Below are 72,089 nucleotides of genomic sequence, written 5' to 3'. Positions count from 1 at the left end.
AGCAAAAAAGCGCCATAAAAGACCAATGCATTATAATTATTATTAATAATAATAGTCAGCCTTTAAACAGGGTTCAGTTATAGATGTTTGCAAATACGTTCTGTGTTGAATGTGAATGTGACCTCTGCATACAACATCTGGGATCACCTGTCCATAGATGAAGTGGTGACACATACAATTTTGTTCTTTATCTTTCAAAGGACGCATAAATAAAGCTCAGAACCATTGGGACAGCCTGTTCAGTCAGAATAAATTAAATACAGCAGAGAAAGGTTTGTGTTCATGTGTCTCCGTGGCTCTAACCTTTGTATCACTTTTTCATTGTGGTTTTGACATTTTACTCTGACAACCAGAAGAAGAAGAAAAAAAAAAGGAAGCAGAGCAGTTTTGTTATTTATGCGCCTGTTAACAGATTTTGCTTCAGGTAAAGCAAAGGCAGAATATTTATTATTTATTTTGGACACTTTTGTTATGTAAAAATGAATCTGGTTGCATCACACAAAAATGTTTTCTTTTGGTATTTAATAAATACAGATGTGAGGCAGAATTAAAGGCTATTTGTGGGCAACGTGCCTGCTGGAAATCCTTACCAAATATTTATACGGTCATTATAAAAAAAACAATTTATAAATTGGCCATGCAAAGACAGCATGAAGTGAGACCATATGTGCAGACATTTGCTGCTGGTGCATTGGAAAGTCACAGCATCAGCTACCACTAGTTTATTTAATTTTTAAGGACTTGGCACAGCACAGCACAGTTTGTTGTTTGTTATGTCAAAATGCAATAATGAGACAGGCCAGCCTCAAATCAACATTACATAGATTGACATTTAATTTAAAATGAATGTCAAGACGACAGATGATCATTTGATTTCTGGGTCACAGAGACTTTCAGCTGTAAGCATGTAAAGTTCATGCTGATGAGAGCAGGTGAGTGTGTGGGAAGAGGGTGGGGTGGGGGGGCAGGTTAGAAGACAAAGAGATATCTGGAGGGTAAAAACAGCAGGAGAGTGAGAAGTAATGAAGAATATTGGCTGAGAGAGAGAAAACCCTGCTGAGTGTCATGACAAAGTGAGGCGGCAACGACAAGGCTAAAAATAGAGATGCTCGAAAGGAGGGGGGGTACATAAACAAAATGAAAGCAATCAAATGACTTTTGTAAAGTTCTCCTACACATACACACACTCATATACACACTCATCAGATGGCATATGTGTCCTTGATAAAGGAGAGGGAAAGTGAGCATGCTGCAAGTCAGAGTACAAGGGTCTGGAGTAAACTGATAAGTCCCAGCAAAAAGGCAATAGAGAAGACAGAACACCGAAAATAATAATAATAAAGGCTGGAGTCAGTTTGGTTTAAATGGTGTGAAAGCAAAGGCAATAGTTTAAAGGAATAGTCTGACATCTTGGGAAATATCTTTATTTGGCTTCTGGCAGCGAATTAGATGAAAAGTTTACTATCTGTTCGTTAATATGAAATTACATTCTGGAGCTGCGTGGCTCAGCACAAAAGGCTAAAAAACAGGAGGACACGGTTTGACTGGCTTTGTATAACAGCTGTGCTAAAATCCCACTTAACCATTACCATAATTAGACATTATGGCATGTGGGCTGTCATAATATTTTATTTCTAACACACACATAAACACATTAAATGATATGTAAAATAATCATTAAAAAACAACATACATTGACTCTTTCTCCACACTGCTAACAAAGATAGAGATACAATGCTAACACAATAACATGGCTGCACAATCTTTACTTTTTCCATATGTGCAAAAATAGCCAGATCTCACACTGTGTGCGTGCTATGTCTGTGACTCACACCTGCTGATGTTTATCACCGCTCACTTCTGCAAGCATACGATATTCATTTACTCATGATCACCTTGAATAAGTTAAATCGTTTTCAATACACTGTGCAGTATCATAGTTGGAATTAACCGTTTCATAAACCTTTTAATTATTCAGTGGAGCTCGGTGGGGGACACACACAGCTAATGGTAAAAAGCAGCAGCGGTAATCATCTCTCGCCCACATAGTTTGGTTCTTCGCACTGTCTCAGTCTGATTAAAGCGCCGCAGCTCATTGCTATGCTTTTCAATACAATGACTGGGAGCTGTGATAAACAACTTTTTAATTGCAAATGCCTCAAGTGTGACCAGTGTCAGAAGTTTGCATTTTCTGTTGCAGAATGGATCCCCCTCACCTAGCTGCTTTATTATTGAACATAAAGTCATATATTTGACTCATTTTGTTGAACACGCTTTCTTTGATTTAACTGCTACTTAATTTACTACACACGGACAACATAAAGCAGACGCTGCATGGGCTCTTGTGACTGTGAACATGATAATTAATCATCACTGAATATTCATTACAAAATCATTATCTTCAACATGTAATACATCACAAGTCATCTTTCTTCTGTTATAAGGACGTAATTGGGGTCTGCAGATACTAGTGGGCTTCGAGAGATTCCCCTTCTCGTGCTGCAAATAACGATTGGTCCTCGGTGTTGGATGTGGGTAATCAATGAGCAATTATTCTTTCAGTGTGAACCAAAATGAATATGCAAAGACAGAGAGGCAGGGACCTCTTTTCTATTGAGTTTTAATCAGTGATGAAATACTGTTTTGTTTCCATTTCCACATGTGAATAAATCAATGACTGAAGAGGAGATAAGACAATCTCCCTTTCTTTTCTCTCTCTCCTTATAAATCGACCGTCCTGGGGGTGACTCCCTGCCATCATTCACATTTTTTACAGTAAACTTTTACAAGCAAGATATCATGGCTTGTAATGAGACAAATGTGAATTTTATAGGGTTGCGGCGTCTCTTGCTGAGCATCCCCCCTCCCTGCTGAGATAAACAACATTTAATAATATGCATTTCACCTTGAAAAATATTTTTGCTGCATCATCGCTGTATCATAAACACTGTTTGAAAGTGTTCATGAAAAATACAAAAGAAAATGAAACACGATGTATATTCATGACCGAGCAGCATCAAGCTGTGTGTAACTAAAATACTCTACGACTGTTCTGTGATAGAGGCTATAATATAAAACTGCTTTTACAGCAAAATCCAAATGCCTTCCAGCCCTCTGTGTCTTATGCTATATAGACCTGCCTGGATGTGGTTTTGTAAAGCATGTGCATACACACACAAATGTCACTTTCTTGTTCTCATTTCACAGAGATGCCACAGAGGAAAACAAAGAGCTCGTCATGACCTCTGCTATGGCTGGTCTTTGTAAATTGTTCACTTTAAATTATTCATCACCAACATATTTGCCAGTCAGATACCAGTCTGCTGCGGAGAGCTTTAAATATTGAAAAGATTTTACATCTAATAACACCGGAGAACGCAGTCAGCAACGCAAAGTAACCATCGGGCGACGCATGTGACTCACACACACAGGTTCTGTCAGAGAAGAATCCCTCTGCATGTGTCAACATCACTAGCAGTCAGCCACTGTGCTGTATGAAAAATGGTAAACAGTGTGAGAGCATCCCATTGAATGTGCCGCCCACTCAGATCCTCCCTGCTTGGTTGTTTGACACTACACTGGTGGGAAACATGGGGGCGGGGGGGTCAGAGGCACACTGCCCTGACACTCAGGAGACCCAGGAGTATAGAATGGGCTCTAATTGTGGTTTGAACGTATTTTTGACCTTTACTGACGTTATCTACACACAGCACCTCTCATTGTGCTGTAGATGGTGATTTTTTTTCCTCCTTTTTTATGAGGCAACACACACACAGGCATTTTCATGACCAGCATACACTCAGAAACCCACACATACACATACTGCAGCTGTAACTAAGCAGTCGTTTAATATTTTTACAGGGCAGAGTTGAGATGAATAAATTAAACTCAGTAGTTGGGGGTTACATTTAAATGAAATTTTCCTCAAAGCTAAATCTTCACTAATGTTTGCCTTTTATTCAGGGCTGCATTCAGGCTCCTGTGAAGGTTGGAGAGGGGTCACTGTCTCTTAGTCTGACACAATCCACCATACAGAAACTTCTTCCCATTTTGGTTAATGGGAATTACATATTTATTCTAAATTATCTAACAAAAACATAAACACAATATGCAGAAATATCCAATGATAGCTGGATTTTGTGTTCTACTTGTTAGCATGCTAACCAGTTAGCCACACTTTTTGTTAATTCCTCTCCTGTTGTATGCTGAGGTCAACATTTTCACCACATTACATGATGGATTGGTGTTCACCAGTGACTGAGACAGAACCACAATCAATGCAAGCTGGCTGCCAAATGGTGGTTGCAAGCTCGTTCAATACAACATCATGCAACTTTGTCTCAAAATAAATAAAAATGTGCAAACGCTGATGGAAATTCTGTTCCGCAGCAACTCAAACATGGCCGACTATCTGATTATTCATTTCCATTTAATCTACAATTTTCACATTTTCTCTTTCTCCCCTTCTTTTGGGAAATGCTGTTTTCATTACCAACACGTCACCTGACACGTTTGATTAATACTACAGAGGTACTGCAATTATCCTCTGTTTAGTTGCTGAGTCGTCATTAAGGATCATGCGCCTAATTTAAAAGTAAGAGATATGCCATGATGACAAATTGAATATTGGTCATGCAAAGACCAATGTAATTGAATTGAGCAGATATTTTTACAAAAATGATTAATTTATGAAATTACAGTGTATAATGAGATACAAAGAAACACCATCTGATGCTGATAAATGCCTGTGAAAGTCTAATTACACAAACACAACAATACGGCTTAGAACATTAATGGAGTCCATGCGTCTGTCATCTCTCAGTGGCAAGAATATTTTATCTTCATAAATCTGACTTGCAAAACATTAAAGCAGGATCCTAGAAAAGACACCAAATGTAATAAGCAAAGAAAGCAGCAGAAATTGAGGCTAAAGTATTTGCAGTGTCTTAATGTATTACCTTGTAGCAATAGTGTTATTTGAAAGAGTAAATGTAATGTTTCCCAAAGCACATAACTGCCCAATTGTTTTTTTGTTTCTTAGGAATAATAATCATTTACTTCATCTTTGTTGATATTCAGTAACAATAGTGTCTGTTCCAGACAGAAGCTTCTCGCCGCAGACGTCAGGTAATGAAATGAAATGATGATGGAGGATCAGGTATCAAAGCAAAGGAAAGCCGATGAGGCAATGTGTAAACTTTGCTGTATGAAGATGGAGGAAACACAACTAATCTACAAACACACACACACACACACACACACACACACCGTCACTAACAGCTGAAACAAACACTATAGCAAGAGCAACTGAAGTTAGGAATCAAAGTAAACACTGTGCATCTTTTTTGTGCCAGTGTTTGTATTATAACACTAATGTCATTAGTTTAACAGAATAATTTTTGCACTCTTTTGTGCCACTTAAGTAAAGTTTAAGCATAAAAACTACTACAGCAGGCTATAGAAATAATGATGGTGAGGGTCTTGGTTGTCATGGTAGCAATATCATCAACATGTCATGGTGTCTATTAAAGATGATTAGGAGCTTCACTTAAAATCAGCTCAACTAGCTTATACACTCAGCAGTAGACTGAGATTACTGAAGAGCACCACAGAATGCCACCAGAGGTCCTTCCTGCCAGTGGCCATCAGACTGTATAACTCCTCCCCTCCCCTGATCATGTCATGTATCAATGTCAATCCCTTCACCGGTCTATATTCGTTTATTTAGCACCTTTCATCTCTATATTACAGCAATGCAACATATATTGTGCTCAGTCACACTGCTTAAGGTACTTCTGATTTGGATTTATATTGACACTTATACTCTGTACTTAATTGTATTTAATGTAACCTGAAACCTCTGGCAAAAGAATTTCCTCCGGGTTGAATAAAGTTTGATCTTATAGTTAAAAACAGACACTAAAATCGATTCAGGGAGCCGTGTCAGGTGTGTGTGTGAGACGAGTGAAACCACTCTGTTTTTATGTTGATAAAAGAAGGAAAGATAAGATGCTCCTTTTCCAAATAACCTTCCAGACATGCACTCTTCATTAATCTGACAGCAGGCTGAATAAGCACCCTGCTCACAGCTATCTAACTTTCAACATGTCACATGTCTGAATGCTGTATGCTTTAATAACAAGAGAAGGTGTTTCTGAGGGGCAAAAATGAGACGTGCAGATGGAGGTTTTAAAACAACATGCGTCTCTGTGTCATTGTGTATGTACGGGTGAAGCCCAGAGGAACAATGCTTTAAAAATGGCCTATATGTCCACATGACAGATTGAATAGAGCAATGTGTCCATGTTTGACAGAGGCTTAATAAACATGTCCGACTTTAATGGTCCTCACAGGGGCTACTAGATTAAACACTGAATGACTTCTTCATTTGTGTTTATTACACAACTCAAAAAAATGTGTTTTTGGCTGGCTGTCTATTCCGGTGAACAGATAAAATTAACAGGCTGCATGCGGAGGTTTTCTCACCTACCATGTGAGGATCGCCCACAGGGGACAAAGTGAACAGCAATAAAAGAAGATGAGTGAGGGATTTGGATAAGTCACCCAGGATCACCCCATTATATGAGCTATTCCTTTTTAAACCCTCATCAGCATAGCAGGGATTTCCAGTGCAGCTTTACCACAGAGCTCAGGCAAGACTACAGTCTCCCAGGAGGCGGGGGGTGAAGAAAAAAATCCTATTTTTTTCTCCTGGTGCATGATGCAGCTGTCACTTATCAGCTCATGAAAATAAAAGCTTCGTTTATGAAGTCTGACAAAACTCCAGAGGCAACACCTAATATTGAGTTGATACAAAAATCAACTCTTTTACTGCAGTGAGATTTTTTTTTTTTGCACTAAGCTTCAATCAGTCACCCTAAAATGATGTCACATGGTGCCCTGGCAAACACAACAAAATAATGCTGTGTGGTGGAAAAAAAATGTGTTTTAGATTCGACCACTTCTTTCTACTCTGCTCTATTTGTAAAAGCCAATTTTCCAAAACGTGTGACCATTTAAGTAGAAGTGCTCTCTGCCCCTCACCCCCACCCTCACTTTACCCCTGTTCCCCTTCAACTACAATATGTGCTTTATTGATCACAGGGCTTGTTGCTTGGATTGCTTGTTGTAGTCAGATGTCTTTGCCTTGGTTGAATGGAACAGCTTCACAAACAACCCAGGAGACTTCTATAACAAAATGAAACATTCAGGCAGAATGTTTTGTTTCTGAATTTTGCTCGATTCATACACAGTATGCTGTGCCCATTTTAAAGCCTTAGTGAAGAGGAGTAAATATTTCACTGTCTCTCTCTTTAAAGAGTGGAGCTGATGTCCAGACAGACGTCTTTGCCATGTACTTGAGGCGAACTTAAGACATCTTACACAAAAGAGAGCTGCAATTAAATATTGATTGGACCTCTAGAAGAGGAAGTGGATGTGGTTGTCGGTAGTCAGCAGAACAAAACTTGCAGATAAATTTTTCATGTTTCCTTTAATTAAGTCAGAAATAATTAAATATAAACTCAACCATCAGTGGAGGAATGCCATTAGAGTTAAATAACAGGTCTGATGCCAGGTCTTTGAGGTGGGAGAGCTCCTCAGCTGTCTTGAATTGCACTTGAACTGCTCCGTGATAAGTACTGATGTTGACCATCGCGTGTTTGGCAGCTTGCCAGTGACACGTCCAACCAAAATGAAGTGCCATGTTCTATTCCACAGTCTGAATAGCCACTGTCAATGTGCATGAAGGTCTGAAGATGGGCATGTCACACTCTTAACAACCCTCTCACCCTGCTGCTCACAGAAGCAACCTGTCCTCTCGTTGAACAGCAGATTGATCAGCTGTGATGTTAACGCTAGCTGCTACATGTGGTTCTGAATAATTACAAACTAATCAATTAAATCAATAAACAGATTCACATACTCTGTATGACATGTTTAATGTAACAATCGTTGTGGCCTCAGCCATTTTTGAAAAATGCTAAGCGATTCCTCACTTTGATGGCAACCACTAAAGAAAGAGTGCTGATTTTTTTTCCCCATCACTAGATGTAAATAGTAACCTACTTATCAAAACAGTTCAGATTAGAGGCATTAAAGAGATTACAGGATAAGCACAATGTATAATCCATTCCTAATATGTTTTTGGTGAGGCCAACAGACAGACACAACCCTCTGAGTGTCTGACTTAGTTCAGCTTGAGCAGACTTACAACACTTGACAAGCTTGCAGTGCCTACAGTTGCTAAACTATGATTGGACAATTGCTCTGCAGGGGAGGGATTAATTCAACATTCAACTGCTTACTAGAATAATTTCATAATTTCCTCCGCTGGCAACTTTCAATCGGTGCTCCACAGTAAGAGTTATGATCCTGATTGATTTGCCTGAATTGTTGAGTGTACCAATTAGCCTCTCCAGGCCATTTTAGTTGCTCTACCGTAAATATATTATGAGGGGGGAAAAAAACATGAGGGATAATTCAAGCACAGCAGGCTCCACCACAGATTCCTCAGAGCAGGTGGGGAGATACAGTGGAGAGGCTTTATTAATTCGGTGTCAGATAAACAGAATGCAGTAGAGAGAACAAGGTGCAGAGGTAGGTGTCAGTCTGACAGGCTGCATGGAGAGGAACAGGAGCAGCAGCACATGGGGATCAAGAAGCACCTGCTGCTCCCTCAAGAGCTCCTCGGCAGCATGGAAATGTTGCAGAGGGGAAAAAAAACAATAAACACTTTGCAAGGCAGTGAACAGATAATTCTGGCTTGGTGTTGAGTGAGTGCAGTAATGCTTTGAGATGTGTTTCTAATTCCATCTCTCCTCGTGAGAGCATAATCACATTATGAGGAACATTTTTGTGTCTGAATACAACTGGCCCTTTTATTTATTTGTTTATTTTTCACCTGCACGCTGGGACGCTACACTGTGTGAGGCTCATTTCAGCTCCTTCAACCCAGGATCGCACACACAAAATGTTTTACGTGCACCTATACATGTTGGAATGTAAACATTAAGCTAGCCTTTTGTAAAGAAACCCAACAGCAGTAGCACCACAGCAAAGAGGAGAGTCCTTACTGTTGAATAGAGGTCATCACTGAAATGTTGACCAACAGAGGCAATCAGGGTTCTTTTCTCCTCGCTGTGTTACCCTCCACTGTATGTGCCCATTATGTTTCCCTATCACATCGCTTAAAGTGAGCTAACTCCTATCAATTCCTCAGCCTCATCACCTGCAACCACTTCATTTTAGACTCAGCCAGTGCTACAGCCCGTGCATCACAGCGACTGCACAAATCCACCACAGGACTCCTGTGGAATCCCTAACTGTTACATTAGCACTTTTATCAACTCTGCCTCACTAAAGAAAGAAAGTGAGATAAAAATAACAGAAAAGGGAGGAAGGAGTGATAACTACCCAGATTGCATATTACCAGGTTGACAGTTAACACATTTGTACTATGATTGGTACAACAAACAATGGTAGCTAGCTGGGTTACACGCCTTAGTACAGACCTGGGCAAAGCACGGCCCGTGGGCCACACTCGGCCCACTTGTGTCGTCAATGCGGCCCACGGACTAGGCACACAATATTAAACAAAGTCAGCTGTTGAGCACTGCATTACCGGTAACGTCTTTCCAACCCTCCTTGTCTCTTCCATGCTGCAGTACTGTGTAATCCCATCTACTCTCTGGAGAGACATGGTCACGCTGTGTAAACTTTAAAAATGCTGCTCGACTATGCTGAAACTCTATGGCGCATTCAGATGTTACCGTGGTGCTGTCAGCCGGCATATTTCATCGTCATCTGCTCTTAAAAAGCGCAGATCTTGCCTGACTTTCAGAACTCTGGGATTTGATACTTTAAGTTTTACTTTAACTCTAATGGTTTTCTTCTGTAAAAATCTCTTTACATTACCTGTGCTGCTCTGCACTGTGTGTGTTTCAACATACAACCAGCACATACTCAGAGAGGACAGAGGAGTAACCAGTAAATGACAGCAAAAGATTCTTACAATGATGAAAATGTAACAGGAGCATATTTATAAAGGATACTGTGCCAGTGGTTTCCAATTTATATTATTATTTATGAAAAAAATGTGGCCCTTTGCTTTTCTTATGGAAGACTATGTGGCCCTTGCAAAAAAATAATTGCCCACCCCTGCCTTAGTACCATTGTGTGTCTTTTGCTCTTTGAATGTGATGGGATATTTTGTTTGGAGCAGGGTTCATAGCTACTATATTTATTCAATTTCAATTACATATTACAACCTAATCGTGTTATATCTTGTGCTTAGACTATTTTCTTCCCTTAGAATGTACTTTTATTTATCTGGAATATTCAAAAACCTTCGTTTGACTCTTCAGAGGTTTTCCAGCACATGACATTGTGTTTTTCCCTTTCCCTCTTCTGGCAAACTAGCCATGGCTGGTTAACATGAAATACATCACTACCAATGTGCGAGTGTTGAGGTATCACTCTTTACATAAGATGTAAAACTTAGATTTAAAGTGTTATACAGAATTATCCAATACCAAGGTTTAATAAGCTCTGTGTCAGTTGGTTTGACAAAGAATTGGTTATTCACACATGGTTTTATATCGTTCAGTTGTTGGATCCCATCCACCCGAGATGAGGACTTCATACTGTGTATCTCATGGTAATGTGACATCTGTGAAAGATGACATTGTGCCAGGTCCCCCAGGGGTCAATTATCTCCTATTGTTCAGCCCATGCCCAGTTCTACTACATGTTCTACAATAGTCTGTGCAAAACCAAAGGTGAGCCGGATTGGGGGGGAGGGCTGCAACTTTTATGCCAGTGAGGTAAGAAAAACTGGGTCTTTGACATGCACCGAGGAAAGTGGAAATTGGAATCCTTGCTTATACAGGGGGTGATTTTTACCGGCACTGTGCAGAAACCAATGCGCCTGACTTCCATGCAGGAGATGAGAGCTCACATATATTTTCACAGAACTGTAGTTAATGCAACAATCTTTCCACAACCTTAAACATATCACTCTGTATTACACACTATAGAAAGTGAGTTTTTTTAAATTAAATGCTATAGCTAGAGGAAAGTGTAGAGAGGTCTTGCATTAAAAAAATCTTGAGAAACTTAATGTGTGTTTATCTTGCACAAACCTGTTAATCAGGAGCCAGTTTAATTTTTCAAGCAAATGTCCCTCTGTGTTTAATAATTATGCAACTTAGTGCTTTGTGATTATGATCAATAAAAAATAAACAGAACAGGTTTTTTTCTGCGCTTTTTATGACAACCCATTTTATGTTTAAGGGGTTTTGATGCATTTCCAATATAAATCATACCACACAGGGGTTTTTATGATATTGTAGCAAAGGACGAAGTAGATAGCGGTAAATTTCACTGAAACAGGATTTAAGCCAGATCTAGCATGCTGAAATAGAAAAACGGAAGCGGGACAAAATCTATTACAAAATATATCAAATATGATGAAAACTCTTTATTATTAGTGTGAGTTCAGCGAGCACAGCGAGGGGAACCATAAGACAAAATGAGAGTGTGAAATGCACTACAAACCTCCAGTTAATGGACTCTCATGCTCCGTGAGTGATTGTCTGTGATAGTGGAGAACACCATTACACATGTCGTCTGTTTCCATTCTTCAACATGAAGAGGAGGGAGGAAAGAAGGGGGGGGGGCCTGAGAATGAAAAAGAGGAAAACTCATTGATTCCTGCTTCAACGCCATTTTGTTCCATTGCTTTTAAAATTAAAGCTACGCTCCACTGAAATGAACATTTTTACAACATTTGGTTAATGTGCAATTTTGCTTCTTTAATACTTTTTTGCAGGCAGGTACTGTGTTGTTTTTTGTGTTAGCTGCTGAATTTATTCTTCAGAAAAGCAGGTTAAATTAGAAGAACTGATGATTCCTCCTGCAGAGTTTTGCAGAATGAAACACAAAAAGTGGTGATTTCAAACAGCCAGGTGGCCCGCTCTCTCCTCAATCTGTATTCAGACCCAGTCGTCTTCATCCAGCATGGACCATCTTGAATCAATGGACAGTAATGCACCCATAATGCCCCTGTCAGGCTCACCCCCCTCTACAGCAGAGTGGAGAGACTGCCAGGTGTGCTGAGGTTGACGGGTTGTTTGGGAAGACGATACTAAAAGCTCCAGTGATTCTGCACTAACAAGCATTAAACACAGCAAATGATTTTATCAAAACTTAAAAAAAAAACATACATAGTGCTCTGTGAGACAGGCTGGAGGTCTAAAAAAAGCTCAAATTGGAGCAGATTGCGATGCCCTCTTTTATTTTGCTGCAGTGCTCTGAAGACATTCTTCACTCTCCACTCAGTACATGTCCTGCAAAATTCCCCCTGTAGTTTGATTTACAGAGGATTTAGAAATTTGTCAAGAGATTACTTTCCATTAGTCCCACCAGGTATTGAGACTTCAAATAAACATATTTCAACCTGTGCACAACAGACAGGGCTTAAGTGTTTGCATTCACTGTTTCCAAGACTAATGAATTCCATTTTAAGGTCTTATTCAGACACACTCTAAGAATCTGTTTATATAGGCAACAAATGTGTGGTTTTTATTTTATGCTTTCATATATCACTTTGTATTTTAAATATAAACTATGCATAACAAAATGCCACGTGTCATTATCCCAAATCTGAAACCTCACAAAACACCCTGTTCTCTTAGAAATTACATTTAAAGCCTAGAAATGTGTTTTGCTAATTGCATTTTTTGTGGGAATATAATTACCACCTGGAATGTGTTACTTGGCAACATGTAGTATGTGTTACACACCATGCCATAATCATGTTGAGCTGTGGATGGTATATGTGCCAAAGATACTTTGCAAGACAAAGACACAACTGCAGGTTGTTTTTGTCCAAACACAACAAAGGTTTACCGAGTGTTCCTCATTGTGTATGCAAGGTCCTTGTTAGTGCGCACACACATAGGTGTGGCTTAAGGTCTGTGGCTAAGTTCAATTAGCACTGTTGAATAACAAGCACATGGCTTAGCGTGCTAACCCAGCTAGCTCCATATTAGTATACATGACATCAATCAATCAATCAATCAATCAAACTTCACATTGGAGACCTTGCCTTACCTTTATTTTTGAAACCAAAATGTTGGTGTATTCTTCTACATCTTTCAACAGGGTAGAAGGTTCAAACTGCCAAACAGGAAGTGGGAGAATCCATGAGTTTTATAGTGGGGGTGTCTGATTGTACCACATTAAGGATTTGCCCTTTTTTTTAGTTTTGCCAGTGTTTGGGAGATCAATGTCATGTTGTCATTTAATGATGTTATACAACATTTGACATACAATCAGGATGTATATTTTCCTGTAATTGTTTGACAAAATATATGTTCTTAGAAAGTTTTGGCTTGTTTTTTTTTCTTCTCAAGATCCAAATGAAAAACTAGGAGTTTGGACTTTGGAGACGTTCAGCCCAGATATCACCAATTCATAATTGATGTGAACAAACACAAATCTCCATATCAATGAAATCAGCTCCACTGCAGTCATCAGAGGCCTGTAGGGGTGTTATGTCATATGTAGCAGCTCTCCAAGTGTTTCCTTTATAACAACAGTGTGAGGGGGACACTGGTGGCTGTAATGAAGTGTGAGGCTGTCAGTGACATGACTTTTTTTCTTTTTTTCTTTTTCTTAATGGGCTGAAAGCAGTGAATCACTTAACACTACTCACAGATCATTTGGATCAAGTTGGTGACAGTTAATTCCACTGTATGATAGCCAAGGGTTGATTAAATGTGGTGCTCGGGTTATGACTGTTAAGTAGTTTAAAATAATAACCTCTTATTTAAGATGATATTTACAAGTATGCAAAAAAACACACATATTCATATTGTTTCCGGTGGCCTGCAGTCCCTCCAAGGTAATCCACAAACACTGTTGTGAGCAGATTCACATAGGAACTAATTTCTAAAAAACAACATAATTAATCATAATCATAGGGAATCATAAGGAACAAATAGCACAGCAGGTCACAGGAACAATGTTGATTATGGGTTGTATTGGCCCTTTAAATCAGGGAGACAATATTTTATAGGTTTAATCATGGAGAGAAGAGTGGCTTAAATTAACTACTGCCACAGGTTGCTTTTGCAAGTGATGTTCATTTCCCTCATCAGTAAAAAGACATTAGGTCCTTGAACTGATGATGTAACTCATTTCAGGTCTGGTGCTGATGACTTACAAGTACTTACAAGTGCTCCAGCAAACTGTTACCATACCTGCAGTTCAACGTCCCTGCAGTAAAAGGTGAGAAGTTCTAACTCTTGCAATTACTTAATGCAGTACATCTGTGGTACTGATTATAACAGCCAGCTGTTTATGCTGGGAATTCCACTCTCAGAAGAAGATGTGCTGCACACACACAAGTGGCATCTGAATATTCAGAAATTCTCATCATGAGCTACATTTTTTTTTAAACAAATGAAACAGCTTCTTTGTGAGGATTCAGCAGTCCTGTGTTAAACTGCGATAACGTTTCCTCCAATAAATAAAATAGCTTGCTCAAATTAGACACCAAGTGAGTGGGGGTTTTTGGCTGGACGGGCTAAACGTGGTATAATGCTCAGCCAGCACATTGAAAGATAAAGGGTTATGATATTCAGTGGGGACTTGCCTGGCCGTGGTTTTTAATAAGAGCCGACTGTGAGCTGCTGAGATCTGTAGCTCTGTGCATTTCCAGTGGGACTTTGGTGTGTATCGACCCCCATGCTTCGGCTCTGCATGCAACCGTGACTGAGTCCAGCTTTTTTTTCTTTTTTCTTTCCTTTTTTTAACCGTCACCAACCATTAAACACTTCATGCTCGGTTGCATTCCAGTTTTTAAGCAGCCAATTATTTGCTGACATATAAAATGAAACTATAGGTCTTCATTTAATATTCAAAACTGATTCATGAATGAGCTATGAATTGCTTTGTAAACATGATTATAGTGATTATATCTGTGCTGTGTTGATATTCAGCAGGCCATTTTAAAAAACAAAGAAAATCCAACAGTTTCAACATTATTTTGGGGAAGTCGTGAGCGATTTCACTGATTATGCAGACTCTGCAGTGAGCAGGTCTCTGCAGTCTCCCCTGAATTCCCATGGTTAGCTTTGCCTGTCAAAAGTTAATTTGTTGTAAATCAGTGTGGATGCTCCAGGTTTTACTTTATCACGCCTGTTTAGAGGCCCCTGAGGGAGCAAGTGCTTTCCATTTGTGTGGAATAATGTTCATCTTTTTAACGACATCTTTGTCTTTGTTGAGAAATAACAGACCTTATTCAGTCTGAGACATGAAAAATATCCAAATCAACACTGGCCTGATTACCCCAAGTGCACTTTATTTGTGTTTATTGTACTATAAGTCTGTTAGAAGGGAGCAGGTTTTGGACCAAACAAAAAATAGCAATACACAGACTCAGTAAAGGTTAGGAGGTAGATCTCCTGGAGGATTGAGAGGAGCTGTGTGACAGGGGACAGGCAGGCAGAAGCTTGACAAGAGCTGAGAGGATGGCTGTATACTCAGAAGCCTTCATGGAAGGAAGGTAACAGTGAGTGGTTGTTGGCTGGCTTACAAAGAGGATCTGAGGCACAAGGAAAAGTGTATTAGAGAAAGCTACAAACATAGAAGTTTAGCCTGAAGCTTTTCTCTACCACAGTGGGAGATGAACGATCTGACGAAGAATGGAAATGAAGCTGGGGTTTAAATACTGCTGCTGCTGCTGCTACTGATGAGGTGATGAAGAACAGGAGAGCCAGGGGACAAGTAGAAGGGGACACAAAGAGCACTGCCATGATAATGTTTTCACTTTTTTTTATTCAGCTAGCATCTTAAGTGGATTACAGATAGCAGCCAACTCTTCCTCTGGGCTTCTCTTTCCAAGCCATATTGGAAAAATGCTGTTTGCTTAAGTAAGTAAATGATGCAGAGGAAGAGTTGGGTACTATTTTTGGAACACCCAAAGTTCAACAAGATCAAAAAAGAAGAAGCATCCAAACATTGCAGCTGTGCATAATTAACAGGCCACTTCACACAATCACAGCACTGATCGTTTCCTGTCACACTATATTTACCATTTCCTCAAAGATGAAAGCATTTTATGTCAATTTCCTTCATCACGTGCATGACAAGTTTTTATTGATTTTGATTTATATTGATGTGTCTAATCTACCTCATTTCTATAAATTCAATAATGTTCCTCCTGCACCTAAAGACACCTTTTAATGTTTCTTTATGACTGCTGCTTGAGCTCTGCCCCTTTTGACCCTGTGCACCCATGTCTTTGTGGCTCTGCTGGAATCGATAAAAAGGTGCACAGAGAGCAGCGCTTTTTAGCAGGTGGAAGTGTGGAGGGCGCAAGTGGCTGTCTAAATGAAAAGCAAGGGATTTATGATGTGAAAGAGCACATAGCACTTTTATTTTTAAAGGCTCCTGGCTCTGACTTAAGCAACTTCAACTCTCATTACTCTCATCTTTGATGCTTGTGACCTGAGCACCACACTGCTGCTTCTTCACTATTCATCATCTCTGCAGCAGGTGTGAAAAGCCCCCTCTTCACTTTATCTAAAACAAAATATCAGTATAATTTAAACATTACAAAAATTACAACTTTTTTTGTTAAGGGATGGATTTAACTATCACCTTTTTTGTTATCTCTGTGCTCAATTGTGCGATTTCAATGTCAACAAACTGAAGAATTCAGATAAGAGATACACAAATAAACTGACAATAGACTAGGAGGAGGGCTGCACTGATACTACACAGAGAAAGATAATTGTGAACAGGTGAGAACAATCAAGGTGGAACAGACAATCACACAAGGCAGGGTAAACAGGGACAGGAAGCACAGCAAACATTCACACATGAGCGTAGTGATGAGGGCATAATAACTCACACCATGACAACACGCCCTGCCTTTGGCAAGCAATTTAATTGAAAATTGCAAGTCAGCACTGTCTGAAAAAAATTGACGGCATCTGTATTTGTGCAGGCACCTCCTACCTTTGTCTTAAGGACTTGTCACCCAGGGAAGTCCATGAGGACATGGTGGAAATACTAGAGGAGGAAGAGGAGGAGCTGCTTCACAGAACTGATATCTTCCATGGACATGTCCATACAGGTATCCACAACAAACTCCAAATGACCAAGGTGTCAGCTCACTGGGTTCTGGAACTCCCTGTGCCTGATGAGAGGCAGAAACACATAACCCCACCATTTGGTGACACCAAATGAGACTTAGATCTTAGGTCTCCAGCTCCCAAGAAAAACTATACTAGATTTCAAAGAGAAAGATAAGCCACATTTTTAATAATTATATTGAAAAGACACTTGTTTAACAATCCCCTTTGCTACAGATGTTGGCAGGTTGGCAGCGCTTCAGTGTGTGGCAACACAATTCTATGTCAACCAGTGCCTGCAGCTATGCCTGCCTCTTCCAAAGCCCCTCATGGATTCACACAGGAACACATTGTATAATTCATCAGATGTTTTCTTGATGGGGAAGCCCTTGAAGTTACAATGAGTGATTTATGAATTGCAATACAATCTCTGGGTCTTGTCAGATGCTCTAATGTATTACTAGGTGTTTGATTTGCTAAGAGCTCTTCCTGTCTTTCCTTTGGTGTGTCAACAGAAGAGAAATTGATCTGGGAAAATCATTAGGTTTGATGAACTGGTTTGAGCGTTCGGCAGGTTATCTTCAGAAGTGATGAGATGTCAGTTCCTAAATATTCTGCAGGAAAACCTCGTCCCATGACGCAGGCACAGGTGAATGAACATTGAATGCATCAGTCAATAAAGTTCATAAGTGGGGAACTCAAAATTAAGTCATTTTCAACCTCCATATAATCAATGCACTGAAAAAAAGCTGCTTGGTTGCTTTGTTGTTTTTCTACAGATGTGTATTTTACTTAAAAAAAATCAATGTGCCGGGTGACATTAAATGCAGCCATGGTGGTTGAGAAAGTTACGGAGTAGCACTTCTAATGATCTTTGTATCTAATTTATGTGACACTGAAAAGGCAAAGAGTCTCACTTTTATGTATGAATGTAGGTAGTGACATTTTCGTGCTGCCATCTTTGTTTGGAATACATGAGGAATAACATTTACTAATTAGTGCTGTCTCATTAGTTTTTGCACATACTTGGTCCAACACCCCCTCACACTGAAATAACAGAGTAGGTTGATTGCCACTGATACCTAACACATGGTGGTTTGGCTGCAGTAATCAAAAGAGCTAGAGTCAGGGTGGTCCAGACATTCGCTGAGGTCTGTCTCCTGTGTTAGGCCTTTGACTCCATCTCATTAAACAAGGCAAACTTTTTACACCAGCAACAAAATCTTTGTTTTTTTTTCTTGGTTACCCTGGTGAGTCCCACCCTAATAAGGAGGATTGTTGATGTATTCATACACATTCTGGCAAAGATATTTGTGTGTGTGTGTATTAGAGGTGCTGTTAATGACCAATAAAGTGACCGCAATTATTCATCTATGGAGCAGAAGGACATGTGTATTAGATTTCCATCCATCAGTAGAAAAGTTTTCATTCACTACCCTAAAAAAAGGTCATCTGAAGTCAAGATATGTGAGATATGAGTAATGAAATTTACTACAGATATAGCAGCTGCTGAGACTTCACACAAAGGGCTGACCATCCCTAGAGACAAGCTTATACTAATAACTGAGGATACAGCTATTTCATTTTGATCTGGTTTTAGCAGATAACTATTTTGACCTCACAGTTCAGAGACACTATACAGCATATGTCAACATGCTGCTAACCAATTAGTCGAGTAACCTTACTTGACACTTGTTGTTCTGGATCCTAGCAGCTCTGCCTGCATTTTGTTTTTAGATTTTGTCACATTATAAAGAGTAGTACAGATGATGCATTCAATGTGCAGTGTGTGTGTATGGGTGTGTGCATGAATTGCATTCTGTGTGACTGACTGAACAGCCAAGAAGAGGAGCTGCAGTGTTGCTTTCTGGTAAGCAGTGCTTTTGTTGGACTCAGAGAGAGCATGCCTGGCTTAGGAGAGGGGTAAGTCTGTTGTGCAATGAATCCGTCTGAAGGAGACATCAACAGTTAACACTCACTTATGAGGACAACGGTGTGTTCTTGGATAGAAAATAATAAAATCTAAACTACTGAAATATTTACCAGAAGAAAAAGAACACACTGATTCTTCATTTTGACTTTCCAGAAATGACCTCATGGTGAAGCTGATGTGTTGTAGCATCAACTGGGGCAGTAAATGCACATTCAGTGTTGCAACGCATGTTCCAAACTCATCCTTCACCAGAGCTATACCAGCGAAAGCTCGGATTTGGAGGCAAAGCTGGTGGAGGGGGAACAAATATTGTGTTGGACATTTCAAAAATACAGATTATCACAACCACAGAGTTGTGTAGTGTGAAATTGCTGAGTGCTGTAGTGTGAACGCTTCAGCGACTGAAAAGGCCGTCACCAGAAAAATCATCAGACAGCCGCCGTCCTCTCTTATCCGGCCTGTGAAAACAACATGTCTGTTGTTGCTGTGGAGGATAAAAGTGCTCTCATGTTCTGAGAGATATCAAACAGCACTTAAGTTCTGAACACATTTAAGATTCAACCCAACCCCACACACCCCGCCTACCCACAGCCACCACCTTTGTTTTTGCCTTTGAAAAGGTGACAATTCAATTAGAATAAGACACACCACACTGAGTGTTTACTGCTCCTTAGCTCTGTGCTAAATGTTTTCATTTCACATTAAAAATGTCTGAAAAAATGAGCTTGTTAAAATCCAGAACTTTCAAATGAAGGCTTTTGATGTGTCACTTATCCAAGGATACCTCCACAAAATTGAGGGTTCCCTTTTTGTCTGTGTATTTTGAAATAAACACCTATACCGATGACAGTGATATCAACGCACCAGACAAAACAAAAGAAAGAAAGTTCTTTATTTTCACTTCCTCCTGTCTTCCTCCCTCTTTTCATCCATCCGCTCTGAACTGTACCTCCAGTGTTCAATTTACTGCCTGTCTGCATTTGACAAAAAAGCCAGCCTTGAACTAAAAAAGATAAAGAGACGGATCTGATCTCCTTTTGTTATGGCGGCAGAGTGTGTAAAACATTGGTACATCTGAAGTGAAACACACTCAGCTGCCACAATTTTTTCTCCTCTCTGTGAGACCACCTCCTCGTTCCTGGGATCTACATGTCAAAAGAAGTGTGTCAGTATGCAATTCAGCACATTAACTGAGGAAGTCAAAGTTCTGAATTTCTTGGTGAGGTCTAAATGAAAGAATCAAAGCCTAACCAAGCACACAATTGTGTCTGTGTGTGTGTGTAACCTGGTGCTACTTGTCCTATCAAAAAGTTTGGAGTAAAAAAGGAGGATGTGATTTTGCAGTCTGGGTTCATTTGATCTGCAGACTCCTCCATGATATTTGAGTCCATCAGGGGCTGTCACAGGCAACTACAGATTCCCCGAGGACAAGGTTGAGCTGATTATGGTGCTCAAAGCTCACTGTGACCTTACAAAACACATTTTTGCCCTTAACTGAAGAATTCATAAGGTAAGAATAATAGAATTGTGTGCAAATGTAACATAAAAGCGATTACATTTGTGTCCAAAAAGAGGTCAAAGTTCACATTAAATGCAAAGTCGCCTCAATCTAAGAGGTGGAGGAATGCAACCCTAAGGTGGTAATTCTTTCTTCTTCTGACTACAAACATAAGGATTTCACACACAGATTCTGTGTTTAAAGAAAAAGCCAACTAATTAAAATGACTCTGGATTTATGCTTCTCACCAGAACTATTAGTGAATGAATCTCAAAATTCAGACTGAGCTTTCACATGTAATCTCTGTTGAGTGGCAATGACTAGAAACTCTGAACAGCTGATTTTAAAAACACATGTTTTTCACATCTTATTCATACTTATTCATGTTTATTCAACATGTCCAACTTGGTCAAGTGTGTGGATTTACTGTTCCATCAGGAGAGCATTTGTTTTGAAAGTAAATGTGTCTTTGGTCCCCAATTTATGAAAAAAGACATCTGATAAAACAAGGTCCTTCAACATCTGCCAGACCATGCTGCAGATGTTTTACCAGCTCTCCAGGGCCATCTTCTACTCTGTAGTGTGCTGGGGCAGCAAGATGGGGATGAGGACTCGACAAGCTCATTAGGAAGGCTGGTTCAGTCCTGGTAGTTGAGCTGGAGTCTGTGGTGGAGGATACTGAGGAAACTCCTCAGTATTCTTAACAGCACGTCTCACCCCCTGCACGCCACACTGCTGTCTTACAGGAGCACGTTCACCGAAGAGAAGCACAGAACACCACAGGAGGTCCTTCCTGCCAGTGACCATCAGACTGTGTAACTCCTCCCCTTTCTGTAGGATAGAACAGATAATGGTCATACTCTCCACAGGTCTATATTTTATACAACTTTATCTACTACTATATTACAGTGTACTGTACTCACAATTTACTGTTGATTTTATATTTTATTTATACTCATGTTTTAATGTAACCTATAACCTCTGGCGTAAGAATGCCCTCTGGGATTGAAAAAAAAAATCTTATTTCTCCTATTTATGTTAAATCTGAGAGCTGTAAGAGGCTTGACATGACTTGATTTGCACAAAACACACTTCATACACACTTCATTGTAACATAAACAAAACAACAAAGCTCAGCTTCATCTCATCCCTCGTGTTGTGTGTGTGTATAGGAGCCTGCAGTGAAAGGCAGGTTATCAGGCTGCTAATCAACCTGATAACCTGCAGCTGTGCCTGCTGTGTGGCTGAGCCACCCTTCACTCTTCACCCATAGCCAGTGTTACAGAGCAGCCATGCTAACTGCCACTTTAACACATCCTAAGATAACAAACCATAAGATAGTGCTGTGTTATAGAATGATGTTTTTTCTTTGTAGATGTTAATGCGATGGAAACTCCATCTGCTATGGCAAAATATTTCACCGGCTCACTTGTGAATGGTTTAATTTGTTTGTGACATCTATACAATTGAGCAATGTGCAACAGAAAATATTATCTCGCCCATGTGCATGTTTACATTTTACAGATCCCAGCATTAGAAGCTGTGTTTACAACTCAGCGGGCGCCTGCAGCTGTACCCAGGTGTTCCCTCTTACTGTGGTTGATTAGGCAGGTTATATTATGGACAGCAGCGTGCAGGAGCAGAGACAGCAGGACCAGCACAGGTGTTACCAGGAAGATTAACAACGGCTGATTGTCTGTTGTATTTGTTGTCCCAGTGTCACAACTGTGTAACTGTGGGCAAACATGAGCTACACCATGAGCCTGAAACTGCTCAGTGAACTTAAGAGTTATATTTACAACTTCTCGTTGCTACTGTATGGTATCTATTTTAATGTCTCTAATAAATGTAAGGTCTAGGTGATATATTAAAGCAAGTTTTTAATTAATAAGCTTATAAGGACTCCCACCTGAGTCCTAAACACCTGTTTTCAATACATCCTAAACTAGTTTATACTGATGGCAGGGCCAATAAGTCAGCAGGACCCAAAAGCATGATTCAGCACACAGAGGGAATCCTTTAAAGGTTTAACTTTAAAAACCAGTCACATACAAAAAGTGACAAACTAATGGAACATGCTACTGAAAAAAGAGAAGTTAGTACCACAAGACAAGTGAATTCATCTAAAGAAGGGAACAAAGGTGAGTGCTTTAAAAAAAATATCAGGAAGTAACAGAGGGCTACAATCTGATCTCATGATAAGGAGGATGTGACATAATTGCAGCAGTGATAGAGATTTATGTTGTGTCTGAAATCACTAGCTAATCACCACATATGGCCCTATATAATGTCTCTCATTTGGACCGCATTTTGCAGTGCTGTCCAAATGTGTAATATTCAGACCCCATGTAGGGCCCTCAATGTATCCCACAATGCATCATTAAAAGTAGTGTCCATCCGATGTACCATCATGCATTGCGGGGACCAGCAAGAAGAAAAGGAACAGAAGTTACATTACCTGTCTTACAAATGTAATGATCCGTTTAACAAATGTAACATGAGCCATTGCGTTTGTTTTATTTTTTTTTGCCATAAAAAGCTGGCAGAAAATGATGGAGGTAGTGTCTGAACGGTCTAAAAAATGTTTTCCCAAAGAGTTCACTTTATGTTGACCTACATTAAACTCTCCAAATAGGGAGTAGGGAGTGAGTGAGTGATTTCAGACAAAGCCTTTATCCCATGTGAGAGGAATATGCCAAAAGTAACAGGATTTTCCATTACATCCTTTCACACTTTTTAGGTATGCAAACTAGCAGCCTTTTGTTTTTTGGTTTGATAAAAAATGAGTGAGCTGCTGAGAGAACATTAAATAATGTATGAGGCAAAATTAGAAAGTGAAAACATCTGAAAGCAGATGTTATGTATTTGTATTTTAGATAAAAAAAAATAAGCGTGGGATTGATTCACAAGATTTAAATGATGTCAGCAGGAGTTTTAAATTGGAAATAAAGCAGCATGGATATATGGAAGGCAAGCAGTTTGTATGGTAGAGTAAATGGTGAAGAGGAGAAGCATGCCATTTGTGTCACTGCTGCAGTGACCTAGACGGGACGACTGGGGGTGTCAGAGTCTATGCAGATGTAACATATTTCACATGCTCTAAAAACCAAAACAGATGCTGAAATTGAAGACACAATTTATGGAATCCCTCCAAACAGACAGCAGTGTAGCGAGATCACATTGGCTTTAAGCCAGTGAGTCAAATGAGAGTATAACTGACCATTTTTGTTGTAATTTGTTTGTGTGTGTTTACATGGATGCCCACACAGCCATGAGAGAGTTAACATCTAACCTACCTTGTGCCTATTTCACTGAATGGAAAAGTGGATGGAACAGAAAATAATAGACTTGAACTTCAATACTGCCTTTGAACAATAGACTGAACAAATTGATAGGCACAAACACAATTAACCCTGTGCTATCCATACCATTCACTTCATTACACAATAATTGAGAATGAGACTAAGCTTTTTTTCACGCAGTTTAATTAAGCTCTATATAGCTGTGGACTGGAAGCGAAAGTCATCACAGAGAGGCCAATTATACCAGAGAAAAATCCTCACTCAACGATTTATCAGAGTTTTATTGTTGCGTGATGTGTGTAGCGTTGCGTGAGTGCGTCCTCACAAAACAGTGTCATTCAGTATTCAGATAAATAAATGGTTTTTTCCACTGTGTCAGGTTGCATGTAAAGCTTTTCTCAACATATTGAAAAGTAGGAGGATGTTTTCACATATCAATTAATATTCAAGCAGGCCTGGTTCACACACACACACACACACACACACACACACACACATCCATCACTGTCCCCATGCAGGTGTTTTCCTGAAGACCCTATAGATTGTCCTCGTGAGTACCCTTGGGTGCAGTCAAAAACAATATGGCAATCATCAGTTCTGCATTAGCATTTTGAAACATATTTGAGCTGCTGCACTCACAGCTGTATGTACGCCATCTGGTGCTTTACATAGAGGAGGCATCAAAGCACAGACAAACAATCGGTCTATCAGCAGACTCAGTGGTCAGCATAATAACATTACACAGAACATGAGGCAGGAAACTGCTAGGAGATTAAATAGAAAGAAAAGAGTCATATTTATATCAAACACCCACAGCTCACACATCTACCACCACTGTTCATCTAGAAGAAACATTAAAGAGATAATTACATGACACCGTATTATAATATAACATACATAAAAGATTCATGTACCCATATGATAATGGAATAGCAAATGGGATATCCAAAAGAAAAAGCTGTGCTGCTTTGCAGTATCAAAGACCTGAAGAAGATGCAAGATTAATGCCTGTTGGAATAAAGTATTCACAAGAGAGTTTAATACAGTCAGCTAACCTTATCTCTGTTTATGTGGAGGGTGCTTCATGAAGGAGACACATTTTTATAGTAGGCTAGAAAGTTTGGTGGCAAAAAATGTGATGTTACACTGAAAGGTAAAACTATGTTTTTTTTTGTTACACACTAACAAGTTGAAAGATGAAAAAAGACAACTGCAGCTGTTTATTGACCACTTGAGGCTGGTTCCAAAAGTGAGTCATTACCTTCTGTGAAAATGTCCAATATGTTAGCACTTCTGGGACTGCAAAGATGGCGGTCAATGGATAGTGTCCACCCTTACTTCTTCTAAAACCACTCTTCTTCTCCTTGCTATGGTTTTTACATTTCAGATTAGCCCTTCTTCTCACTACCATAATAAGTGTACGGATATATTTTCTGTATATTGAAAACCTAGTAATCATCCATCATGCTTCTCTGTTTTGAACACTCGTACGTTCTACAGGATTAAACAGCTTATTATGGTATAGAATAACTGTCAGGATAAATTATGATGCACTACATTCTAAAAAGGGGACTGCAGTCCACAGCGTGCCATGATTTGTATGAAAAGTGCATAAATAAAGATTTAATAGCTGTCCTGCAAGAAATGCAATTAGTGTTAAACCACATTAAAAGATGAATACCCCAGGGTAGGTTACAAAAGGAGTTTGGCAGCCCCAGCTGCAGAGTTAATGCTATTGCTTAACCCCTTGTTCTTCAATGGAGAACTTTGCTGTTTTATAATCAGCTTTGTATCATCATCTGTTGATAGTACCTGTAAATGACCCATCTTTACTTTCACCTGCAGGCACCAAGCATGCCAGAAAATGACAGCGTTTACATATGCAGCCCAATATATGGCATCAACACTACCTTGTGATGAAATGGAATACTACTCTGTGTTCTTTTGCCCTGTAACAACAGTCCAATAGATATGTGATCACATGGTTTGAATACCATTTTTCTATGTAAAATATCACTTTTGCGGTGCAAAATATTTGAATCATTGCAATGTGTCTGATTTAAACATGTGTCTTCCTGTAAGTTATTTTTTTAGTCCAGCTACTACAACCCCTTGCTAGGACACCACTGAATATTCAGTATCTTTCTCCACAATTGGCTCAAATGGACTCGAAATGGAGTCATTTGGCTGTTCAAGCACATGCCTGTCTCCAGGAGATAGCTTTAGGGGATTTTTAAGTCTGTCTGCCATTCAACCATATAATGATAAAAAGTAGGCTCAATCTCACAACAACTATAAAAAAAAAGCACATTAAGAAGGGGAAGCTGTAAGAAAAAGACTGACGGATGGTGTAATCAGTCCTGGTTGTCCAAACAGAAAAAGGTTAATAGCTTAAGTGTTTGGAGCTCTTTACAGGAGGAAGAACTGACCTGCCACAAACTGTCTGAGGCAGCCCATACTCTAACTTAATTTCCTGGTTTCTCATCAGGATGGAATTGGATCAAGTTAAGTCAAGAGGATAACAACATGTGGAGCCAAAGGTGGGTCACAGCATCATTAGACCTTACCTGAAAATCTGAACATCATCTGTGAGCCTAAAGAAAACCTGCCATGAAGAGAGGATGGCTGTATTGTCCAGAATGATTGTTCTCCGGCAAGAAGATTTAGCAGATATTGCAGCACATTGTAAGATATTTAAAACTTACCATGAAATGGCAAATGGAAGAGCAGTATAGGGAGTTATTCGGATTTGTTTGGCCTGAGCAAACATGTGCATCAGCTCTGACAGTGTTTTTGTAAGCTTGCTGTCTGTTGTTGAAAAAATCTCATTATTACTGTGAACCTTGCAATTGATTTGTGACCTGTCCAAGATGTCTTTTGCAATGCCAGGGTCTAGACATTCAGCTCCTCTGCAAAACCTGCAGCAAAAAAAAGGTGGTTTTGTTTGCTACAAGTTTTCTACAAAGTTAGTTGATATTTGCCTCAGTTTGCATATAAAAATATAAACTTGTAGCATATAGATAAACTACAACATTTCTCCTTACCTTGCACAGATTCCTGAGTTTATACCAGACTTGTTGCTACATGCTTGTCCAGAACATATGTTTCCGGGGCGACAAACTCAAACAATCCCATTGATTAAATGGAAACTTTCATGTATGATGTGTCATATGTTATCTAATTCTATTTACGATGGAATTCTAATATTAAAGTATTTTCAGTTTCTGAACAGCCAGTACGTGCCACTGCACCATGACAGATTGTATGCCTTTAGCTATGGTCTTTTGGTTTTAACACAGAAGTAGAGGAACAGAGGTAAAGGGGTTATGTTAAGTCAGTGTCTAACATATACAGACACTGCTTAAAGGCAACCCTTATGAATTACAATTATGCTTTATTTTCCACAAAAAGTTGCACGTACAAGCATTTAGTGTCTGTGCAATAATGAAAATGTATCCCCCCCACCCCCCCCCCCCCCCCTGCAAACTACCACTGAGGCATATTTACAAAATTAAGAAGAAGAAAAAAAAATCCTAGCTCGATTCCCTCTTAGCAATATTGCTCCCTTCTGTTTGACAGTGTTGCGGCTAATAGGATTATGCAAGAAGAAGCTGCATGTGATGGAGAGGAGGGGTAGAATTTCATGATTTACAAGCCTGACAGGAACAATTAGGAAGGCACGCTCAGTGGGCTATTACTCAACACACACAAAATGAAAACACTGCCTTTCATTTACATCAATGCAACCATGAGCAGAGCAAGTGGAAGCATATAGATGAAAATAGAAACAGTTACGGAGACTGTAATCTGAAATAGCCTCTGCATTTATATTGGATGTACTATTTGCACACTTTTACCATCATACTAGTGAAATTACATTTTCAGGACTTGAATATCAGGTCATTGTCACCACCGAGCCTGTGATTATACAGTAAAAAGTCTTTTATGTGCATCTGAACCAATGGTAATATTAATAATGTGGACTTGATAGATAAAAAGTAAGATAAGAGGATGTGCACTCATGCTGGGACTATAGAATTCATTTATCTTGTATCCACGTCCATTATTTTCATCAATTCTAAACAACACGCTGCATTCTGGCAGCCTTTCCTTCCATATGAGTGAGTGCAGGTAGATGAAAGTCTACAAACAGCACAGAACAGCAAGAGGCAATTAGAGCAGCTGCAGCATTTCTAGGCTGGTCTGATGGGTCACGTGTGAATGCAGCAACGAGGGATTCTAAGCAGCTCCCATCCGCACATCTGCTGAATAAAACACAATATTCATTAACAGCTGATGAGAGTAGGAGAGATGTATGTCTTGTGTGCGTGTTCAAAGAGATGCGCACAGATCCCTGTGACAGCACAGTGTTTAGAAAGAGAGAAGGAGAGAACACTGATCAAGACAGTGTGCGTACATTCATTTTGGTCATACAGTAACGGGAAGAGATTGAGGTCTAAAGCAGGACAATTTTAGTTTAATCCCACTCCCACCTGCTCCAGCAGGATTTTGGACTATTACCACCTGCTCCTGCAAAAGCGCCATCCCATTACTGCTTGTTCCAGCTTAGATTTTGATTGCTTGCCGCCCTCAACAGTTTTCTGTTGAAAAACTGTCTTCTTCATCCCACAGGGGAAGATAAGACATATGTAGCCTTTATAGGTTCCTTTTAATCTATAGAAATTGTATTTCAGTCACTGTGATGTTTAACAAGCTGCTTTTAAGAGATTAGAACAGAAATAAGCCTTTACAAAAAAGTGGATTTAAAAAAAACACCTAAAAGTACAAAAAGAGTTTTCATGTCAGCACATATGGTCACCAAGCAACCTGCAGATATTTACAATACAGTACAGCCAAAAATATGTTGACCTAGTTAACATAACTTCATTTGTATTAGTCAATTAAACAAACCATTTCTGACATGCTAACAATAGCAACACAAATCCAGAATTATTGTATGTGTTGAAATTCAGCGTTTAAAGAGGAGACATCCTGATAACTTTCTCTGGCGTGGACATTTCACCAATCATCCAAGCAGCCTCTTCAGGTCTTACTGGCTGGTAGGGAGATCCATTTTTTTTTCTTTACTGAAGGCCATTTGTGGGTGTCGTGACTAAAGGCTTATAAATGACTCAAACCTCCTTTTAATCAGATGGTGGACGTTAGTGCAGGGGTGTTGGGAGCCCCTTTCTTATTCTTCTTCCCTTATTACTCAGGGTGTGAATGGTGGTGGCAGCTGTTGAGATGAAAGAAACACGCAGTTCAAAAGAAACCATCACCGTCCCAGACACCATTTTACAGCCAGTCCTTATGTCACAAAAGTCTCAACACCGGCTTTGGATAGATGAGCCCTTACTCATCTTCAAAGAGTCACAGTGAATCTCTCCACTTTCGGCTTTTATGCTCTGAGACACTGGAACAGTGCCCGAGGACCTGACAGCTGCTACAGGTGGTAACATTTCTAAATAGAGATTCCTCCCTTTGGGGTGGCTTGTAATTTGGTGGCTTATAAACACCTCTTAGCTCATATGTTGTATTGATCATGTATTTTAATATAGCCGGCTTTTTCTCTTTGGTATTCAGGTTGTCTTCTACATATGGTTTTTCATGTCATGTGATTATCGTCTATACAGTGCACTTCTCCTCCGTCTTAACAGGCTGGCCAGGGCATGCTTTGACAGACTCCTTATCCCCCTACATCTCTCCCTCTCTGATGACCAGCTTTGAGTGTGGCCGTTATCGCCATCATCTACACATGCATGCAGGCAGCAGCTAATAGGAATCACTGACATTTGCAGCACTGTGACTGACACAGATACAAGCCACCAGCTGAGCCATTATCCTATTGCCATCTTTCTCTCCCTCACTCCCCCCTTAACAATGTACAATCTCTGCACAGCAACGTCCGCCAGAGGTTTTGGAAAGGCTGTTAATAATTTACTAAATGTTTGCCTTAAATTGTAGATAAGTGGTAAAAACAAAAACAGATCCACACTTTGCAATATCTGCATACACAACGATCATCTTAGAAATACAGAATGGCCCCAGGTGATTCATATACACACTGAGAGAAACATCCATTATTAATTCATGATGTGTAAAACCCAAAATTACCATCATTACTGTTGGTGTTGTTGTTTTCCTGCAATCAAGAGCCATTTACTGCATTATCTTCCTGCCTGTCCAGCATCCACGTGTTGCAGCCCTCTCACCTCCTTGAGACTAAAGAGTGACACTTGAATCACTTCACATCACCTGATGCTGCAGTCGTACAACCCATCATCGCTGAAGCACAACTCTCACCAATTGACACAGCCTCTCTGTAACACACATTACATTAGTATGCAGGCTGGAGCTCACATCTCCCAGGTTGATTTCTCTGTTATGTTACAAAGCTTACCTGGAGCAGCTTTTAGTGAGACTCTGATCTGCAGTGTTAGTGCATTTTCCAAATTGATTTCTTAGTTAAAACCTTTTGAACAGTGTTTACTGTACCCTTCCTCTCATTTGATCTGTGACACGTGTATACAACAACTAATTGTAAAATACAGCACATGGGGCCAGAGGAAAGAGGCAAAGGCTATTTACATTGCTTTTATGGTTACATAATTGGAAACCCCCTGCTTCTGGTGCCAGAATACAGAATACCTCATTTACTCATGACCCGTGTCACAATTGGATGGAGGTAATTGCAGCCGTGTGACACAGCTACAATTACCTCCATCCAATTAGAGGCAGATCTTTACCTTTGCTTGCAGCCGTTATCTTGAATTTCTTCTGCCAGGAATATTTCTTTTTTTTTATTTCGGATGTCTGCTCATCAGGATTGTGCCTTCCATCACATTCATTGTCCCCCCCAAAAAAATAATAAATAAATTGGTACAGATTCTGCTGAGTCACAGCAGCTAGAAGAAAAATGTGTGTGTATTCTGTCTGGAATGCAAGAAAAACAACTGATGTTTTTTTATTTCTTTATTTTTTTTGCCTGTTATTGCTCGATACACAGTTAGAGAAAGCAGCCGTTCCTTTATGGCTCAATCTGTCCAACATGAAAAACATAATGTTGCATATAGTAAGAGATACCATAGAGGATACCTATTTTTTGCACGTCAATGGGCATTTGATACAGTAGTGAAACATTCAACAAGCAAGTACATGTCCAGTCTGTAGAGAGATCAGCAGTGGGTGTTCAATAGCACAGTGTGTAAACCCAGTGATGAGTAAGCACTTCCACTATTGCTCGTGACACATCTGACAGCTTCTCTCCAGTAATACCGAGCTGCAGCTTCATCTCAAGGGTGTGTGAATTGAGACAGATTATTTGGGGAGCGATTCAGAACTGTCATTATTAAGTCCTCAATGCAATATGCAGCAATTCAATGGGGCCGCCCCTCATCTCACAGCGCTTCCGTGACACAAACCGTTCCTGCTTTATGCACCCAACCAAGCGGCATTTCCAAACACGTGTGCAGCACCAGCTTGTTATGACTACGAGTCCGGGGTAAAGTGAAGAATGCGCAGAGAGACCGAAGACTGAAAACAAATGGAAAAAACGGCAAGTGAGTTAAAAAGGTGGTGGTGGAAGTGACGATTTCAACCTCAGAGCAGCTGATATATTCATGATGTGCCGTGATTAGAATTTCTATTCTGCTACTGCAGTGCTAACAGCCAAGGCTTCTGTTCCAGGTAATTTGTTTTTTGCAGGTGTGTGTGTGTGCATGAGAATCACTGGCTGCACCCTCCATAATATAATGATACACTGTATACAGTATGTGACATGAATACAGATGTGTGTGTATTTTACCTTAGATTAGGTGTATAGAGTATGTTTAGGTTTACAGAACAATAAATGTAAAACAATGATTATGTCGTCTAGATTTGCAGAATGACAACAACTATATGAACCACTGTACAAACAGCCCATTACACATTAAGTGTATGACACATGAGTATTGCTCGTTCCTGTGTCTTTTCATGCCTCTAATTGTTTTCCGTTGACGTCTATTAGCCCGCTATTCATGCTGGTGCTATTTTTGGATTCATATTGATGACACTTGTAGATGGTGACCATGTTGTTGGAGTGGAATTTTTATTATTTACATTATATTGGGGTAATCTGCTTTTAAAGAAGAGTTAATAGTGGACAGTGGTACTGGTTAGAGAAAGGGGGAAGACATAAAGCAGGGGTCTGCAGGCCTTGGTTTATAGGGTGCGCATGAACTGACAGATTGGGATACCTGTGCACCCCATACCGGTAGCCTATGACTTTGAGTGAATCTTCAGCGAAGAAAAGTTGATGTACATGCCCACTGATGGCCCAGTTTATTTATTATATCTAGTAGGTATACTAGACATGTACAATCTGATGATGCTAGCTGAAAGACACTTGGAGCGATGAGAGGATCATGCAACATTGCAATCTTTAGTAATAAGAATACAAACTAAGAGATGCTGTGTCAGGGGTTAATCCTCAGATGTTCATACAGCAGAGTCTGAATGTCTGGTTTGCTACATGGCTGGAGGGGTTAGTTACTACTGAGATGGCATATGAGCCGAAATGGAAAAGCTGATGAGTAACTGATTTAATTTGGATGAGCAGAGATGACATCTTCACGCATGAGGAAACTTCAAAGCCATATTTAGTGAGTCATAAATGACGGAAAGCTACGAGTAGTTTTCTAGAATTCTAATGTTCTAACCACATGTGTAATTAATATTTTTTTTCACTTACCTTATTAAACAGTGTTTGAAGCACATCTTACACAGAGCAGCACAGAGAGCACATCTCTTTTTTTTTAATTTCACATAATGCGTTCTGTCCTTCTGCACTCTTCTGAGAAAAAAAAATGTTTTTCTTTATAAGATAAAACCATTATATAACTAATGCATATCTGAAAATATCTTATTAGTTACAACAAAATGGGCTGCCATGGAAACAAAGTTTGAAGTGCTGCGTGTGAAAAGACGTGGAAGCGAGCACATCCAACATCAGCGGGGCTCGGAGATCATTTCTCACTTTGAAGTGCGCCGTGGACCACAGCCTGCAGTTGCTGTTGACACAGACTAGGAGCAAACAAAATCTGGGCCATTATGTATTTAATGATGGAGGAGGAGGTACCCAAGAGACCACAACTGTTACTCTCTAGGCTCTGTGGACAGCAGGCTGCCAGCACTACTGCAGAGTCTTAAAAATAATTTGACAGTGTCACAACCCTAGTGTGCAAATATTGAAGTGTCTGCTGTGCTGTGTGATTGAAAACCACCATTAGAAAGGATGAACACTGGCCAACACATAGCTTTGGTCTGCATTTTTTTGTTATTTTGATTTGTTTTTTGTTTGTTTGTTTTTTAAATCATATTCTGAAGGAGAATCTTAACAGAAACACAATCTGTCACTGGAAACTGTCACAGCTTGGAATTGCTAGTGGGTCATGTTTACAAATCACATTACAAAGAACAAGCAAAAGCCATTTCATATCTGCATAAACATTAGCCAAGGTAGAAGTGTCATCAAATTAGAAATGAAAGCTAGTAAAATAAAATCATAATAGTTCTAGAGAACATTTTGTTTATCGTTATTGCCTTGCAAATAATCATATCAAAATGTATTGTAAGCAGAAAAGGCTGTTTCGCAGTAATTCACATAGAAAAGCAAGTCAACATTCACAGATAGGGTAAGAGGAAATAAATGGATAGAACCAACACAGTAAACACAGTATATATGTTGTAATTGTGTGGTCTCTTTATGTTTGTTAGCTAGACCTGTTTAATGCGTGGCATGTTGCTATAGCCAATACTAACAGGATAATGTGCAGTCATGTAGCACAGTTTGTAAATTAAGAAGGCTTCCCCAAAATGAGGCCAAAACATCCTGATCGCCCCCCTAGTGGCTGGCTCCTCATGTTAGTGAATTGGACCTAAATAAATATTAAAAGTGCTCATTTTTTTCCCACAGAAGTAGATTATTACAACAATGCAGCTTCACTATTCAACTGCGAAGACTGTGGTTCCAGTATGGCGTCATGTCATCCATATTTATATACAGTCTATAGTTGCTAGCAAGTCTTAAGGTGGCCTATGTGATTGATATATTTCAGGTGAATAAAGCAGACTGTAACATGATACAGTTACTCATTATTGGTAATCCACTGTATGTATTGTTTTATAACATATTACATATTGTTTCCCAGCACTGCTGAACACGACTGTCAACTATGAGTCCAAAGCCTCCTTAATGTCAACAACAAATATCACAGCTTAATGTTCAAGCCAGCTGATAGCATCACGCAGACATTAAGACCCTCTGTAGGGACCGCTGTTACAAAAACATTATTGTCCCTCACCAAAAAGAAAAATTACACTGTGGAAAAAGGAGATTTGTTCCTCATTCCCTGTCTACCGTTTGTTGATCCAACAAAAGCATGCTGCTCTAAGTCCCCGGCGCCAGATTAGTTGTGTTTGAATGTGGTCTCTGGAGGGCTGGGCACACAGTGCATATGCAAATAGATTTACAGACAACCAATTACACTGAAAACTCTTCAAACAAAAGGCGACCTCAAAGGAGAAACCTGTCACACGTGAAAGGAGAGCACACAGAGAACAAAAAGTCAAAGAGTCACACTGCCAGAGGAAGTTTTGATTAGACCGTGTATCAGGTTGATTACATTAGCTACTGAGTGCTAACAGTGTCAGACACTTCAAAACTCGAGCATCGCTTTTATAATGTCTGTTTTCTTCAGTGTGTTTATAGTATAATAAATACGTATTCAGTAATCATTTGAAGCCAACAGGGAAACTGCGGGTTGTGTAACATTTCTATATTACATTGATTATTTGCTTTGTGCTTACATGCTTGTGTTGTATAATGGAAATGAGTTAAACAGCATTAGCGTTGGCTTCTCTGTGGGAGTTTTTACAGATAGTTAAGCCAATTTTCCAGAGACATTAATAGTGATTAATGGTGCTGTGTGGTTAATGCTATTTGTTTGGGATACAAGCGGAGGGGCAGTTTGGAGGAAAGACTCCTAAAATAGAGCAGGAGTCAATGAGACCTGTTATCTCCCTAACAAGGACGATATCATTTAACATTATAGCAGGAGAGTGACCACCATCTGTGTCTCCAACGGAATGATGGAATAAAAAGCTCAGATTTACAGCAGAAATAAATGAGTTTATAACATGCTGTAGATCATTTTTCACCTCTTCATGGCAACTGTTGTTCTCATTAACCGTTATAATTAACATTAACCGTGAGGTGCGTGCTGTTACTGTCTCATTTGTTGCCTCAGGTCCACCCTACTGTTTGCCTATTTTTAGACTCACAAGTAGTCAGACATTGTCATGTAGACTTACAGTTTTGATTTAAACACTAATATTGAAATCATGTTGACTTTTTGGTATGTTTACTGTCCTAGTTTTGCAAGTCAGTCTGCCCTTCATGCCAGAGAAAAAGCAACGTAATCCTCAGTGTCAGCAGAATTCATCGTCCTTTTGATGGAATTTCGTCCAATGGTTGTTGATTTCTGTCAGCAGTGATTACTGATTACCACCCTGATGTAATGCAATAAGACATAACCATTACATTGCATCTCTTTGAAGCAAAAGTGCACGCTCAGTTCAGCTCAGAACACTCCACAAAAAGTAGATTTTTTTTTCCAGCAGGTGCAGCAGGATGTGAGAAAGTCCTTGTTTATTCATGTTTGTGGCTATATCCAGTGATCTTCCTTGTTCTGATCCCCATGTGTTTGCTTGCATACAGTAGGAAAATCCTCATGAATAATTGAGATAAAAGATAAAAATGCATGTTTACTGTTTTGGTTGTTTCATATGCAAATGAAAACATTTCGCTTTCACCCATGGATCCTCAGCGGATCGGAGAGAAACATTTGACAGAGCACAATGCCGTCACCTTTGAGACTTCGGAGAACTCAGTAGAGATCTGGGAAATTAACTAGAAGTAACAGAACAATATTTGACTTCGAACTTTAACATTTTCTTTCAATATTTTCTGTTAACATCTGTTGTTTTTGTTTTGTTTTTTTTTTTGTCTCCACACACTTTCTCAAGGAATCATTTCAATGAAATATAACCACTTTACAATCTCTGCGTTTACACTGGCCCACAGGCTGAAACTGTCCTCAGGGATCCAGCTATAATCAGTGTCAGGAAGGACACTTTTAAAAAGTATTGATTTTTATCCTGCCAAAAAAATATTACTGTCCATTAAAGTGTGCTCCTGAGGTTAGTTCTGTCTCCAAATGACTTGAATGAATGAATTCATTCTTGGTTATCATATACAACTCTCAGTTCATAGGGATGTATTGGCCCTTTAAAGGTGTTTTAACTGGTACAGGTGGGTTGGTCGGATTATAATCTGTTGACAGACGAGAATGACTTCAAGTAGATTTGAGGCAGAAATAACCACTCAGACACTCTGTAGAGGCCTTAATCACTTTTTGGCAGGTGGAAAATGAGGTGTATTGACTCTTTAAAAGTATGTTAACAGATGGGCTGGTTTGAGGATAATCTGGTAAATATCGCAGACAAGAATGAAATCAACTCCTTTTGAGGCAGGAATAAGGTCCTGGGCTCCCTATGGGGAACACGATCACTTTATTGCAGATCTTCATGGGGTCTTAAGGTCTTCATGGGTATAAAGCTCAAGCTACAGACACTCGGTGATGCAGCTTTAAGGTTCTGTGCGTGCTCCCACGACGAAAATCAGTTTTTGGTAGATGATCACTTGCATGATTATAAGCATGCAAACCTTCAGTCTTCATCCTCATCGTCAGACTTTGGACTTGCATCAGTCCTGCTGCACTGTCCTCTCTGTCGCCCGCAGTGTGCAGCTTTCTGACCAGTTTGCTGACATGGCCCAAAAACTTTAGCTTTGATCAAAGATTGACAGTAAGAATTCTCACTCTAATGACTATTCACCATCATACACATTTACATAACCACAAAATGAGACAAGCGATCAGTCAGATATCTGCTGTAAACAAAATCTATATGGCAACATAGCACAATGATTATCCAGCAGAGTGAATAAACATGCAAGTGTAATCCACTTTTTTCAACAATGTAACTGTATTCTAATTACCATCTCTTTAAACTGTAACTGTACAGTTACTGATATGTTGTATTCTAATTACGTAATGCCGGTACATACACAACACTGGCTATAATAAACTGTTAAGCTGACAGTATTGGGCACTCCTCTCACAGCCTTTGGCAGGTCCATAAACAGTGCAGTGAAGAAGGGATTGAGGATAATGGAGGTGGTTGGTAGAAGCTTGTCAACTCTGTGTCGTTCCACTCATTAAGCACAGTGAGATTAAGGTGGTGTTAAGACTGGGGGGGTGCTGTGGGTCGTAGCAGGTTGGATTGGCATGCATGCAGTGGGTGCAGTCAGAAGCTCATCATAGGTCTATGAACAGGCAGGGCTGGGAGGAAAACAGACAATTAAATCAATAAGACAGCAGTCAGCAGATCAGTGCAGCGGCTACCTTTTCCCTTCAGCCTTTGGGAAGAAAAACTCATTTTTTCTCTTCAGCTTCAGGTTGCTTAAACCAAGAATGATGATGTTTTTATGACATCTCTAGCTTATTACCAATGTGTAAATCAGAAATAAAGACATTTATTTCATTAAAAGGGGAAAAAGGCTGTTGTCAGTTAAGTCAACCAGGTCTCCATAAGCCGCCTTCTTTATTTGACATCACTGTAAAATAAACATCTCTGGCCCACTGGAGAAGACTTTGAGGAAAACCTGTAGGCAACAAATCTTTCAGTGTTGTGTTATAAGTTGAACTTGTTCCAGTGCAGCCCACAGACACACAATGAGACTGATATCAACAAGGTCAGCACTGTGAACTTTTCATTCCCTAGACCATCACCGCCCGATCCATACAGGGTGGCAAAGGGCACAACACCAAGGAGTGTTCCTGGTTTAAACCAAAGTGCTGCACCCACGGTTTCCCAGCAGGACTCAAACTCACACTGAAACTTGGCTCCAACACTTCACCAGGTACACACAAATCCTCACATACACTTTGTACAGTTGGCATCCACCTTATATATATATTTCATCAATACAGAATAGTGACAGTAGACAGGTCTTAAAATATCTGGGTCTGTGTTGCTTGCTATATGTTTTTTGGGGGGATTTTATTCAGTCTGTCCTCACCAGGAAAACAACAGTATTGATTGGTGCGATTAAAAAGGCTACATTGTTTAGTGCCGCTCAATCAATGTGTAAAAATAAATGGTGGCGAAATAAACCCTGTAGCTTCTGTTTTAGTTTCTGTTTTAACCAAACTCTTTTCCTAAACCCAACCAAGTGATGTTGGTGCCTAAAGGCAAGTAAAAAACAAAAGTAAAGTGAGGGAAACTAACTTTATTTCCTGGTCAAAACTTTGGAATTGTATAATACATATATATGTGTGTAACTACCAGCACATCTTTCTGTGGATCTTTGTTTCAAAGAGCACACCTAATGCTCCCTTATGAAAAAGTAACTCTTTTATATTTGTTTTGACAATTGTTGGAGACAAAAACAGATGTTTTGCATGTAGCTTTAAGCTTCTCTCTCCCTGATGCTGTAATTTTCGCTCCAACCAAGTTTGTTCATCAATCCTTCCACTAGGAGGAGCTGAAAAAAAGAATAAACACACAGAAACTTAACATAAAAGGCAGTAAATGAATTGCATTTATCATATTAATAAAACAAGTCTTCCTCTTTCCAGAAAAGCGGTATACATTAATTAACCAAGTATTCATAACAGAACATCAATGAACTTTTAGATAGACATAGGGAATTTCAGAATCTGCAAAATCAATATTTCTCTTTTTCCAGTGAGTTTCTCTGTGCTTCTTTCCCTCTGTGCTGTCTCTATTACTGCCTCTCTTCATTTCATTTTCTCTCTTGTCTCGATTCTCATTAACACCACTGCCCTGCTGGCTCTCCGCCTCTTCTGTCCCCCCCTTTTGTAAAGCCTTCCTTTTCCTTTGCTCGACTCAGACCCCTTCACCACCTCTCATAAACAATGTGTCAGATGTATGAATGTAACGTGGGGTAGGGGGGAGCAGGAGACATCCAATTAAAAGCACAATGCATTATTATTTCACAGCTCCCCCTCCCTCCCCCTGCTGTCTCCCGAAGCCCTTCAGATTATATAACAGCTCAGTGTCAAGGGAGGCAGCCTGTGGAGGACAAGTTAAGGGGGTCTTCGCCGATGATGCAGCTCACCAACTCTGGACTTTCCCCAGCAGCTTGCGTACTACCCCCTCACTCCTCCTCCCTCTCCTCCTCCTGCTTCCCTTTGCCATATCCACCCACCCATCCACCCACTAGCCCACCCTCTCCCTGCCTTTCTTACACACACATACACACATACACTCAATCACGAATGCACAGAGATTGCAGCAACAGCAGCAGCACCGCGAGATGGAGATCTCCGCTGCGTGTGTGAGTGCCTGTTCCCGGTGAGTGCAGGGACAAGAGCGAATGAGTGTCAGTGATGCTTGAATGAGGTGCATGAGGGAGAAGAAAAGGGGAGAACGGAGTGGAAAAAAAAGGCAGGAGAGGGATATCAGTGAGGACCCGATGAGATTTTGAGGCAATGTCTGTCTGCTTTTTTTTCTCTCTTATCCCGATAACCTGAATCTTTTGCCGGATGTGCCACAACTACTCCAGCTGTCACTGCACCGGCTGCCTCTCTCTCAGTACTCCTGCAGCCCGTGAGAGCTGCTCCAGTGGCTGGACGGTACCCTGGCTCCCTGTGAATACATGGATGAACACTGGATCTACAGAGGATCTGTGCTTCTTTCTTGTCCTTTCCACCTCTGATCTGTTTCTCAAGGTAAGAGTTTAAACTTCCCCCTTTTTTTTTTGGAGTTGCACACATATTCCCAGGTACTGCAATCAAAGTGGGGGTCTCTTTTTTCTTTTTCTTTTTTTTTGGTCTGCCTTTCAGAGTGATGACCTGAAGCATGCGTGAATTATGATAAAACACTGTGTTGCATGCATGTGTGTGATCCCTGCGTGTGTTAGATAGGGAAAAATCAGGGAGGGGGCATTTCTGCATCCAAGCAGTTGAAGGTTTAATCACGTCAAGGAAGGTTTCTCTTCCCAGTTGATGTCTGAAGATGAATATGTGATGTAATTTGACTTTGATTAACACACTTATCATGATGCATGTCTTTGCAGCGTTGGATGGACATGCAGTATTCATCCAGCAAAGCAGAGGCTGATTATCGAGATTGCTGCACTTGTGAATTGTCTGGGCTTGATAGTGAAGAATATTGATGAGCGCTCACTAATAGACTAATGTAATTTGTAAACTGACTGTCAGAATGATGATCAGTAATGGGAAAACACCTCTTGCATTAGGTGCAACTATGTGACAAATCTATATGCGACAGTGGAGGGCTAAAATTTGAGGAGAGGTGGATTCAGACTTATCATGACTAATGACATGTGTGATGTGCAAGGCTCTGGGGTACTGCATCATATACAGAGCTGCACTTGTATTTGGCCTCAGCCTCTCCCCCCTCTCCCTCTCTCTCTCTCCCTCTCTCTCTCCCTCTCCCTATTTCTTACACGTCATTCCTGGACTACCTAAATTTACAGGAAACAGTCGGGGTGCAGCTTTCAGATGCCTCACACACATATTTATTGTCTAACCCAGCATCTTCTTCTCTTGTTAAACTGCCTTCTACATGACACCTGAGCAGACATCTATGCACATGCACCTCAACTACTAATGAATCAATAATGCATCTCATTTATGAGGCCCATCCTGACATGTAAAAAATAAATAAATAAATAATATCCTCCCAAAAAAAAAGCCCATCCTCCTATCACCCACTCTTCAGACTTACTCTTTCCCGAGATCCATTTCACAGCCAGTGCTCTCATGCAGGAGATACAGAGATGGGAGCTTTTTAAAACCACCAGCTATTCCTTCTATAACAGAAAGTGCTGCTCAGTGATAAATGTTTGAAGCCCATAAAGTCATAAAGCAAACTTTTCACAGGTGTAGCCTGCAGCCGGGATAGATACAGATAGCTCTGGACGACAGCTGGAATAAGATGGTGTGTGTTTGTGTGTGTGTTTGTACCAAGCTCTTATTCAAAAAACGGAACACAAGACAATATAAAAATCTTGGATCAAAGTGGCCTACTTTGTAGCTGGAAGAAAAGAAATATATTACTGCAGCGAGGAGTGTGCTGGGGCAGAACCTTTAGCCTACACATGCCCAGTACATCTACAGTAATATATACAGACAACCTCCAGGAGTGGACAAAGGCCCGTGCCATGCAGTGACATCTTGTCCTTTACGTTGACGACATAGTTGGTGCAATGTCAAACTCTGTAATTTATGCTAATGGTGAGTACAAATTGCTCATGCAAATGCATACATTGCAGAGCAACAGTAGAACGCACACAAGGAGCTGCATTAAAACAAAAAGGAAGGTGTTACATTACAATACAACAATCACTCTAAACTGTAGCATTTATGAAAGGTTCAGTACAGTTACTAAGCATTAATGAGAGTGGCTAGACAGTGTTATCATATGTAAATATCCCAGAGATGCACTTCAGTAATCATTGCGTTGATGCGGGTTGACAAGGATGTAAGGCGATCTAAGCAAAGCCGCCTCTTTCTCTCCGCTCTGCGATGGGGGCATAAATCATGAGTCAGCAGTGTTGCAGACCTGCTATTGCATGGAAAATGGATCCAAAGCTCCATTAACATTCTTCTGTAAACGCATTTCTACCACATTGTGGTCATAATAATCAATCATGGTAGTGTAACTAAAGGTGTTCTTTTCCCCCTCCCCTCTCTGTCATACATGCAACATTTTAGTTTGAAGAACTGAAGGGCAATTGGAACAGACAACGTGGCCTGCCGGGGTACATAAGGAGATTTCAGAGGATTACTTTTGCAATTTTAGAGTCAATGCATTATTCATAATCCTTTGGATAGCTGAGGCCAAATCAGGGAAGGACCTCAGGTCATTAGCAGAGATAGCTTGCTTTGAGGAGGAGGAGAGCTTTGAGGAGGAGGAGAAAGACGACGAAGACGACGAGGAAAAGGAAACTCTTTGAATATTTCCATGTGTCACAACAGTCTCTCTCTGTCTGAGTCAGTCTTTCGTCTCACTCCCTCACTCTCTCTCTCTCTCTCTGTGCATCTGACTTCCAACAATAATAAGTCACTGAAGAGCTTTTCTTCATTCCCTTTGTGTGAATTACCAGTTAGCTGCTTTACATGCCTTACATGGCTGCATAAGAAATCGTATGAGCTTAGAGGAGACTTCCTGCAGATGTGATTACCTTTTCAGCTGTGCTAGATTGGTATTTCTGAGTGTGAAATAGTATGATCCCATGTGAATCAGCCTTGAACAAATTCTTTTTTATCCGTGCAACCGCTTCTGACAAACAACTTACGCTCAAATCAAAGTGCACACTAAGCTATGTTTCAGAACAAGTACCAACCCCCCCAAAATAAAATTCTTCTGCTCCATATTCCAAAAACAACTGTGTATAAATTCATGACACAGCACAGCATATTGTTAGCGCATAATGAGATTGAGCTAGTTGCTTGTATTTTTTTTTCTCTCCCTCATCTGGCACTGAAAGCATTGCGGCGACTGAAGTGGCACTAGGAGCTGTTGGCATTGTTTTCGAACACTGATCGGAAGCAAGATAGTTGCGTCTAAATGTATTCCATTTCATCAACAGTTAAAGCGAATCGGGGGGTCGGTGAGGGTTGGGGGGTGGGTGTAAGTTACAGTGGACAGGCTGCACGGTGAAACTCATGGCAAGAGTCCCAAGAAATACAACCTCACACTTTTTGCTGTGAAGTCTGCTTTGTTTGTGTGTGTGTGTGCATACACTCTTTGAAGGCCTACACACGTTTACTATGAATGAGCGAGGGAAGAATGCATCTACACACACACACTTTTTTCTTTTGTTATTACATTTTTGCATCCCTACAAGTTATATATCTACATATAGTTCGCCACCAAATGAGAAATTAATATTGGTTTTATCTACCCATGCTTTCCCTTTTACAAATTTCATAGCGGTAGTGAAAGTGACAGTAAGGAAATGTCTCCTCAATATAAATTTCCCCACCAGAACAATCACATTGATGGATTTACAATGTCTCCGACTGATAAAACATGATTACTCTCAGAGAAGCTGCAACAGCGTGAATGGCTGTCTTTTGTGTGGTAATAAATGATTCATTGGAGTTTATTTATCGTGTGGTGTCTTGTCATGAGAGAATGATTAACCGTCTCGTTCTGATGTTTCCTTTCAACCGTATCAGACATCATTTCATTTCCTTGTGCTGCTTGATATACTTTACGTACAAGCTATGAAATGTTTCGAGATGAGACAGAAAATGTCATTTTTTTTCTCTTTTGATTGTATTAAAATCTACAAGTGGAGTAACAATAAACAAGCAGCAGTTATTAGCTCGTTTGTGATTAATCACATAATCAATATATGAATCAAGCTGTACCGTTGGGGGTATGATAGAAGACATCATAACAATGATAGTCCATCAAGGAGTCATTAATTAAACATAGAAATAGTGACTGAGTGACAAATTAATGTTGATTTTAAAGTTAGAGAAGAATGCACCAACCTTATCTCTGTACTGTGAATAAATGTGGCTTTCACACAGTTACATAAAGTAGGCTGAACTCAGGAGTCACTCTGATGGAGATGTTTGGCTGGATAGACAATATGAAGACATGATTTTTCTTGGACCTTTTATCCTTCATAGCAACAAGCAACAGGCTAACTCTGAGGATCAATTCTCCAACACTGGTTAATAATTGGGGCATCATTTATTTAATAGTCATGTGGCTCAAAGAGCTTTATCAGTGAGCTGATAACCATTATCATTACACTGTATAGACCTACTGTACGTATTGAAATCAGTTTGCTGTGTGGAAGACATGTAACTGTTTGGAGACGTACTATGAAGCTACAACAAATGGCAATCAGTGAAGATTTAAAGTTTAAGGTCAGGTCACTCACGTAGAACAGATTTATGACACAGGGCATGTGCAGTTTACAGTTGATGCCTTGCCTCTGACCTCGTCACTCCACTCAGCGTAGCAGAGATTGGGGAGTGATGATAATAAATTTCTCCCCTGGGGGGAGTTTAGACACATGGCCTACAGGTGGACACAGATGGAGGAGCCCAGCACCAGCTATTATGTAGAGTCTCATGCATGTGTGTATGTGTGTGTGTGTGTGTGTGTTGGTCACAGCTGCTGTGTGGTCATTCCATGTGTTCAGGACCTCAGAAGGGAGCAGTTTATATAGTAAACACCAACCCTATCTACTTATGGGAAAAGCAATTAAGAATTGCAGCAGCTCATGTAGGCATATGTTATGTAGTATTGATAAGAAGGGTTGATAAGATTGACAATGAGTGCAGCAGAGGGCATCACAGAAAAAGCAGTTTAGATGTAATAATGATATGAGACGTGCCCCATCATATGCAGACAGAAATGTACAATTTTAACAATTGAATGTGCACTATTACCAGCTAGTAGAAGCCAAGTTCTGCAGAAATCCAAAAAGGAAATCCCTCCAAAAATTACAACAGCCAAGGGAGAAATAAGCTACAAAACCAATTGAGCTCAAAACACCCATGATACTGAAACCTGAGTATTGGTGTTTCACAGCTACATAAATCAGTAACAACATAAATGTGTCTTAAAGCAAAAGCCAACAGAAAACGTGGTCATCTAAAAGTTAGTGCATCTTTGTCAAGTCCATAGTTCCATCATGTTGTCACTCATACAAACCCCTAAGCACAGTGTTGGGCTTGTGTCTGCAATCTGAACGGATGTAATTGGCTTTTTACTCTCAGGTCAAATAACTGCAGCAGTCACAGGTAAATGTTTGCTTCAATACATATGTGGAGGAATTCACGCTCCGTGTCCATTAAACCTTTACTGGTACATTCATGGACTGCTTCCTATTTCAGCCACAGGATCAATCCTCGTCTATTCAGGCGACACTCAGATATTGTTCACTGAAGTAAAAAAGATAGCAAGAAACAACCGTAATCATTGTCACTGGGCCACCATGCTGCCTTGTTTTCTGCTCTTTGGCATCTATTTCACGCCATAACACCTGGAAAAAAAGACATTTTCTGGGAATGGATAGGTTTTTTTGGATGACCCATGTTTAAATAAATCGACATTCTAATGCTAGTGTGAATGGGATATAATGCAGTGCCCTGTTACCATAAAAAGAGTATAGCTTGAGGTGTGTGTTTGAGGCTGACACCTGATATAAGTGAGAATAAACAGAGTATTTGAATGATGACAGCAGCAGCAAAGAGAACACAATGCGGCCCAGGGCCGCCACAATTATTATTCCACAAAGGTCTCCCGAAGCAAATCATTACACAGTTGGAAGCGGAGCTGGTTTATAAAATGCTACCATTCATGGCTGTTTGTGGGGTTAGCAGCAGGAGCAAAACAAAAAGAGACAAAGTTTCTGGTCTTTAATGTGCATTACTGATGGCAGGTGAAAGATTATCTAGCGGTTCAAATGAATTCAGATCGTGATTCAGGTTTGGCAACTTCAGTGCTGTTTTATTCACAACTGCAATGAGTGGCTCTGGCTGGCTCCATAGCAACAGAGGGTGAGGTTCCTGATATTTTTTTTTTCTGTATTTGATGTTTTACTTCTGCCACATTTCACTGTGTGTACAGATAAACTCTGTGCCTTCATTTTTGGATTCTAGAGTTTATGTTTTGGGTAAGCTTATAGCATTTTAGTATAACAGTATCAAAAGCAGAAGTCAGGCCATGTGTTGTGACAGATCAGATTATTCCTCATTATTAGTCTGAGTAACACACTGTCTTTCTCTCTTACTTTTTTTGTTACAGGAAATATGGTGAGCAAAGAGGACACCAAATGCGTTGTTCTCTCAAATTCCGATGAATCTGATTTTGAGACAGGCCCTTCACACAGCCTTGAAGCTCAGTCCGGACAAGAATCAGGCAAGCCGCAGGTGAAGAAGAGAAACAAGGCCTTACAGGTGCGTTTCAAGGATATCTGTGAAGCTCAGAATGAGCATCGTGGAAGACGCTCAAGGTCTATTTCTTGTAAAGTGACACATAGAAAGTACATGACCATGCCCGCCAGACGATCTATTCCAAATGTGACAAAGAGTACTGGTGTTCAGACCTCACCGGACCTCACAAAAAGATACAAGACTTTCCCTTTTGAGAGAAAAAAAGGCCACACCTTTAAACACACTGCTTTGGTGGAAGATTACAAGGGACAAAACAATGGGTTTCTGAGTGATATAAAGGCAGGAGAGGATGGACAACCTATCGGGGAGCCCTCTAAGTACAAGGGTAAAATTGTGGGGCAGACTAAAGCGCTGCTTCACCACACGGATGACAGCAGTGATACTGAGGATTTGCTTTCTAGTGCCAACTGCGTGGATGGGCCTTCATGTCCAGACTCACATTTCTCGGAGGAGAGCCATCTAAGCAGTCCTCCTTCCAAAAGTGAACCAGAATACCAGGTCTGTGGGACGAGGACCAAACACAAAGGATTACCCAAAGAAGACATGGATCCTGGCACTTCCTCAAAGCGCCAGCTGGCTGATTCAGAGTTTTCACAGGACAAGCCAAAGGGCACAGGTCCTGTTGCGTGGAACTCTTTGACACAGGTGGAGTCTTTAGGAAGCCCCTCTGTGAGTTGTAAACGGAAAAAGGGCACGCAGCTAAACGAACAGCAGTCGCAGACACTTCCCCATAGTGCCAAATGTTCTGTGCAGTCACAAGGGCAGTGTCGCACAAGGCATGCGTCAGCCTCCTCTAAACTACAGCGAACAGTTGGGGGGGATGAGTGCTTTCCTCCAGGAAGCACAGTGGCCCCAGGCATGGGGAGCAGCCAGCAGATAATGCCCTTATCTGGAGACAAGGATATCAAAGCACAGCTGCAGGCCATGGAGAGTCTCATCAACTCAAGCCAGGAGACCATCAAGGTCCTGCTTGGAGTTATTCAGGAGCTGGAGAAGGGAGAAGCACAGAGAGAGGGGTGAGTGGAGAAAGCTTTACTGTGTGGACTTTTTTTACATACAAAACACAGCACATTCTCCACATATGCACATCTCATGCTATGCAGGGAAATGTTAAGCTCACAGCTCTACACTTCTACACTTTGTTATGACAAATTTAGTGCCTATTGAAAATGTGCCTGTACTTCCTGTTCTTGTTCAGAATTGAACCACTGAGGATAGTGGTGTGAAAGCATCCCAGAAAACTCCTCAGAGTCTCCAAGAATAAACTTAGCAAGTGTGAAGTAGATTGGATCAGCAGTTATCGAGACACAAACAGAAACACACACACACACACACAGTGACAGACACATTTTCTGCTGTTATAGAGACTGTACTCAGTGCTAACGTCTGCTAACAATAACAGAGTGCATCAGTTTTAAGTTCGACAGAACAACAAACACAGGCTGTCTCTACAAAGAGGTACCATTCCCTTCAGATTCTCTCCAAAACAAATACTACACTGACAAAAAAAATGTTTGTCTCGGGATGAGATCAGGATGAGGTCACATCAGATCTTTTTTTCTTTCTTTTTTTTCAATCACTATTATCTGCACTGAATTTCACAGATATCTATTCGATATTCCAATGAAGCACGCCTTCATGGTGCCGCTAGAGGAGGGGATCAGTAAAATAAATATAAATACAAATTCTGGTTCTAATCCATGCCGTAGATGTTGAGATATTTGCCTGCAAATCCAGAAGGCTAACAATGCAAATACTGTGTGATATTATAGGCATTCATAACAATCTAATGGGACATTAGATTGTGTTTTTCTTTTCTTCTAGTGCAATTTAGAAAGAATTTAATTAGAAACATACCTTTTAAATGAGAAAACACATGATTTCTTTCAGCTGTGTATACAGTCAGAGTCTCACACAAGCACATTGTAAGTATCAATGTACTTCATCTCTAAAACCCACTGCAACACAGAGTAAATCGTATTGTCTTATCCATATCCAGTGGAGAACAAGGCACCCTAGTGTGTCTCCATGAAAGACTGTTTTTAAAGGCCCAATTAGTGCAGCCTCATAACACTTTGCCTTTCATCTCCACAGAACTGTGCCTGCTTACACTCTGCCACCACTATGTTGTGCTCCAGCATTGTGTTATTAGAGAAGTGCAGTTACAGGACACAAAGCCTGTCTTCCACAGCACCTTCTCAAGCATCTTTTTTTTCTTCTTTTTGCATAGCTGGACAGTCAGATAGGCTTCTTTAAAGCTGTGCTTTAAATTGAACCAAAAAGCTTTTCTGACTGACAAAAAGTGCACAATGTCCACTGAGCCTCTGAAGCTTTTTTGTGTTTTAAGTACACATGCAATGACAGCAAAGAGGAAAAAAACTAAAGAAGGCATTTTACTGACAGGAGGTGTCTCCACTTCACTTATAACATTTTGAAGGGGGAGTGTAGGTCACCCATTTGTTGCATGTTCCAATACAAATACACTGATTATCTTTTGTGAGGAAGTGCAATAACAAAAACTTTAGACTTGTGCATTTGTTTCCATCTGTTAAAGTTTGATAGAGTCATATCGGATTCGTCTCAGTGACTGCCAAAAAGGAAGTACAGACAATGCATTTGTGACTCACATGTTTCACTGGTTTTCCAAAACATCAGCAAAGAGTGTCAGTGATGGGTCTTTGATGCATGCTTGGTCAGGATCAGTACATCGCAGTGGTCATCTGGAATATTTATGCTCAATTTAAATTAGTGTTGTAAGTGGTTGTAGATCATACGTACAGTGATGCATGTCAGTTTTAGGTTCTTTTAGAGTGTGTCTGTCTACTCCCTGTTTGTGGCACTGCGTCAGAATTGGCTGCAGAGTATAGATTGGTAGTCCCCAGTAAATAGAAGGGGTGAATGTGGTAAATTTATCAAATTAAGTTGTTATTTTATTCATTTTGCAGTCATTAATAAAAATGATATCAATTATGACTAGAGATCCTCCCTTGATCGGCTGGCAGAGAATGGAGCTTAATTAGTGCTCATTGGATGTGATATCAAAATAGTGATTGGTGTCTGTAGATAATTTCTTTGTTTGTGACGAGATTGCAGTGGAAAAAAAAATTTATAACTCAAGTTTTAAAATTATACTCAGGGCATTTTTGGATGATTAATCAGAAGGAATAGAGAAGAAAAAAAGTATATATATATATATATATATATATATATATATATATATATAAATTATACTCAGGGCATTTTTGGATGATTAATCAGAAGGAATAGAGAAGAAAAAAAGTGTATATATATATATATATATATATATATATATATATATATAGTACCTGGAGTACCTGGAGTTTATTCTAAACTCTCATGGGACTATTTTCTTATGAAATAGAATGTTTAGATATTGATAAGGCATTGCCATAAGACAGTACTACAAGGTCTCACAGTCAGTCAGCAGATTCACATAATGCTTGCATTTGTCTCCGTGAGCTCTTGGTATACAAAACACAGGACATTATACAGCACATTACACCATATATAACACAGAGAATTCATTTTGAGGCAGCATGCTGTGACCTCACTTTTGTTCACACGTTATGCAGTGTTCAGGCAGGCAGGCAGAGCAGCAGGCACGTAGGCAGGGGGTGTGGACAGTGAAAGTGGAGTGATGAGGGCAGGACATATCCCAGGACAGCTGACGTGGGCAAACAACACAGCAGTGAATCTGTGCCAACAAACAGTCAGCTTAGAGAACGACTTTCAGAGGTGCTGATTTTTTTTTTCCTGAAAAATCTGACATTATTCTCTGTGCTTGAATACAGTGTCACTATAACGGGTCATGAACATTTTAGTCTGAATGGGAAAAAATAAGAGTTGCTGTGCTGAGAATAGGGAGTGATTATAAATTTAGGTTAATACGCTTTGATTATTAGAGCGAAGCTCTTTAAATTACAAGGATGCACATGAAAAGCCAGGCAGCAGCAGCAGAGCGGGCTTCGTCTGCACGAGGAGTCGCTGTCCTTGCTCACAGCTGTTCAAAGAGACTTTATTTGAGAATGGGGCAGGACTGATGAACTTGTTGACCTTGAGCTCCCATCAGCATTTTCGATCCACGCAGAGGCTGTCCTGTCTCCCCCGATGAGGTCACCTCACATGTCACGGTGAACAGTTGAGGTCCAACCCCTCCACATGTCATCCATCAGGGTGAAGGGCTACCATGACAGCAACCAATTACATGTACGGCTCCAACACAGCCCCTCCCGTCAACGCTATACCACTGCAGCCTACCACTGCCCGCAGTGACATATATAGCACTAATAACAATATGCACACCTGCATGCTATGTCAATACAAATGGAGGAAAATGAATGATGGCGATATGATAGGCAGACACAGATTTACTGTGTCTTCTTTAACATGTGGATGTATATAAACCATGTGGTTTCGAGTTGCTGCTTTGCAGAGGGATTTCAACATTAGAATAATACAGAGCAGGTACAACCTTGTAGATTGCTTTGTTGCAATCTGTCTCTAGTAAATTGAGCTGCATAACACATTTTAAAAAAACTGCAATACAGCATAACATGTACAGATATTGATTTTTCATTACACATGGCGCATTCAGCGCTGCTCATTTCCTATACAGAAGACATTTCAAACTATGGCATGGCAAAGCAAGGTAATCCTATTATGTAAAATCAGCAAGTCTACACACTTGATTAACCAAATCTAAGAGAGCTGCAGGATCAGATCCCCTGCTGCATTTTCAACTGCTGGCAATGAGCAACGCTGGGTGAAAATAAAGCTGAACAAATCCGTCAGATAGCCGATGCCCACAGGTGTTAAATGTAAAGGTAAAGCTCGTCCTCCGGAGATCACACATCATTTCTCTCCCTCTCTTGTTTTCACAGGCTCTCCTACCGAACAGGACAAGACACAGCAAATTGTGACACTTGTCGAAACAGCGCATGCATCATTTACAGGTGGGCCTCTCATTAATGTTGCATTAAATGCTGTTTCTGAATAATAAATGGGTTCAGTGTGAAAAGGGTGTGTTTGGTGCAGTATTTTTGGAGAGTAATGCATTTACAATGAGTGGATTTGAGCCAGGAAGGCAATGGAGAACTGTGTAGCCTATGCTGGATGTTGCACTATACTTAAAAGCTTCCATGTCATTTGAAAGGGATTCTGGGTAATGTATGGTTTCAGTATGGTAGGATAGGTGATTATGAAGATGTATACATGATAAAAACCATTTTACATATGTAGAAACTGACCTTGAAAACACAAAATGTGCAAACCCATGCATTAGCATAGACTAAAGATTTAGATTTTGTACCCTCTCTAAATATGAGAGTTAATTTCCAGAAAGAGGTCCTCTTTCCTACTTCTGCTTACGCTTCTCTTTTTTAGACAATGGGCCCTCTAGATAAGCTGAAATTGACTTTACTCTGCTTGTCCTTTTTGAATTATTTTGGACTGCTTTCAGATATAAACACTATGAATATTTGAAATTGAATTTGGCACATATCTGTGAGCATTTCTTTAGTCCAAAGAAAAGAATAACTGCCCAGCTGTGGACATGATTTTTTTTTCCAGCATTTTGACTCTATGTCATTTCTACCAGAGGTTTCCTTCTGCCTTTTTGAGTGCTTTGTGTCAAGCTGACCCAGATTGTGGTGAAAGACTGTGGTGGATCTTGAAAGCAAGAGCTCTGTTTCCAATGAGAAACCATTGGAGGTCACACAGAAGCTCTTACGCACACAAATGTGCCATTGTTTGGCATTTACAAGTGTTGCATTCAGTGTTTTGTTTGCATAGTGAGAATTTTTCTCAAACAAAATTCCCATGTGGCCCATGACTCCAATATTACAGAGAGAGAGAGAAAAAAAAAAACCTTAAGATTTGAAGGTACCCCTTTGTCTGTTGTTTCCTCATACATTATTAATGATGGGCCATTGGCATCAAGCTGAGGGCTGGAGGCTAGTTGCAGCAGGTTGCTTATATAGACCACCATGCATCTTGGTTATGGTGCTGTAGAAATTAATGCAGTCTGAATTAAGAAAAAACAAACAAACTGACAGGACCCAGGCAGCACAGCTTCCTACTCTTGAGAGTACAACAAGCTTTTTATTGTACATTTTATTTATAGCCTAGAATGTGCTTTAATCCAATTAAATGATATAATAAAACCCAATTCCCGTATAACAATTCTCAGTGATTGCTTCAGGATCCAGAGGAACCTCCTCCAGTCAAACCAGTTTAATTCTTTTTCACATCACTATTGTTTGTTTCTTCTTTTTTTGGTTTCCAAGACTATGCTTATGTTTAACTAATGAATGTGCACCTCTCATGAGTAGCACATCACTGACTGACTTGGGACTATCATACAAGAAAGCCTCCACAAAAAAAAAATATAATGTATAAATGCATGAGGCTCAGTGACTGCTCTTGAAGATCTCCCTGAAATGAACTGACCCAGTCCTGAACTCCTGGCTTTCCTAAGAATCAAGACTATTTCATGTTCTTGCAGAAAAACAAGATTTTCAGTCTGGTGTTTGTAGCTAGCCACAAAAATAGACACAAAATTCTTTGCTCCATCGATATTTCTCAGAAACATCACAGGAGAATAACAGTGACTGAATGCTGCAGAATGACAGCCACACACACACCTCTTGAGCAGTACAGCTATAGTCAATAAAACTACAGAGAACAGGTTGGAGCATGTACTGAATGAGCCACCAAAGAATCAGGTTCAACAACCATCAACACCAAAGCAAAAGACAGGGCAGCTCTGCTGGGCAAGAACTGATAAACTGACTCAACGCTCTTTGCTTAGGGCATCTAAATCAGATCCAGAGACAATGACATGTGTCAGCAGATGCTTCGTTTTCCTGACCTTTTGTGGGCGGGACCTAAATCAAGCCTTTAACTCTTATCTGCATCCCCATCTGGGCATAAAGCACTGTGCACGTGGAAGTAAATGATTTTTTTTTAACAGATGGAGTGAATAGATTTGGGACAAAGCTGCTCACCTTTAACATAAGGGCGCTCACACACCCAGCTGTTCTTCCTTCTCATGAAGAAGGTGAAGTAAACACAGCCTTGGTTTGATAACAACAGTGTTCTTCATTGTTTTTTCTTTACAAACTCAAACCCCACTCTTAGGCTCAAGCACTTCACTGAGCCAGAAAATAGAGGAGGACAAAAGTGACAGAGGTTTCCCTAAAGCAGTACAACATCAGTATAAGAGTCCAGACTAGAAAAAAACATCTATTATCATCTTTCTTATTCTAATCGCTGCATTTCACACAATCAAGCTCTGTAGTCAATAGATCAATTTTGAGGAGTTCAGTAGTATTATTAGTAGTATTAGTGTATTAGTGTGCTGCATGTCATTGCTGACTTTCCTACCACTAAACCTCTAGCTAAACATCTGCAGATGATCTTTGGCAATAAAGTATGAATACATCTTTACTGAATCACATGACCTCCTCCTTTTAGAGAAGTAAAGCCTTCCTATTTACAGGTTAATAAACTACACACAATGATCTGCATTTTGTCTATCACAAAGCATATGTGGGGTTTGTACTGTGACAGAGAAGCAGTGCTGATCATCTGTTCATTCCTGTAAGTCTATTTCTGTACACAGTACTATAGGTGGTGCAGCCATAATGCTGTAGACGTTGGTTTGTGTTGTTATCAGTCGTTTCTTCACTGATTAGTTTCTATACTTAAAGGATATTAACGATTATATAATAATAAATATCTGTGTATGTAAAATACGATCCATATTATGTGAGTTGGAACCCAGGTAAAAGGTGTAAACATTATGGATATAACAGTAATGTGATTTGTAAAACTAAAATGAGAAAACCTACATACTTCTTTCACTGATTATAATTAAAAAGCTGCATATCAAATGACTTAAATTAATCAGCAAATGTCTGAAGAGAAAATACATACGTTCAGCCTATTGTTATGAATCCAAAGATGATAAAATCATGATGAAAACACGCTGCGGAGAGATCTAATAATAAAGACAAAGATTATAATTTCATCTGTTAAATAGTCATTTATTTCTTGCTTTTAACATTGAAGACAGCAGAGCTGTGGTTGGCAGCGAGAGCAGTAATCTATCACAGTCCTATTTGTCTCTGCCAGAGAAATTGTCATAAATATCTTAAATGCTGCAAATAGTGCTGTTTAGTATTCTCTGGCAAAACCCAGCAGCGCAAACTTTCAAAAAAGAAGACGGGGAGAAAAATACATCAGTTCAGATGTACCATTGTATAAACAGCTGTACGATTCCATCACCAGCCTCCCTGTTATTACAGTGTGTTAATCCAGTGAGGTAAATTGCAGCTAATCACCTTGCCGGACAAACGACTCAAATGTGACACCTTGATAAGGAGGCCTGAGTTCAGCAAAGGCAAATTAAAACTAGCCAGGAACAGCAAGTTGGGACCAATTATCCCCCAAAGTTAGACAGCAAGCGTGTTGGAACTGTAACAAAGATTATCAGCCCCACGAGAGGTAGCGCTTCATTTTCAGCAGGGTCCAGCATACATGTCCAATAAATTCAAGACTCCAGCAGCTGCTGGTAGTCAATCTGTGGGTCTTATTCAGGCTTCAGCCCCCCCCCCCACCCCGACAGTATACTCCAGCATCTCATACATCACTGCAACAAATAGGGCACACATATGGCATCTTAAAGAGGCATACAGAAGCTTTAGATTTATAGAAATAATCATGCTACTGTGCATGTAGGCTGACATTTACATATTACTAAGAATTATATGTATGGATGCTAACGGAACACAGGTGAACAGGGTGTCAGTCAACTTCACAAAATGGACTGCAAAAGGCTTAAAATGTGTAGACATGACACACAGAGTGTGTGAATAGTGTGCTATTTCACCTTCAAAGTAAAAGTTTAAGCATATTTACAGAATGTTCACATGAAGGACAGTTACAATGGTATAATACTGGGGTCGGAGGACTCCATTAGTTTTTTCCCCCTTCTGTTAGCTTGCAGTAGACAGTTATGAAGTCCGGCCCCCGCACACAGTGCATCTTGGTGGTCTGGTGGTCAGTGTCAGGAGATAAGCTTTTGGATCCGGCATGAACTGTAGCTGACTTGTCATTTTCACCAGATACTTTTTTCCTTATGGTGCAATTCAAAGTAAAAAATGACAGTGTGAAAATGTGTTGGTGTCCAGTTATAATATATAATCCCTCTACAATCCACCTCAGACATAGAGATTTTTTTATGTGTTTTCATGCTCTAGCCTTGTCATCTGTATGTGTTGTCCAAACAAGTTTTATACAATGAGTTGGAGATTATATCCGGATAACCGCTGCGTCAAATAGTACCCCCATATTAAAAACATGCTCCGATCAAAGCATTAACAGCTTCTGTTCCCCATCACGCTGTGTTGACTAAGACTCAGCATTTAAAATCAAAGTGTACAATGTAGTGCTTCCAATTTGGAACTAACAATGACTTTGAAGAACAGTTAAGTTCAGGCAAAGGCAACCGCAGTTCAGTGTGATGAGACGCAGTGGAGCTAATTAGCACTTGTGTCCCATGCTGAGATGGTGGAGCTGTGGTTGTTTTGTTGAACAATTGTCAAGATTGCCTATTCTATTCACTTCTCATTAATGAGATTGGGTTTTTTTCTCTGTGAGGCAGAAAGCCGTGTAACAGACAACGGCGGTGGCTTTTATGTCGGTTATACATGACAAGGGAAGAGTTTCTGCTCACATTTACATACAGCGAGCTGTGGGAAGTTTCTGCTTCAACTGCTGCCTGTCAGTGAGGGAAATAACTTGTCATTCTCCGGTGATTCAATCTATGATGTCCCATCATGTAGTTCAGAAGATGTTACACGATGCTGGGTCTGAACCACTCATTTTGTCAAGTGGAGGTTTTGAACTATGAATGGCCGAAGGGGAAATGACTTTGAGTAGAAGAAAGAAAGGTAGCAAGCAGGTACACTGTGGCTGAATGACTGGTGTGCACCATGCTAAAAAGACATCTCACAGCGGCAGCATCCCTCCCAGGAATGACAATCATTGAATGGTGCTCAGCACACCACGACCGCAGACAAACAAACTGCTCGCCACTGATCACAGCAACAGCTACTCACACTGCATAGCTAAAGAGATGATTAATCTGCTTTGCTGAATGCCCTAGAAAAGCATCCCTGTCTCCAGCTGCTTCAATCTGTCTGTGTACAGAGATGATCTTAGATATAGGGCTTTTGTTTGTTCAGGCACCTGCTCCCCAGTGCCACCCGCGTCGTACAGTGCTGCCTCTGGCTTCACAGCAAGGCATTTTGTCCACAGCGTACAGTAATTGCAGTGATCTGCCAAGTGATTAATTGCTTAATAATTGCTGAGGCTATTCTGTGTTGCACTTTGCTGCTCTGCTTTCTGTCAAGTCAACATTATTTAAACAGCAGCTGTAAAAAGGTTTTTTAACATAAAAATAAAGATACAAATAGAGATAAGATCGGGAGGAAATGAAACAGTGGATAACATTAATAAGAGATTGCGTACTGCATGAAGCAGCAGTTCTGCCAAGATAAAAGCTTCAGTCTATTCTAAAAAAGTAAAAGGGAGTTTCTCATTGTCAGGGATTCAGAAGACCTGCAAGCATCTATTTGAAGTGGAAATAAGCACTGTGGAGCAGAAGGTTGTGTTTTTATATAACAAACTGTGCTAATAAATCTGTTTTTAAAGGGGCAGTGTAATGAAACAGCTCATCATTAAATGACCGCTGTTTACTCTCCATCTATTCAGCCTATATTCCCACGTACCAAGCCGACATAATACCTGTCCCCAGACGGACTCTATGGCACAGCAAAGAGTCTGGAGCCCCTTTCACACAGAGATTGAACTTCAATGCTAATTCAAGACCTTTATTTCACCTTTTGCTCATTGTCAAACATCAAAAGGTAAGCATGTGTAATGCCGGCCCGGTGCATGCTGCCAAAGGACATGCTGTCATCATGCAATCAGTGGTGTGCCTAAATGTTTCCTAGGGAGCATTCCACCGTGTTGGTTGATTCTTCAATGTTACACACTATATACAAATGAGGCTATATTAGTGTGAGATAAGAAGTGTTCACTTGTACAATCTCAATGCACTCTTGAGGTTAAAGCTTTTCATATGTCTGTCTATTTCATCATTGTCATTTCTTTGGTAAGGTATCACAAAAAAATCCAATCCAAGTTCATCCTTTTGGCTGCGGTTTTTTATTATTAATGATGTTTTAGGCATCATTAGGCAACATTATACTGCACTGTATAATTTTTGTCTTTCTAACTTATTGATTCATTGGTAGTCTCAGCCTGCCAATGTGTAACCCAGTCTCTCTCCTCCCACCGAAGGCTTTAATAGAGCTCTGTTCTTAACTGACACTTATCTTAAGGGTGAGGACAGTTCCCAGGATTCATTATGTCACTTTCAGTAGAGCATATCCTTCAGCGAACTAATTACACTGCCCATCAAAGCGGTTACCCCATCAGGCTGAGCTTTGTACCTTTTTACGTCTATTTGTCTGCCGGCAGACAAGCAGAGGACAGCATGTGTGACCTTGACTTGTCAGACGCTGTCTCTTTTGGCAGCTTTAGTTTTGCCTTTAATCCTCTGCTCTTTGAATGACAGCAATGAGCTCCGTAAGTCGAAGTGTTTTTTTTTTTTTTATGTGAAAGAAGGCGAGCACAGATCAAACATGCCTGTTGTTATCAGGTATAAGGAGTATCTCTTTTATTTCCACTATGATCCCTTCAAAAATGTACTGCACACCCACAAGAATAAATACATTAAGCAGACCTCTACAAATCAATAGTACTAAAGTGAAAGGAGATGGTGTATAATAGTGCATTTATCCCTTGCTTGAATACAGGCAGTTAATCAGGCTCTGCTTGGCCTCTCAATGGTTTCATTTGGATGGGATTAAGCCCCGCATTTCTCTCGGGCCAGAGAGATTTAATCGCAGAGAGAGTTCAACAACTACGGTGCCGGAACAAAATCAGACGATGACCAGCCTGGGATTACACTCGGCGGATGTGGAAGTCAGAAGCAACCCACATTCTGGCTCCTTTTTTTTTTAATACAAATATAATCTATGCAGGGAAAGCCCTTTGACTGCACAATGCATAAAAATGCAGAGATGATGCAAAGGAACTCTATTACTCGGAGGAGTCTCTGAAACATGGATATATGCCACAACTAATATATGCTGCCAGGGTGTCCATTTGCCTCCCTCCCAGACTCCATCTGGACATCAGTGGATTGCTAACATAAAAAATAAGTCAAAAACTGAGTCATAAATGTTATAGCCGCCCAATGGACAACTTTTACAACTGCCAGATTAATGTTCCTGATCTTTCCGTCAGTAGAAAAAAAGTGAATTCTGCTCTTTTTTGTGTTACAGCGTCGAGCTGGACTTTAAGCTGCAGGAGGACAAGCTGCAGCCTCTGATGAAGAGACTCTGCCCACTGGACAGCCAGCAATGCCCTGCTCTGCCTTACTCCAATGAAGTCTTCACGTCCACCCCAAAACGCAAGTCCAAGACAGAGTCCAAAAAGCATGCTCGCTGGAAACTCTGGTTCCTCTGAATAAAACATGAAGGCTTTGAAAATGGCCTTTTTCATCGGGCACATTAATACCCCTGTTATTCTCACAATGGTTGAAGGAATATTCTGATGGGGTAATCAACCCACGAGGACGGACAGAAACCGGCTGATTTAGGGTTCTGAGCTGAAACTGCAAGTCAGGTCAGCTGGGGGACAGCAGAGACAAAAACAAAACTTTTCAAATTCTGTCTTTTTCTGGCATGTTTGCTGGAGAGGATCGACACACACCTGCAAAAACTAGGTGAGCTTTGACATAATACTTTTGTACATATATTTTTTAACAAGACGGACATTTGTTTATGTACTGGGTAAATGTACCTCTCACTTTATATTTATATCTTTTTGTTGCATCTTCAGATGAATGCAATGCACTTTTTGATCTTTTCCCCTCAGAGCATATTGCTTGGCAACAAGAGGAGGCACCGTGTGGAGGGTCTTTTATGAGGGAAGCTATAATCTTTGAATGGACATCAGCCCCACCTTCAGCAAAAGCACAAACACTTGACTTTTGAGAGAGAAAAGACTGAAACACAGCACAGTACATGACAGGATGCATGTGCTGACTGTGTAACCCCAATCTTCCCTTACTCCTTATCTGTTACCATGCTGCTCAGTGTGTCTGATGGTACATGTCCACAGGAGGTGCTTAACGCTGGCCTCTCTTCATTTTTAAAGGGTTAAGATCTCTGCCAATGCGAGAAGAAACCATGTGTGATGGCACTTTTACAAGACTAGATGAAGCATCTGCCTGTCACAGACTGCCTTCAACTAATCACATCACATCCTGCTACCAAACCCAAATCATAGCTGTACACTGATTCAATCTGAGGCTGCCACTTGCAAAAATCCAGCAGCTTCCCAAGGTAAATACAAGTTTCTTTACAATAAAGACAGATTCAGCAACAGGACAACATCTGTTGTCACAAATGTTCAATGTGTCAAATTATATATAAAGCCATCATGGTCTGAGTTGGAATCTGAGTGAAGCCATTACTTCAGGTGTTGGTAGGAGGCTGTAGCTTAGGTGATGTATCCATTGGTCAGTGCATCATCAATCATCATCGCTTCAAATACGCCTGTGTGGACATGTACTGTAACTCAAGTCTGCTTGCCTTTGCTAATATCCCCTCTCCTCTCTTTTTATAAATCTTTAGCTATGTCTCAATTCAGGGCTGCATCATTTGAAGGTGGATCCAACACAAAACAAAGCAGTTACAAAACATATCTGTGATTTTTGGTTTATAAAAATCCAGCAGAACACATAAATTGAATCCACTCTTTCTTAGCGATGCTTAACGGCAACTTTCGTATGAAGGCGGTGTCCTACAGAGGTGTGGCAGCCCCTGAATTGAGAAGAAACTTTTCTCCCTTCCCTGTCTTATTTTCCTCTCTTTATTTAGCTCACTGTGCAAACAACCAACTAGCCAGCCAACCTGCCTCCTGCCGCTTTCTGCTCCCGACACATAATGTTCAGAATTTATATTTTAGATTAACTGCATCTTTTCTAAAAAAAGTACTGTGAAATGAAATATATGTCTGGGCCTCTCCATCTTGAAGCAGGTACATCTGTTAGAAAAGTATTCTGGGTTAGGTCAGATTTTTTTAACAACATATATATATATATATATATATATATATATATATATATATATATAAAAAGTTTTGACTACTTCTAAGGCAAAGAATTTTCTATAATAACTTAAACGGTATTTGTTTTCAATTTCCAATGAAAAGTAAAGGCTATTTTGACATTTCTCTAACAGTTTGCATTGCCTCTCAGTCACTCAGTGTGAAACAGCAAAGCTCAGATTTAAGGTCTGGGAACGTATTTATTTTTCTGTCACTTGTCCAGTTAACACTTACACTGTTTCTTTGTAATATTGACTTATCTTGCCATTTAACAATTGTTCTTTTTTTTTCTTCAGAAACAGAGTTACATCAGATTTCTTAACAGCATATATAAGAGCAGAAAACAAACACCAAACACTTGTCTAACACTGTGCACTGAACTGAACTGCAGCAAGAGCAGAAGGGCTATTATACAGTGCTAAAGGGATATGGTAGCAGTCAAGGAACGACTTGTAGCCACCAGCTTTGGTTTAAAAAAAAATAGACACCGATGATGTAGCAATGATACTGAACTTGCACGCTGTTACAAAGCAGCTAATTAATGAGTACTTTAAGTCATTTTATAATAGCAGCTCTCATGTAGATTATGGTACTGTTAAATGTATAAGACATGTCAGGACGACACATTATGGCCTCCCATTGTTAGATTACACACGTCATTCAGGTCACCCACTCCACGCAGAGAACTGTACCTTGAGAAAGTGCAATTTAGTATTTATGTGCAATATTATGCATTTTTCTACTGTTTCTATATCACAATTAAAACATTTTCAACTGAAGGTGATTCGGTGTGCTCCTGTGTCTACTAAATGCTGTAGGCAGTAGAGTTGCCAAGTGGGAGGAGCTATTTTGGGAGCTCCTGTGGAATGAAGAGGGAGGCCCTGAAGTAAGAAGCCTTTTTTTTTTCTCGAATAAACCATGTTACAGTAGGTGACCCTACAGCTTACACTGGTATGAAACCAGAAAAAGAAATGGTTTTGTGGTCCTAACACCACGCTGACATTTTTTTAGTTTTCTCCTATAGTCACACAGTCCAGCAGCCATAGTGCATACAGATCCCTGTTTTGTTGGTCTCTTGTACTTCAAAGATGTGGTCCATAGCAGCAGCTGTCATCATCTCTGTTAGCTAACTCAGCTAGCAGGAACCTCCTCATACCACTAGGAAAGTGTCAAATCAGGCATGAATAGGACAGGACATGTTCCAATTTTTTTTTCTCTGGACAGCAGCCATCACCACTGCACCTCTCCTGGATCTGAAGTAGTGTGAGCCTGTTCCAGGTAGTGCAGCAACAGCACTTTCTTTGCATCCCAAAACACAAAGGCCATTGCCTTGCTGCAAAACATGTCGTGATGTGACCTATCTTCCAGGCTGGGCGTTGTTCTCCCAGCACTTTCTGCCACTTTTAAATTCAGCAGGTGCCTTCTTCACCTTATATAATGCTGATTGTGGACCTTATAAACCCTAAAGTGACAATGCCAGTGTTGTCTTGTTTTTTCAGTGCTGATGTGTATAGAAATGTAACTAACCTTCTACTTTTGGCCACTGACTGAACACCCAACGTCGAGTCCCTGAACTTCTGTCGAGTGCATCAGTGTTGGCAGGCGGAGGCAAAGCGTTATGCTGTTTTACAGTCTGTTGCTTTAATTATTTCTTTTGCTAATGCAATGTCAGCCAAAGTAATTTGTCAGCTGTGTTTGGACAGAAGCTCATCAGTATTTAAAGACATCCAACACACCGAAATGACAAACAAAAACGATCATTATGATACAAATCTATATGAATCCTGTGGTTCTCTGTCAAGACTTTCATTAATACAAAAAAGGAATGAAAACAAAAACACATCTACTTTGCAATTCTGTGTGACAGACAGCAGACAACTACACCAGCACTGATTGTGTAGTGACAGCCAGGGCTGCATGCACCAGTGTCAAACAGGCCACATCTGAAGTCTTCTTTGCTTTAGTGCAGCAGTGTTGGACCATGACAAGGATTCAGCGGGTGTGAAGTTGAGCTCTTTCTTCTCTTTTCTGATGTGATTACTCTTTGAGAAGCAAGAGAAGACACAACCTACATGCCAAGTCTTGGAGGGAAGTGCAAATTTTAGTCCGTCAAACTGAATCACCTGATCCCACACGTGTCCCCCCACCCCCAGACTATTTCTACTGCATCTGCTGCATCTTTCATTTTCCTCAGCTGTTAGTTTTTACAACGCCGTCCATCCCCAGATTCATAAATGTTTCCCTTGGTTATTATTATTACAGAGGATTCTCTTTATTGTCCTTCACTTTTCAGCATTACATGTCAGTTGATTGTTACAATGATTAGATTGACAGGATGCAATCACAAGCTGGATATTCTAGTCCTATTTGTAAAAAAAAAAAAAAGATAGATATAGGTATAACTGTAGACAATACTCTATAGTAGGCTATAGTCCAAAAAGAATTTCCATGCATACCATGTAAAACAAAACGAAGGTTTAAGACGAGAGTTTCCTTGTCATAGTGCCCTTCCACACACCCCTGGGTACACCAACTCATCCTTACTATAAAGACATTGTTGTCATAATGTAAAATGACTGGTATAGATGTGTATGCACCCTCTTGTGGTCATGTAAATAAGTGCATGCATTAAATCTGTTTACTGCTGCAGGGGTCATCACCAAAGTAGCCAAGCAAATGACAGTGAAACTTGTAGCCTAGCCTAGTCTAGCTATTATGATGCCCTGTGATGAATTCATTTACAGACAAGCCAGACAACTTGAGCAAAATAGACAAAACAAAAACAAGAGCTGAGCTAAGCTACTGGTTGTGAGAGAGTTAGCCAGCACTGCAGCTACCAAAACAGCTAACAGGCATCACACACACGTGCATACCTGCCAACTTTCACACATTGTCAGTGAGACTCACGCGTTTGATTGGCGTGAGAGCATGTGAAGCCAATCAAATGCGTGAGAGTTGGCAGGTATGCACATGTGGCTGTCTGTCTCAACCTTTCTTGAGATGTTGCTCCTCTCTGTTTTTTGTCTGTAAAATCCCAGACAAAAAAAATCAATGCTTCACCTGTTGCAGAAAATTAACAGTAACAGTTAATCAGGAATGTTAAACAAAACTGGCAGAAAGAAATCAATGAGCTCACACTACTATCTATACTCTGCCACCCTCCTCCCATAAAGCTGGAATTACTTTCGCTTCCTGTTTGCCATGTTTGAATCCTTTAGGTAGGATTGTTTGAGAAGGTTAACCACCATGCTAGCTGCAGTTTAAGACCACAGAGCAATGATGGTGGGTGACCCAAGACACATCTGATATGAATACTGTGGTAAATCTTGCATACATACAAACTTACTTCGATATTATGTAAAGGTTGAACATTAAATTTCACTTTGTTTTGAGGGACTTTATGAGATCAGAGCCTTCTGAGTGGTGTCACGAACACTCTTGAGGAAGACCATGTGTTTGGTTCCACTGGTCCCAATGCTGTTTAGTGCAGTGTCTACACCTCTGAGTGGGCAGCCCATGGACCGTGCATAGCCACCAGGTACAATGATATACTTGGCTACAGCGCTGAGGTGATAGTTCCGTAAATCTACCAAGGCAGAGACACAGGAGTTGTAGGCCTGACGGAGGTCAGTGCTGGAACTGGACAGGATGAATTCTCGCAGAGATGGACAGACAGACAGTGTCTCTATCAGCTGGCGGTGAGCAGGAGGCATGTAATCCCTCATGCGTGTCAGAAACGCTCCTGGATAGAGTGATTCAATGGAGGGAATGACATGCCTTATCTTTAAACATTTTCTGTCAAAGCGATCGACTGATCATTTAAGAGACGCATCAGAGTAGAGGTCAAAGGTTAAAGTAAATGCATCTTTACCTGATTCATTGTCATGCTGGACCCCCAGCAAAGTATCAAAACATTGAATAGCTGAACTCTGGGCTGCACTTCCCCCTGATAAGAAAATTGGCTCATTGCTCACACCTTCATACAAAAGGCCCCTTGGAATCGCAGGGTTGTCTCGCCATCTAAAACATTTCAAATGAGTATTATAAACCTCTTTTTTGCAATTAGAAGCACACAGTACTCAGAAGGGCAGACGCAGAAGATCATTTTGATGTCTCATTATCAGATCAATCTACACCAGAGGAGAGAAATATTGAAAGCATTAATAAATTCAATATGCAGGACTTGTTAAAACTCACCCCGAGACAAAAGTTCTCACTGTTCCATGAAATGTGTCTGGTTCCACGTGATCTGCAAATATACTTGTTAAAATTACCTTGAATTTCCCTCCCTTCATATAAGGCACGGCGTGTAAATTGATTAATTATGCTAATTCAAACCTACTGTGCATGAGTGTAAAATTTTCCCTCATCTTCTTCAAAGACTGGGTTACACTGATGAGACCTTTCTGTATGCCGATGAGGTCCGAGACTTTCATAGCATGCATCACCTGCAGGGCTCCCTGTTTAAAGGTCAAAGTTTAAAATGCAACACTAAGTGGCAAAGAAACAAACTGAGACAGTACGTCAATAGAGCAAACACAAGACAGGTGGACACACAGCAGAAAACAAGGAAGTCTAACAGCAGCCAGTACTCACTGTTATGCCTGAACTTGCAGCCATCTCAACCAGCAATGACACAATAAAAAATCCCCTGCAGCTTTCAGCTCCAGGGAAAGAAAATATCACATCCACGTTTCTGTTTTTTTACATTTTGAAAAGCAGAACATACATTAGATCATAATGGGTCCTGTGAAAGTGACAAAGTGAATGAGTCTTTCCTTTATTCTTACCCCACTTCCATTTTGCTGAAAATAAGGAAAAGGGAAGCAATCAAAGGAGGAGTTTCCTATCAATGTCATTATAAAATCTCGGTGGACTGTGGAAATAAAGTTTTGACATTACTCACCCTCTGGGATCCTTTAACTTCCAGTTGGCTAAGACACAATCTGCATAAGTCAAGATGGGTGGAAGGCCGAGCCTGCGAGATACGAGCCAATAAGGCCATGCCAGGGCTTTTGGGAGACTCTGTCAAACAAACATAGCATCTGAGTTACATATGAGTGGATGCATGCGGTGAAGGACACATTTGTAAGACCATCTGTATCACCACAGTTTGACAACACTGTTCCATTTCTAGGGCACCTTCAAATACAGCCAGCAAATGTGTCCTTTTCCCTGGTAATGAGAGATGCATTAGGTGGGTCCTTCATGGCCCAGCTTATACCAGGATTTATTACATGCTGGTAACAGTTAAATTCCTTTTACAATAGAATCCAGCACAACACAAAGTGGACTGACAGAGTAAACTTTCAATGTAAATATCAAGAACACAGGACTAGCACATTGTGATAAACAGGAAGTCTTCAGCAGGCTAAACCATCACATTTTTCATTAAACCTTAAGGTTTGGAAGAAAATGTCCCACAATTGGGACAGAGGTAAAGCATTAATATGTTACTTTCACTTTAGTCGGCAAGCACAAAAACGACTTGGCTAAGTTTGAGAAAAGATCATATTTTCTTGGCTCCCAGAGAAAGTACTTTTATGAATTTGGGAATCTTTGAACTTGTCCTCCAGCTCTGATATGTTGCTTTTAAACCAGAAGCAAAGAAATGCAGTTTTATCAATAGCTCAGTGATCTCACAGGAAGATTTCCCCATCTATTTTGTATTGAGGTAAATGATCAAAGGTGTGCGGTTGTGATTGACAGCTTAACTCATGATCCACTTTTTGCCCCTTATTGGATTACTAAGGTTAAAAGTCAGGCTCTGAGATGGTAAAAGACAGTGTCTCTGTGCTGATAGTAAAACCACGCTTTAGCCTCTGGGTTTATATCCAACCAGTCGAAATCAACTAACAACATCTAGCTGTTGTTGGACTGTTAAGATGATGAACATGATAAATCTGCCTCAAATGTACTACTGTGCCTGACAGGCCTGCTTGCAAAGATGTTATATACAGAGGTTATACATACTGAATGAGACACTGCCAGGATAGCTTTGGTTGAAATATATCATTTTTACTATCTCATTCCATTGCAGCAGTGTTGTACCTGAGCTGGTGCATGTTGTCCTTCCTGCCACACATATCCCATGCTGATGAACCCCAGCGCGAGGTGAGCCAGCCTGAGCTCCCGGTGGTTACTCAGAAGATGGGGACTCAACACCGGCATCTGGATTTACATTAGATTTTTTTTTTTTGTTTTAGTATTTTTAGTTGAACACAAATTAACATGTGTGTGGGTTCTACTGTCTGATTACATTTGCATTAGAAAGGCTTTCTTCCTGCATGCCTACCTTATGAACCACATCCCGTAGTCGCTGCGTCTCTATGAGATGCGTGAGATCGTTCGCCACATCCACCCACACCTTATAATAGTCTGGGAGGTGAGTCTAGAATACAATAAGAATCAAATGATATGCTCATTGATTTTTGATTGTTTTTCTTTTTCATGTAATCAGTAACATCATCAGCTCATGCTCGCCATGGTGCCTGACCCTGCATGTCATGGAATGACTGCTGCTATCAATCAGAGATGGAAAGCAATTTAAAAGAGGAGGCAGGGAATAATGTGAAACACAATCAGCTGAGCAGGAAAGAGGGGATGACCAGAGGGCAGAAAACACAGTATGAACATGGACATAGTTTTTTTATTTTTAAATAACAATCTTGATATTCAGATTGTTAAAACTATAAATGTTGGCATAGGCCCAAGTGTAATGAACTCCTCAGGCCAAGCCATCTGAAAAGCTCTTGAGCAGACAGGCGTTCACCAGATCAATAGCCTTCTATAACCCAACTGAAAAGCAAGCATAATCATCTGTTTCAGCCTGCGGGGAGCGTGTGCACTGCTGACCAAACACCTAAATAAAGACAACATAAAAGGGCAAATAGTCCTCAAGGGTAAACAAAAATATCTCTGCCTGTACAGCACTGTACACTCCCGTTATTGTTAGAACACCATGTTTCATGGACAAAAAAATGATGTAGTATGTAGTATGAGAAAAAAAGATGACTACGAGACTTACTAGTGGATCCTCAAGTAGAAATCCAAGCTCTTCAGACACATCAAATGCATCAAAGTGTGCCTGCAGTGTGTCTCTGCCGTTAGTCGCCATATTTTCTTCACTGCACTCCACCGCAGCTTTGGGAGCATCCATCTCACACACCAATTGAAAACTTGTTCTGACAGTAGTAAAAGATTTGTTTTAATTCAAATTGACCTCCAATTTTGTTTACACACGTCACAAGGTATTGACTTAATATTCCAATATTCAGCTTAATTATACTGTAACTGTAAGATGGAAAGCTTCTTTAAAAGGCCTGGCTGAGACTAAATGTTGCAAATATAGCTTGAGAAAGGTGTCTCAGACGAGATCACGTCTTATTCTGGGAACAAAACTGCATGAAACTGTGCAATATAAGTGGGACAACCAGACCATTTCAATTGTTTCCACTGAGTAAGAAGTCTCCGAGGCAGATATCATGTGAAGCAAGACTTTCTTTTATTTAACTATTTATTACTCTTTAATGGCTTTTTTTATTTGACAGTTCAATACATAAAACTTTCAGGTTATTCCATATTTAACTGAAAAAATATTTTAACATTTTTATGTTAATTGTTTCTTTCATTTCGCTCCACTGTAATTGTGTTTTTAACTTACACAATCAGTTTTTGTGTGTCAATTCAAGCAAGCAGCTAGCATTGATGTGCTAGATTAGCTGTTGCTATGGTTATTTCTGGTGGGTACACAACAATAAAAGACCACCCTGTCAAATCTCACACACTACACACAGTGTATCACATCAAAGCATAGTACTAGAAGTATACAGGTTACAGTTTAGTTAGTTAATGATTCTTTTCTAGCCTTAAGGTTTCTGGCACACTTTGAAAACTACTATAAATCATTATCATGGTTTTCAAAGCAGCCTGTGGGAACTACATACATCTTTATCTTTTATTGTGACAGTTAAACCGGTTTCACACATGCAGCTTGTCCTCTATTGGCAGGAGCAGGATAAGTTTCTCTGGGATTGTTTAGGTCTAGAGTATAGACCTGTGTCTGTGCTGCTTTGTCAAATGGCTGCATCTCAGCAACATTAGCAGAGCGATAGCCTCCCATTGTTAGCATGCTTTACTGCCACTGCCAGCAATCTTTCAAGCCCATTTACCCCTCTGAGAAAGCAGCAGGAAGAGGCGAGGAGCAGGAGGAATGGAGGCTGCAGTCTTCAAATTAAATTCAAGACCACTTACCAAGTCGTGGGACAGAAGGGGGCACAAAGGGATGGTAAATTTACTGAAGCAAGGGGAAAAGTAGATAAATTGGTAAAAGAAACACCAAAGCAGGGAAGCATATGTGCAATGCTATACTTCAAGGTGGTATACCAGGCGCAGCATGTGTGAAGGTTCATCTTGTACATTTGTACAAAAACTTGTGACACAAAACCCTCATACTGCCACCCCTCAGCTCTTTTTCTTTCTCGCTCACTGTCTGGCACTCCCTGGCTTGTGTTCATTCCTCTCCCACATCCACACTGTCTAGAGGCAAAAGAACTGGAGTCCAATTGGCACATCTACTGATGGAAAGAGAAATGCTCAGAGAAATGCTTGCCTTCATGTGCTTTTGAGTGTTTCTTGTATTACATTATATATGTATATATGAGATGCTGTAGCAGTGGGTCACTATTTAGCATGAAATATTTCATTTAAGACTTTAGTTCAGTGCATAAAATGTCGTAAACCTTTACAATAAAAGTGTCAATTTGATCAAATTACACATGTATCCTCTTTCGGAGTGTATGTAAATGTACCTATTTTAATTAACAAAAAAGTCTTAACGGTCTTTGGCTTTTTTGTCATCCCATATGATGAGTTTTGCAAATTGCTTAATTTGCAATTCATTCAAAATAATTCCCTATGCACAGTCATCCTGGCTTCAGGCGAGCTACGCAATGAAAAACAAGGTTACGGATGTGTCTAAAATGTTCACTATAAAAAAAACGTGTCACATAAATGCACTATCCAAAGTGTCAAACATAAGCCTGTTTAAGTCTGACAGTCCATATCCTCGGGGAAATATAATTCTGGTTTTTATTTACCCACCACCGGACTAATAACAAAGTCAATTTCACAGCGAATCACTCCCACACACACACACTGCTTCACTTGGCTTTCACTGGGTTATGTTAGTGACTAAGACGTGCCGCACCTCACTTATAGCACTGCACTCATTAACAAAAATCCTGGCCTTTTTTTATGGACATACAGAAGTTTTCTTGTAGCCCATCAAACTTCAAATGCCGCAGCTGCCTCTGCTGTAATAATTGGCCAAGTTTTCAGGAGCTGTATGCGGAGAAAGTCGATGGGAACAGCCACAACCTGGGATTTAGAGCGCAGCCTTTTTAACATGCATAGACTTGCTTAATTGGGGTTAAACCAGGTTACGTAAGGGTTGTGTTGATACAAAGCATAAAAGTTAGGATGTCAGAAAAGCTGACATTTTAATAGCTGTAATTAACCAAGTCAATCATAAAGCTTTTTATAGGGGAGGATCTTTTTATGACTTTTTTTTGTTATGATTATGCTGTTCTCAGGACATTAAAAAATATTGTGAACAGCAATGAATAATATAACAAATGCATTCAAATTCTTTGCTAAGCACTTTCCTGTGTCCCTCCATGTCACACACAGGTAAACAAAACTAGCTTTTCATTTCTACAGAATACTTTGAAGTGGGCATTCCCATGTAGATCATTGATGTAGGTGGCACAAAGATGCTGCAGATCATTGGTAGATTACAAGCAAAGCCCACTCACATCTCCAAATCATTTACCATCATGCTGGCTGCGCAGGCAGCAAGCTTTTTTTCCTCTTCCAAAAGGCATGTTGCAAAACAGGAGCAGCCCTCGTCTGTCCGCATTAGTGTGCTGACAGATAACTGGGCAAAGAGGCCATTAGCAAAGCTGCAGGAAGATTCCCTGTTAAATAATGTCTTGTCTTCCTTTATATGCTCGCTTGAGTGAGGACCTCCATTGATCCCCTTGACAGAAGTTCTTCAAATATGGTAAAAAAACTCACTCGGGATTACAGGGTTACAGTTTGGTGGTCAGGGGTCAAAGGTCAGGGTAGCCTTAACTCAAGGATTTGGATATAAATGATAACATATCACTCCATATGATAATCAATTGATGTCATTCTATATATACACATTTTATACATGACATGGGTGTTAAATGTAGTGTGACTGGTCACACAGGTGGCTATACAACCACTCTCAAGTCTGCTTAGCCCTTCCAGCACTCCTATACTAATGATATTTGTGGACAGGGCCACACAACTAGCCCAATGTAGTCTGCAGCCTACAGATATGTTCATGAACCTGAAATCAAAATAATATTTCTGGATCAGTTGATCAGTCAGTGCCGTACCTTTATGTGTCATTGAGTCCTCTCGTGATCCACCCAGACCGTCCTCACCTGTCTCCTGTAACCCTTGTATGCTCTACCTCAGTCTATGACAGTTCATCAGCTAGATATGTATATAGGGATCTATCTGAATATTCTTCCTGTTGATTGATTAGATCTTTGTTCCTGCTTCAGTTTCCGTATGTTTTTGTATGTTCACTAAACCTTTTGTTCTGCTTTACAAATTACCACCCTTACACAATCATACCCATGACGTTTATCTGCTGCCTGCTTCCATTAGTTTATCTGAAACACAGAAAATGCTTAAAGGTAAATGTTAGCATGTTAATTTATTACACTGATATTAGAGAAGTCCCTGATTAGAGTATTGTCTGAACAGCAGCCTTTCATTTCATTCTGACACAGCCTTGCTTATATAACACTCACCTTTGGATGAGGACGTAGTGCTGTCTCGGGTAATGTTGGCTGTGGTTTCTGTTTTAAAAAATGTCAAAGCAGGACAGTCTCTCAATGAGACACGGAAACTTTTACTGCATAAAACAGCACATCTGTCACTCTTTTTATAAAGTCTGTTATGTAATTCTGTGTATCAATAATGCATACTTATGTACTGTTTAATAAGTAATCTGAAGTAATTCAGGGCTCCAGGCTATTAATTTGATATTAAAACAACAAGTAACCTTTGTATTGTTTAAGCATCATACAGATTGTATTATTTTAGGAGCTTTTAAAATGATGTTATTATGCTACAAGTATCTTTCTATCTGAAAACTCTTGTCTCTGCTGAACAATGAGAGGCTTGACAAATTATGACAGCCAATTTATCAGCGTCCCCTCTAATCCACTGTGCCTAGTATATCTCCAGAAGATGTCACAAAAGACAAGTACAGAATCCTTTCCACTCCTGGTCATGCCTCCAACGTATGAAACATGTCAGCAGAGAAAGAAAACAAAGACTAAGTAGCAACACAAGCAGTGTAATTTCAGTTTCCACACATCCATGTAAACCATGTAAACACACATAAAGACACACAACACTAAACCACCCTCTCTGTTCAAACAGACACAGTTAAGCATGTGTGTCATTAGTCAAAAGTAGAGGATGGATGCTGGGAGAGGATGCCCTTCTGTCTCTGCCTGTATTAGTACTGAACTGATGTTGGGGCAGACAGAGAACGCCTTCTCTTTCTGTCCCTCTTGAACTATATCCATATTTCAGCTGAACTGTCAGACAGCCCAGAGCTGAGGCTCTGCCGCAGCAAGCAGCCACTCAGACAATATGAGGGCTGGCGCTGCTGCTGCGGCTGCTGCTGCTGCTGCTTTTGGAACAGGGAGGTGTTGAAGCACTGAGTGAACGCTGAAATGTGCTGGTACTGTTGAATAGTTAGATTTGAAGTAAATTATTGATGACTGCAGACACGTGTCAGACATGGTTCATAGG

At 40.2% G+C, this 72,089-nt stretch overlaps 2 protein-coding genes across 4 annotated transcripts; one reads left to right on the top strand and one right to left on the bottom strand.

Moving 5' to 3' along the window:
- Positions 1 to 45,812: 45,812 nt before the first annotated feature.
- insyn2ab (inhibitory synaptic factor 2Ab) lies at positions 45,813 to 58,577 on the top strand. Its single transcript, XM_028423475.1, has 3 exons — positions 45,813 to 46,972; positions 50,858 to 50,929; positions 58,394 to 58,577. Exons 1-3 carry the CDS (start codon positions 45,813 to 45,815, stop codon positions 58,575 to 58,577), a joined length of 1,416 nt encoding a protein of 471 aa, XP_028279276.1.
- On the bottom strand, positions 54,665 to 70,743 carry LOC114447297 (indoleamine 2,3-dioxygenase 2-like). Of its 3 annotated transcripts, XR_003671825.1 has the most exons (12): positions 70,652 to 70,743; positions 67,252 to 67,408; positions 66,520 to 66,615; positions 66,276 to 66,395; positions 65,131 to 65,249; positions 65,015 to 65,029; positions 64,821 to 64,920; positions 64,567 to 64,684; positions 64,422 to 64,473; positions 64,096 to 64,244; positions 63,366 to 63,966; positions 54,665 to 54,676 (listed from the first exon to the last, which is right to left on the bottom strand). XR_003671825.1 is itself a non-coding variant. In XM_028423476.1 (11 exons), the coding sequence occupies exons 2-11, from the start codon at positions 67,381 to 67,383 to the stop codon at positions 63,623 to 63,625; spliced, it is 1,245 nt and encodes a 414-aa protein (XP_028279277.1). In that variant the 5' UTR covers positions 67,384 to 67,408; positions 70,652 to 70,743; the 3' UTR covers positions 63,237 to 63,622. The 3 variants fall into 3 exon arrangements, 2 of the variants coding, with proteins under 2 accessions (XP_028279277.1, XP_028279278.1); XM_028423476.1 differs by lacking the exon at positions 54,665 to 54,676 and having other exon boundaries at positions 63,237 to 63,966; XM_028423477.1 differs by lacking the exons at positions 54,665 to 54,676; positions 67,252 to 67,408 and having other exon boundaries at positions 63,237 to 63,966; positions 70,652 to 70,726.
- Between the last annotated feature and the right edge of the window lie 1,346 nt (positions 70,744 to 72,089).

This window comes from Parambassis ranga, chromosome 15 (assembly GCF_900634625.1).
Source record: "Parambassis ranga chromosome 15, fParRan2.1, whole genome shotgun sequence".
NCBI lineage: Eukaryota > Metazoa > Chordata > Actinopteri > Ambassidae > Parambassis > Parambassis ranga.
The sequence above is the reverse complement of the archived record's forward strand: the minus strand, read 5'-3'. Positions and strand labels throughout refer to the sequence as shown.

Excerpts from the sequence above, each read along its gene's own strand:
- insyn2ab (XM_028423475.1), top strand. The coding sequence starts at position 45,813 with ATGGTGAGCAAAGAGGACACCAAATGCGTTGTTCTCTCAAATTCCGAT. Across the intron at positions 46,973-50,857 it reads GGAGAAGCACAGAGAGAGGG|GCTCTCCTACCGAACAGGAC; the intron begins GTGAGTGGAGAA and ends TTGTTTTCACAG. Across the intron at positions 50,930-58,393 it reads AGCGCATGCATCATTTACAG|CGTCGAGCTGGACTTTAAGC; the intron begins GTGGGCCTCTCA and ends TTTGTGTTACAG.
- LOC114447297 (XM_028423476.1), bottom strand. The coding sequence starts at position 67,383 with ATGGATGCTCCCAAAGCTGCGGTGGAGTGCAGTGAAGAAAATATGGCG. Across the intron at positions 65,250-66,275 it reads GACAACATGCACCAGCTCAG|AGTCTCCCAAAAGCCCTGGC; the intron begins GTACAACACTGC and ends TTTGTTTGACAG. Across the intron at positions 64,245-64,421 it reads GTGAGAACTTTTGTCTCGGG|ATGGCGAGACAACCCTGCGA; the intron begins GTGAGTTTTAAC and ends GAAATGTTTTAG.